Source organism: Pieris brassicae, chromosome 8 (genome assembly GCF_905147105.1).
Source record: "Pieris brassicae chromosome 8, ilPieBrab1.1, whole genome shotgun sequence".
NCBI classification, from domain to species: domain Eukaryota; kingdom Metazoa; phylum Arthropoda; class Insecta; order Lepidoptera; family Pieridae; genus Pieris; species Pieris brassicae.
In genome coordinates, this window is record NC_059672.1 from 20,336,692 (window position 1) to 20,408,780 (window position 72,089).

The window sequence follows — 72,089 nt, forward strand, 5'->3', positions numbered from 1 at the left end:
TTTTCATAATGTTACCCTAGTTTTCAGGAAGCTGAAACCTTTTTTCAGTCGGTTTCAGAACATGTGTAGTCGAGTAGTGCAGTTTTCAGGAGACCCGTTTTCAGGCGTTTTCAGGCCTAGTTATACCCCTTTGATGAAGGAATATTCTAGACCGAACTTTCTAGGTGTGAGACAAGGACGAAATGATACGAGAGAGAGAGAGAGAGAAGATCAGAACTTTCTCGAAACTAGACGAGCACTCTAGAACGCCGTACGACAAGGACGGAGCAACGAGCGAAAGAGACAAAGAGTGCGAACGTTCTAGAATTGTGCAATCGCTACTCAGTAGCAAGCCCGCCTAGAAAGTTCTCGAATATTGTTTAGAATTATTCCCAGGGATATATAAGCGAGCCGAAACACGACTAGCCTTTAGTTTTGAATGCGATAACAAGAGCGAAACACCGAAGCGATAAAAGTGAATATAAGTGATAAAGTACTGTGTGAAGTGTGCATAAGTGAAGTAATAAGTGATTGTTTTTGTGTGCTATAAGTGCATTTCTGCTATTAATTTGTGCCCATAAATTCCTCATTTGATTTACCAATAAATAAACCCTTGAAGAAATCCACGGCATTTTCTATCCGATCCCCTAGCTCGTAACAATATATAATAGATTTTTACATAAAGCTTTAAAATATATAAACTATATACTTATGATTCATTATTTGAATTATTTTGGCGGTGTGATGTAATTTAAGTAAATTAAATTCTCTTTCGCTCCAGATTTCTTCTATTACATGTACATATGTGCAATCATATCTTCTTATCCGGTACAACTCTTGACAGAGCAATCGTGATCGCTATGTATTAGAAGGGGCAGGTGTGATGCGCTTCACGTTTCGCCATCGTTGCCTATAAGAGGTCATTCTACTGCACTCATTGCATGAACCTTCTACAGCAGACTTGATCTGGTCTGTTCAACGCGTAGGAGACTTTCGTTAGTGAGTTCCACCTTCTCTTGGACGAAAAGGTGTTCAATGGACTGATTAACAGGCAGAGATACATGTCCGAAGAAAGTAAGGATGCGAGATTGTACTGTTGAGAACAGATATTGCTTAATACCGAGTTCTTGCAGTACCTATCGAGACGTTTGTATGAAACTCGGTCCACGAAACCCCAAGCATTCTCCAGACCAACTTAAAGGAGCAGCAGCTGGTACATAACAGAGCGTGGCACTGACAAACCCTAAAAATAATGAGATAGAAATATAAATGTGTTTAAGTGTAAAAGTATCTGAAATAAAAGGCTGTTAATTTTATTAAATACTTATATAATGAGAGAAACAATTCGATCTTAGTTGCTTTGTTAGTCAACAATACAAAAAAAAACTCCAATTAACAGCATACCAACGTTTTAAGATATGCTTATTTGTGATCAACATTGTAGTATTGGTGCTATTGAGGCAGCATCGTTAGAAAACTAAGAACGAAATGATTTTAGCAATCGAAAAACTGGCAACCTATTGAGCACCTTCAAAGTAGATGTCCATAAAATATAGCGTCTTATATTATAATCGCATTTATAAGACGTGTATTGTTTTAATACAATACATGTAGCTTGTGATAATGCTTTTTCCCTGTTACATCTGCCTCGATAATAATTCAAATAAGTATGATTAATGAAATTCAGTGGCATCTTCGAATATGTTCGACGTTACGTGTTGATTTTTGAGGTTAATTTGTCTTTGGATAAGGTCGACCTTTTGATTTATAAGACATTCGGAATACATGTAAATATATAATTGCATTGTTTTTAATTTTATAAATGAGGCTATTTGAACTCTTTTTAATGGGGCAAATGATCCTATGGGACGCCCAAACTGACTGGGACTGGGACGCAGTTATCGCAGCCCATGGGCACCCATTTATAGTGAGTGCGTTACCAGCCTTTACAATGCGGACTCTTCCATGTCACACTTTATGTGCTGTAGAAACTTTGGAACTTACTCTATTTTAATACAAAAATTTAGTTTGAAAAACGCACTGCTAAACACAAAACAAATGGTATGAATAACTACATACACGCGTAGAACACGATGGTTCTAGGTTCACTTTCGGGTGAAATATTAGCATACACAAGGTTCACGAAGAAATTGATGAGTGGCACTGACACAAGTCAAAGCTGGCTTATTGCTTTCGCAACGAACTAATTCCAACAAAACTGTGTTCATTAACTCAGACTTACCTGTATAAGTTGAGTGAGATATTTCTTAGGGGCCTCATCGAGCGCGATTTGAATATAAATTGTATCGCATGTTCCTCTCATTGTGCGTATAACAAGATCAGTATCGACTTAATGACAATATATTGGTCATAAAATTAGATAGGCCATGTCGTGACCCGGTCGGGTAGGTTGTGCCCACAGTGGTATATTATTCAGAGTGATAATAATTTAATACCCCTAACATATTAAAGCAAGAAAGATTTAAGTGCTGAAGATTAGGTATTTTACAAATTTTGAATGCGTAAAATATCCGATCTTATTACTTTGGAAAGTTTTTAAGTAATAAATCAAAATATTGTGTACAAGGTATTGCACCTAAAACACAAAATATCCCTTTGATACACCCACTTCAAAATTCCTGAATTTTAATACTTCGGAATTACTTCTTTTTACTTTCATTTTGGAGGAGGTTTTGTGTTAAAACGGATTTATTTAAATATATTAAATATTAACGCAAATATTTATTCTTTGATTTAGTGTGAGCGTGGCTTAGTTTAGATGTTCAATCGGCTGGTAACATTATCGAGCAAATATGCTCTCGATAAGAATGATTCATCTCTCAAAATATAAAGCTTTTCTCGAGTCCTATACTTTGTAAAGGTTATATAGCTAAGATTATCTATGGAGTATAAAAAGTAGGGAAGCTTTCACCAGAGACTATGTTAGTTTCCAAACATCCTGTGATTAAGAATAAATAAGTTTTATTCATAAAATATTTTGTGTTTGTGTAAAAAATAATGTGTAAGAATTGGAAACCCTTTCAAGTCTAAAATCCTGTGACAGGGCTCCCACTTCTTCCATAACAAACTTAATAGTAAATTTCATAAAAATATATTGTAATTTATGATATCTTTTTTAATTATTTTTGTTTTTCCAACTATTTTCAACACGCCCGAGTGCATGACTGAGTGAAATGTTATAATATTAGGTCTCAGAACCATCTCCAACACTGCGTAAGGTGTGTTCATAATGTAGTTCTTTAATTTTATTTTAAGATTGAAGACGGTGAGAGGGTATAGTCTCTTATAGATATAGATCTACCTGCATATTAAAGAAAACTATGTGCTTTACAAAAAGGTCGTTGTTACGAGAAGTGATACAAAATTAATTATCAACAGGAACTAACATTTAAAGCTTCTGCTTACATGACTTTTGATAAAAAGTTTGAAATAAATAGACTAATAATAAAAGAATTTGTTTAAAACGAAATGTGTTTGTGACAAAATTGTTTTGGCGTTCTAACATGCTGTAGAACCAAGAATAATGTACAATCTAGTCAATTTACTCATTTTTAGAAAAAACTACATTATTATTAATAGTATGACACAGGGCTTATAAATTAACAACGTCAAAGTAATAAATTTTGTGACAATGGCAGCTGATAGTAATGCCATTTCTCCGCGTAAGAAATTAAATAAATACATTCTTTTCAAATACTTTTTAATTAATTTAGCTACTACCAACGTTACAGAAACACGAATTGACACAATTAATGTTCTGTGAATAATATATCATTGCTCTATTACCTATTATCTAAATATAACGTAATAACTTCGTAAACTTAAAAATAGGAATATTATATGAAACTTTAACCATTATGCAAATACAGTATTGGTATATAGACATATTAACAGTATAGTTCTGGTAGAAGCCTCTTTTAATAAGTATTATGTTAGATTTATAATTTTTTTACTATATATTGCATGGGAACGCAGATTTAAAAGACAGTTTTGTAATCGACACTCTTTCAACGACAGTAATTTTTAATTCCATAAAACACAATACATACGCAATTCAATTATCTGTAATATACCAACACCTTTGCACAAATAACAGGCTAATTTATTAGATACAAACTTCTACTTCAGATCCTGACGTTCACGTTTAAATTTGCGGTAGGCTGAAATATTAAGTTTACAATACAATTGCGTAAAAGTCATATCAAGTTTTATTAAGAATAGTACCGATTAGGCCAATCGATGTTAAATGACACACACCTGAGTGTTGGTTTGGGTACCTAACCTTGTAGGCAAAATATGTAACTAGACAAATAAACTAAACTTTAAAAAGTTAACTGAATCGTAACAAATTGTATTTACACATACACCAATTAGTTAACCTATCACCTACACGCTGATTGACCCACTGTGTCAACTTAACGCGTAACTATGGGACCTTCTCACGGTTATTTGAACTAAACAAATAAAAACGCGTTGTGTGTACTCTGCTCATATAAATATAACCGCTCATCCGCTTGTTAACGCTGAGCTACTTTGGTAAAAGCCTATTTGTATGAGAAATGCTAACTTCGATTATTGTTTTGAATTTTTGGGCATGGGGTCGTGGTACGGTATAGTATTGGCCTAGTGGCTTCTCATCTCATCGACTCTCATCCCTTAGGTTTGAACGATGCAACGAAGGATTTTCTATCTGTGCTTTGACAATTGCTCGTACGGTGAAACATCATGAAGAATCCGATATGCTGTAGGCCCAAAAAGACTTGTGTCAGCACAGATGGTTAATTACAGCTAATAGAAAATCTATAGATGACGAGACAGAAATCTGACTAACTGGGATTACATTGCTATTGAATACACCGGCACATATCCGGCACATATGTAGATATAAAATAAATCAATATATATGGATAAAATAGTAAATAGCAGGTATAATTAAATAATGATACTCCATAAATGTAGTATTGATGTACAACTTTCCAAAGATCCTTTTACCCTATCTTAGGATTTAGAAAATTAGAAAAAAACCCTAATTCTTCAAGACAAATTTTAATTATAAGATACTTAAAGTGAAATCTTTAATCGAATTTCAATAATCTCTTCACAGCTGCTAATTATTTCCTGTATTCGTCTAATAAACTCATTAAGTTTACAACCTTTTAGTAATATCTATCCCAGTAGAGATTAGTGGTCACTCACGATTTGACACGTACATTAAGTCATTAAATACATTAACACGTGGAATTAAGATTAACATAATCCTTTATTTTGTGAAAAATACCTCAATACCAGAATTTCCACAAGTTTAAAGTAACTAGGTTTATTTAAAATGCGATAATTATTTATTTCCAACACACACACACACATATATATATATATATATATATATATATATATATATATATATATATAGTTTTTAAAATATTCTTCACCTTAAAAAATTTGAACAATTTAAAAAAAAATTGGTCCCTGTGGCTGTAACTTATAAAGCTGTTTCTTTAACGCTGGCAGCAATTCTTCGCTGTATTGCGATACTTATTCTTGGAACCAAGCAAGCACCAGCTTTGGGGCATTAGTACTATCTACATAAGACACAAACTTAAATCTTTAATTACCGCCTGTGCATTTGAACCCTACGGCCCAAGAGTCTCTACTCCAAAGGGAACAAAATCATAGTTGGAGAAATCATCACCACGACTAATTCTCTTGCTCGTCACGATGAACTAAAGTTTAGATCCCAAAACCAAAGGCTCATCACCAGTTTGGCAATAGACAAACAAGATCCAACTTTGAGGTCAAGTAAATAAGTAAATACATCTCTAGATAAACACTAAACAAACCAACCAATTGAAGATAAATGTTTTCTCATTGTCAGAATCTATCGGGTGTGTGGTCCTTAGATAGATAGATGCTATATATCATATAAATGAGTACCAGCCAACTCACTCGGCTTACGCGATGTGATATAAGACCTCATTACCAACTGTCTTACGGCTAAATATTAATTAAGACATTATTTAGTAAGACTTTGTTTTGTTTACAGTTTCAGAATATATAAAAAGCGATTCGATGTTTTTTAAATTGGTTAACAATCAAAGATTTAAAAGTTTATTTAATTTTATATTAATGTCTGTAGTCTATTTTTCAAGGTTTTATATTTATATAGTGATTAGATTAGATTTACATTGTTTTTAGTAATTAAATCATCATCAATACAGCCCGTTTTGCGCTTTGGCGTACAACTTCGAACCTCAACTGTTTCGAAGTCTTTGACAACTCCACACACACGCAGTAGCGGTCTATTGGGTTGTATCTTGTCAGAAGGTTGTGAGTTCCGTAATGACTTTGGGATTCTGTCGTCCGCCATTCGGTATACATGTCCCAACCACTTGAGCCTGTTGCATTTTAATAATTTAATAAAATCAAGGTATTTTAAATCAGGTTCACATTAACGAGACAGAATGATGGAATTAGCCGAGCGGCTTACAGAAGACACAATTCATCAACAAACATATACAGTTTACTCATAGATAGTTGGGCAAATATATATTTTTTAAACTAATTAAATAATATTAAGTTATCAATCACAGGAAAAGCACAGATTACTTGGTTATTATATTTGAAACTACTTTTTATTCTCCTTGTTTGTCTGTATTGTTTTAATTTTAAGAAGGAATTTTTTAGTAGGAAAATCTCTCAAGTTACCTTAAATGTTGATTTATCGCAAAATATCTTGCGTGTCCATCTTGTTTGCAGTTGGAAAACAAACATTTCTGGTTTACATCTTATTTTAATTAAGAAAATTGTTGCATAAATAATTTATTTGTGCATGAGTTTACGAATAATAACAGTCGACTTGACAATATCAGCGAATATCATCCCGACATGTTACAGCCGCGATCACATCGATTTACACCAATTTATACTTTTTTTATTGAGTAGGGGCAAACGAGCAGGAAGCTCACCTGATTTTTGGTTTTTTTTCGCGGTTCTTCGTGGAAAAACTTCAGTGGGCAGCTGGTTCCATAGTGGTGTTGCGCGGCAGAAACTTAAGGCTTAGATGTGTAACGGTGGATGTCGAGGTGATATTCTTCTACACTTAATAACTATACTGATTAGAAGAACAATTCACAATTAGAATTCTACATTGTTCCTAAGTAACAGGCTTTTATATTTATTTAATATTTTAAAAACAATTGTGCAGCCGTGCCAAGCCGACCTTCATATTACCTATACAATGGTTTGCTGGAGTACTTTAACTATTTCATACACTGAGTACATATTTTGTACAGAGTTTGTTTTTAGTAATTTACTGTTTTATTTCTATACTGGCTAAGAATCAATAGAGTACAATAAAATATCTTTGAATGCAGCTTTTAAATGAGCTTTGAGTAATGCGAACGCAGCACGAAGGCGTTGCGTGGTGGAAGACATTACAATCTAGGCATTAACTAAAATACTATAGGCCCTTTAATCTTTGATTGCTCTTAATTTCGTCTCATAAAGACTATTTAATTGTCACATTATGCTGAGTTGTAGCTATTGAATTTCCGTATTTTAGGAGTGCAACGCTATTATGGATTTTATCGTTATGGACTTGGTAATGTTTATGTTACATCTATATCTGCTATTTTTCATATAACAGGGGGCAAATGGGCAGGAGGCTCGCCTGATGTTAAGTGATCCCGCCCATAGACAATCACATTGCCAGAGGGCTTGTGTGTGGGTTGCCGGCATTATATAACTGCAAACAGCTATGTAAGTTTATATATGAAATAACCAGAAAATAACAATAGATAGTTTTTATCACTAAATATATGTTGCGAAAATTATGTGACCTTTATTGACCAGTATAACGTGCAACGCTCTTACAAACATTGCAAAACATTTATTATATTGATATATTTTAAAAGAATCATTTAACTTCCCGTAACTTTGAGAATTGTAACATTAGGTTTAAGTTTACATATAGTTTTAGCCCTTTTTTATTTGTAACAGTTTGCTTATGTACTAATATAATTAATAGGTATGTGTTTAAACTTGTGATGTCATATTTTCTTGTATAATTGCATTCACATACGTTATATTAGATTTTATAAAATAAATGTATTTAAAAAGGTTTACAAAAGGTTTTGCGATAAGTTTCAAAAATGAAAAAATATCATCTAATGTATCTTGAAGTTAAGTAGCTCTCATTAAGACACGTTGCACTACTAATGTAACCGAGGCCGATGTGGCGATAACGTAATCGCTATACATTTAAATACGAGTAAAGGTTTCATAAACTTGACTAGTTGATAGGCAACTATTACATAACTTATATGAAGTATAATGTCAATGATAAGCTATTAAAGTCAAATCATTTATATCAATTAGGCCTAATAAAAATTAAATTAGTTTTTAGTTTGTTTTATTAATATTTTGTATTATTTTAGATTAAGGTTCTATAATAGATTTTGAAAGATTTGGTATCCAGCATATTTCTTTTTTTAGTTATTCCCTTACTAGGGTTACCTGGAAGACATTACTTGTTAGCGATAATACCGCCCGTTGCATCTTTTATATTTTTTTTATGTATTATGTTATTTTTTTATATAAATGTAACGAAGTGTGAATAAATAAAAAGGCACTTTTCGAAGGTCACAATTACAAGTTAATATATTAAAAAATCTAATTGCTCATTCCAAAAGGTAGTTTTATATGGAGAAAAATGGGGAAAAACTCGATACATACTCTTTAAAATAGTTTTTTACAATACAAGACAAAATTTGATAAGTTCCTACATGAGGTACCTAGAATAAAAAAAAATACTTTACTAAAATTATAATTATAATATAATTATACATTACTACTATAGTCAAACTATATATTTTTACATTTCCTTTTTGTAATAAAAGAAATAATTAAGATTCAGTTAAATAGTGTGTGAGTTACGTCAAAGTATTATATTATTTATAACCCTCATAGAAGAGTTCGTCATATCGTCCGTCACAACACGAACGAGGTGGTTGTCGTTGGCAAGGTAGAAGGCGAAACGCCGCGGAGTATACCACCAACTCGTTGGTGTGACCAAGTCACGATTCTATCGGTTCTTCCCATATCTCAGGGAAGATACAGACCGAATAAAGTGGAGAGATATACAGCAGGGCAGCAGGCACCTCACAGTGACACGATCTGAACAATAAGACTGAGAAGAGAACAGATAGTATTTGTGATTTTCATGATTTATGATTTCTTTGACTTTTAGGATATGTAGGTGGAGCTTAAACTAAACGCAATGTAATTCGCAATTGGATTATTGCTTTACCCATATATGAGCATTAATTTTGCTCACTGTTCGAGTAGCGCGAGCAAAATAAATTATGTGCGTTATTTACAAGGTATAGTTACAGTATAAAGTACAAATAGTAATGGTCAACGGTAAAGAATGATTACTGAATTAACGATTTATGATTATTATTTTATCGTGAAGAAATAATGCTATGTTTTCGCATGTATTATTTAATTCTTGACCCATCCTTGAAAGATTTCATGACCATCAGAGCAAGCTTTATAACGTTATTGCGTTTTATCTGAGATTAGGTTTGCTATCAATCAAGAATCAAAAGTTGTTTGAGGATAGGCTCATTTATTTTATTTAACATTTTCATTCTCTAAGTGAAGAAAATAAATCCATGAAACTAATGTTGAAGTTATGTTTTTTTTTTTTTTTTTTTTTTTATAAAATAGGGGGCAAACGGGCAGGAGGCTCACCTGATGTTAAGTGATACCGCCGCCCATGGACACTCTCAATGCCAGAGGGCTCGCGAGTGCGTTGCCGGCCTTTTAAGAATTTGTAAAAATGAATTTGTATGTTTTGAATATCTCTTTTAAATTAATTTTGAGTTACAAAAACAGTTGCTCCTAGTAGAAACTTGAGACCATGTTTCTATAAATTGGCCATTTGCGATTTAATATTGCTTTTCGATATTGAGATATTTGCACTATAAACTAATAGAAAGTAACCGTTAGTACTAAATCAGTTACGAAAATTTGTCACAACATTATACCGCATTTATCTAACAAATGGGCTTATCGGGAAACATAAATAAACCTATTTGATCATTATGCAAACAATATCCAACGTAAAGTTACAATTAAAATTAATTAACATACTACTTAGACGGCGAAAGTAATTAATATCAAAGAATTTACCGAACATTCAAAACAGTGTAATCATTATCGAAACATAAAAATGTAACTTTAATTAATGTCTAACGCTCAGGGTTATATAAGTTTAACAATATATTTTAATCTTAGCCACTTATATTCTTCTTAGCAACTTAACATCGTTAAAAGCTATCTTAGGTAACGAAACATGCTAAATAAAATATTTATCCGTAATAATAATAACTTAAAAGCTGATTTAATGAAATAAATTCCTAATCGGCTATAAGCCGTAAGATTTTTGTTTTATCTCTTGCCAAACTTCCTCCATACATATTCATGTTTTATAATCAATAAATTGTAAACTATGATATTTTTATGTTTTATGATAATTGTTTTTCTAATAGGCAAGTAATTTTGGGTCTAGGGCATGTTGGTTTCAGTTCGACTTTTTTCGTACGAGCAAGTGTCTATCTATCGAGTCAACTATACAATAAACTTAACAGGAAACTTAATATTTACCCTAAGTTACTAAACGAAATTAAAACTTTAATTACCAAGTTTCTTTGTGCACTGAACTATGAAGAAACTGAACTACTAGTACAAGAATAATCTAATCATTTTTATTTTCACAAGCACTCGCCACTACACCCCACACATCCCATCCCACCCTTCCCGAACATTATTCACTTCTGGTGTGAAAAAAGACTAAAACATGTAAACCTATATCTTTATTTTAGAATTCTTTATAAAATATTTTATAAGCGATTGTTAAAGTTACAATTCAATTAAACCATTGGATGAGCGGAGTACCCTGATGTACAGGTCTCCCTAGACTTAGTTCAGGGGCTCCAATACCTGCTAAAATAATGTAACTTGATATTGAATAAAGTAATTTAATTTAATTAAATAAAAAAAATTAAATTAATTTAAGTGTTGTAGAATGAAAAATGCATAATAGGAGAGGAAACCAACACTTCCTAGGATAACTTAGTTTTGTAGTATTTCTTATTCCAAAATAATAACATATATTTAACGATATACGCAGTTTGAATAACCCATACTTAAGCAAGTAAACAGATGTGATGCTGCTTCGTAATAATTTCGAGAAATAATATATATCTCACGGAGATAGAAGCATATATTTAGAACGGCGACGCGTGATGCCGGGTTTAAAGTTACAGCATCACGTTATCGTAACGAACGTGACGAAGCCTCACGTAGATGTCGTTTCTGAGTCACTGAGGCTCGGTGAAATATATTTCATACATAGCCCTTTCTTGTGATGTCATTATTATGTAAAGGATTGAGGATACTTATAGAGTTGTTTTTAGAGGCATAAAATTATTGTGCGTAGTTAGCCAGCTTAGTCTTAACGAGTTTGTGTTGTATTCTTTTTGTAATTCAAAAGCGTTTAATCACCCTTTTCAATCATATGATTTATCAACAAAATAGATTATTTTATTATATTATACATTGAACGAGCCAAGGCTGTACATTTTGCTCACTCAGGCTATCTTAGAATTATAAGCGTGATGATCCCTATGTACGTGCCAAGGTTCGTACATTCTTGCTCGTTTACAAGCTTGACAAATTCCTATGTTTGTACGAGCCATGGCTGTACATTTCGATCACTTATAAGCGTGACGATTTCCCAAATCGTCGGAGTTACGTCCCGAGAGTATAGCCCCACGCAGGCACTCTCTTCTACATTCGTTCATAGCGAACTAAATCATGGGAGTTACACCCCGAGAGCATAGCCAGACGTAGGCACTCTCTTTGACTGTTAAATTGTATTCATTCGGTACTTAGCAATTAGCACGTCATTATTTCGCTCATATTCTATTGTAACACGCGAGTGGTAAATATAGAGTAAATCAATAAATCTCAATTATTTGAAGCATCCCGTTGACCCAGGAACCGTACATACATTATGTTTATCATTTATTAGTAACGCATGCGTGTAAGCACTCCACGCGGCTCAGTGGCGCATGCCATGCGACCTTGCACATTCTTGCCCGTATTGTTGCATGCTTCGTTTCTTTCAGACACGAACAATATTTATCGGTTTACGCAGGTATAATTATTACTATACATTATATTTTATTGTATTAGCCGAGTGGCTTAAGCGACCCCCACACCTGAGGTCATGCGTTCAAATCACGGCTAAGCACGAATGCACTTTTCATTCTATATATGTGGTTAACACTATCTGCGATGACGGCAATTATCGTGAGGAAACCAATATGTCTCTAGCCTAAAAAATATAAGGCTGACACCCATTGAGAATTATCTATTGATGCAGTTTTCGTCATGCATGTTTCAAGACAATTATTACTTATCACTTCGTAGTGTATACGCTGTATGCTGTAATCTTTTTAACTATGCTTGTTAAAATACATATATTTTTTTTTAATCTTGATGAGAGTGATGATAAATATTATGTCTTGCTCTACAATTTAATACAATTTTTGAAAATTTTTCTGTTAGTTACACCCTGAATTTAATTTGTTTGAACTATTTAAAAGCAAGTATTCATTATATTGTCAGTCTAAACTCTCTCCTCATTGAAATTGTTCCTATACTAATTGTATACTTATCCCTACAACTGCAATTGTGTTCCTTTATTCGTGTTAAGAATATATCGAGGCGAAGTATGTACGCAGGGTTTATTATTTTAAGCTAAATTTGTGAAGCAACGGCCACAGTTCTTGTAGTACATTGTTTTTCTATATAACTAGTCTGGCTATAAATACTGTAACATAAAAACTTTACTTTTTCCAGAAACTTTTTTTTTCTTTTTATTTTGAATTTGGAACACGTATATTATTGTAAAACTTCTTTAAATTTTGCACCATTTCACACATTTTTTCGTGTTCATTATAATAAGGGGTATTAAAGCAAATAGGATTGCAGTGATCCCCTTGAACAAAGTGGGTCGGAGTGGTGGAGCCGTCGGTCATATTCCAGATACTTCAAAAGCTTGGTATCAGCGTATGTGCGTATATCGTACTATCAACAGATACAACAACACTTCGTCTGTCGAAAATCAGAAAAGATCGGCGCGGTCGTGGGCCGTAAGAACTATAAAGGTACATCGTTGTCATCATCCTGCGTCACTAATGGTTTGGTGGGGCGTGCCAAGGAGTCACAAAACTACATTTTTGTGAAAAAGGAGTGAAAATTTCAGCCAAAGTGTATCAAGACACAGTCTCGTATCATGTTGTGAAACCTCTGAGCAATACACTTTTTAAAATATACAGCGGACGTTCCAGCAGGATTCTGCTCCTGGTCACAAGGCATGAACTATCAAAGTCTGGCTTGAAACCAACGTTCTGGACTTTATAAGTGCTGAAGACTGGCCCTCATCTAACCCAGACCTGAACCCTTTGGACATCAAATTATGATTAGTTTTTGGGGTTATGGCCTGTTCTAAACGACACGACCACATTAAGTATTTTAAAAAATCTTTGCAGCCAGGAGTGGTGAAATAAACCCTTAGAACCAATGCGTAAATCTATGATTGCATCGCAAAACAGATTAAATGGCTGTATAAAAGTCAAAGGTGGCCTTTTCGAATGCCGAATATTATTCTATTTTTTGCTGAGACTTTAATAAATAAATAGGTAGAATTTTGTATAATATTACATTACTTCATTAAAAAATGCATTTTCATTTGTAACAGAACTTATGGCTGCACAAGGTCCAGGTTTATGGTGGGATACAAAAAGATTGATATCAAAGAAAACAATACTTGAAACATTAGGAAATGATTAATTTATTTAACCATGTTAACGTGTAAACGACGTAATTTCATAGTTTTTAATGCACTAATGAACAATAATTTTGTCCTATTCATTGAAATAATTATTACAAAGTTATTCTGATCATAGCATCATTATTTTAAATATAATTATATAAAATATTTCAAGTTCGTGACGTAAAATATTACTGTACAAAACATTATGTTCGGGTAGATAATATACAGCATATTGATTATATATAATAAAATAGAATAACGACTACATTACCGGTAAAATATAAATCATATTTTAATAACATTAATAACTAAAATACTTTTCAAGATTTATTAAAAAGGATTCACGTTAAATTTAATTTATTTGATAAAATTAATTGTGTCCACAAAAATATTCTCTATGGTGTTTTTCAATCGTGAAACCATCAAATATTTTAACAAAATTTCCGAGGGCGTTACATAAAAATTGTCTTTTAGTGTATTAACAACAATACGTAATAGAATATATCGTAATTTAATATAATGTATATCACTAAGTATCATGGTGTTGATTCCTATCGTGGTAATAACGGTGTTTCGGACACTTGGTGATAGCATCGTTTTATTGATGATAGGGGCTTTAGGCGTGTTTACTTAGCCGAGAACTTTCTGTTCTGATAAAGGAATATAATGTGTTACATTAATAGACCCGAAATTCCCAGTTCATATTATTTGGAGTTGAGCGGTTTTGACTAGTAGCTTCAATAACTGGCTGTTTTTTATTAGCCATTAAACCTATCAGTTGAGCAGTGCCAGCCGAGTGGCTGCAGCTTTCCCTAAGGAAATAGGTTCGGTTCCCGGCTGTGCACCAAAGGAGTTTCTTTCTATGTACGCATTTATCATTGAATGAAAGGTGAAGGAAAACATTGTGAGAAAACCGGCTTGCCTTAACCCCAAAAAGTTGTCTGTGTCAGGCACAGGAGGCTGATCATGTACTTGTCTATTAGATTGGCAAATTATCATGAAACAGGTATAGAAATCTAAGACCTAAAATGGTTGTAGCGCCACTGTTTTATTTTATTTTCATATCTATCTATGTATATATTTTAGGATTTAACGTAATTTATAGTAAAAAGCGTTGAAAAGTGTATAGTTCGCAAATATCGAAATTCAACGAAACAAGACATTTCTAATTTATATTCTATATTAAAATAGCCTTAAGTATAACCATCTAAATTCCGTTCAGTACAGCCTTAATTCGATCCAAAACGACCTCTCATTTATGGAATAGTATAAATAACGTTTGAGATAGCTTCATTCATTCCTGTCATTGAGTTGCGAACAAAGCGGAGTAAAGTAGCCACTATACCGTGTCTATCTACGTTTCGTTTTGTATTACCATCTAAGGTATTTAGCTATTAAGGTTTAATCTAGAACAGGTACTTTGTTGTCCACTTACCGGCAGTGAATGAGAAGGAAAGTTGCTAGGTTTTTATAATTCCAAAAGGCCTGAAAGATAGAAAAAATATATAATGATAGCATAGTTATTATATATAAAAAAAACTGTGGAATAAGACATACATAATTTATGCTTTTGCCTATTTAATTAATTTCATATAGTATTTTTAATCATAAATTTATATTTATAATTAGATTTTAATTGTTTAATTATAATATTAAAATTGACAGAGTCGCTTAGAATTCGTTTTCAACATTAGTTTGTTGTAGTAGTAACTTAAGTTCAGTACTGTGTTAAAAGTAAAAGACTTCAACGCGCCCGTAGTTCGTTCGTTCACTTGTCGTTCAAATAAAAGTAGTATGTATAAGTTTGTAAGTATTTTCACTGTCTTAATATTTTTATCATTCTGCTAAATATAGTCACGCATTAAGTTAACATCTTTCAGTTTAGTATTATTGAAATAAAAATAAAATTATTAAATTTTGTGGAATTTCCCATAATATATTAAATATAATGTTGTTTCTATATTTCTTAAAAGCCTTGATAACGATGTAACAAAAAATGGTTTACCATAGCCATTTGACGTAGAATTACATTCTTACACACGCCTTTCATTCACCCAACCTGTGTAAGGTTCACAAACCCAAACCACATGCTTTGTCATAGTATTTTTTTGTGTATTTTCTGTCCGAGATGGAATGCTGTGACCTGCCACCACAGGTCTTCTATAGTCCTATTTTAGGCACCAGCCTCTCACAAAGAACGATCTTTAATATGTAAAATATCTGAAAGAGGCAAACAAAATAAAAGAATGGGCCTCGCAAGCAATTGCGCCTCGGCTCGCCCATGAATATTGTAAATAATAATATTACCGATGTAGTCGGGACGTATCTCGCGAGACGCCACTCGATCTTTTTTAGTAAAAATGGAACAGAAAAAAAGTCCCTGGACACAATAGCAGGGGATTAGAGAGTATTAAAAAAACCCATAAACATTCTAATTATATTGCTATTAACAATAATGAAAAATAAGTCAAGTATATCAATCTACTGTCATATAACATAGAAACGTATATAGGATACAATTCAATTAAAGTTAACATTTATGTAAATCGTTATGGTCTATACAAGCGGCCTAAATCAATGAACTTAGACAAAAGAACAAGAGAACTTGTAAGATTAAGACAATGGCCACAAGCAATTCGTATCTAACCCTCAGCGCGACACTATCCTTGACATTTGCTCTGCGCATGATCAGACGTTGACCTGTGTTCACATGTAGGACACGATGCCGCGTTCACACAGAGTTAATATAATGGCTGGTTTAGTTTAAATTGTCTTCCTTTTGATGTGATTGCTTTTTATTTATAACTAAATTCTAACTTATGGTCCAAGGAGATTATTCTTATTCATTAGTTGGAACCCAACCAAACCCAATAGTGTTATTGTTTCTCTAGAAAACGAATAAGGCACACAAAAGTCTCTGTAAAGATAAATCAAATGTTTTAATCTTGGGTCTACTGAAAAACTATTTCAACAAATTTAGCTTACGAAAGTATTCGTTTCTATCATCAATTTTTTTTTGTAACAGAGTAAAAATAATATAAGAATATTCAACCTGATTATATTTCTACTCTGTGGCTGTGACACAAGCGCACAATACGCCATTATTCACGGGGCGACGTGGAGAGCACTCGTGTGATTAGGAACAATGCAAGGCGAGATTTGATACGTAAACAAACCAGATCATGTCTCGAATAAACGGGTTCATTTGTTCGCTTTTTTAACCTGATTGTAGTTCTTATTTAAACCCTTTTAGATATTTCGTATATTATGTAAAAACGTCAGAACATTGGCGTTTCTGTCAGCTCCATATATTATTAAAATATATCACAAGATGCATAAATTAATAACGTTAAAGTTGAATCAATAGAAAACCGTAAAAGTCAACTATAGTTGTTATAATACAAATTATTAAACAAAACTCTTAGCTATTGAAAAACAATCAGTGGCGCTACAACCTTTTTAGGTCAGGGACTAAGATTTGTTTATGATCATTTGTCAATCTAATAGGAAAGTAGGTGATCAGCCTCTTGTGCCTTACATGCCTCGATTGCGTCGACTTTTTGGGTCTAAGGCATGTCGGTTTTCTCGCATATATTCCTTCATCGTTTGAATGTTATATGCGCGCATACACAAAAAGTACATTGGTGCACAGCCGGAGATCGAACCTACGAACTCAGAGTTGAGAGTCGCACGCTGAAGCCACTAACCTAATTCTGCTCTCTTAGCGATATAACAGTTCTACGCCCCTTATTTGAGATTAGGACTAGAAGATAATTAGCAGGTAATCGAAATAAGTAGTATTTATTTTATCCACAACTGACTTTCATAAGTATACATTGTACCGATATAAATACATTTGATTTACCTACTTTTTGTTGTTGAAATTGTTTAATCTTTTGTGTATACAAGAGAACAAACAAAAAAAAATGCTTTTAACTGGTTTGCTTTGTGACTGTCATAGCAAATTGTATTCATAGAATATTTTAGTCGCTGGTAAGGTTTTCATTGAGATTGAATAGATTCTATGGTGTTGTAACTAATATTTAATATTGATAAGTAATTTTATGTACGTTATTTATGTTCTAATAAAGTTAAAGTAAAAGTAAAATATTGGAGTTTATTTTTATCGAATTTTCTTTCTGAATACTATTAAGAGATAAACTATTATATCTTGACATACACTACATTAGTCTTTTATGTGTGCATAAGTTCAGTACTCAGCAGCTAATATTTTACTACGCGCAGCAAGGAATTGGAAGCGCTGGTGAACGACCACATATATATTGATAACTTCTAAAATTACACAACGAAATATGACATTACAAATTTTAAAAACATACACATACACATCAATTATATTATATCATAAGTAAGCTAGCAAGGGAAAAATAATCAAATTAAACAAGCAACCAAAAAAATAAATAAAAAATTACTAAAACAAAATAGAAATCCAAATCTTAATGAGAGCCTGATAAACCGAGTTTAAAGAAAGTAAGTAAGTTAAAGATATATTATCAATATTTTCATCAATGTCAGTAATTAAGTTGTCAGATAGCTTATTCACTGGATAGGAATTTTACTATTACAAGTAGCAGATAGGCGAGCCGTATGTACAGGGGAATTTTAGTTCTAGTAACTCTAGGGTTACAAAGAAAGGCAGTTTGCAAGAAGGTTAGTATAAAATTTAAATAATTTATACGAAATATGTATTGTATCCATAAACCCTTACCTACCTAAGTTGTTGATAACATTATTCAAATTTCCTTATTAGATGTAACATTGATTTACAGCCTAGGGTATATAAATTTTCCGATAGATTAGATAAATTTCCAAATACATGACATTACAAAAAGTAAATAAGTTATTAAAATCCAATTGAAATTTACGATATTCATAAAACTTAGATTAGGTAAGATACAATGATTTAAGGCGCCGTATAAATAGATTTGGACATTCTTATAATATTTATGTAACTATGAAACATACAATAAAGATTGAGCGGTGTAAAGGGACCTCCCAGTATGGCTCTCAAATAAAATGCGTTTATGATCTATGACACGAAACTGATACTTATAATAGCTTCTGTGCACCAAAATCGAGATGGGTGTCCGGTTAGGGTTGCCCGTTAATATATGAAGTCTGAAATTGTTTAAATTAGCAAAGACTATGTTCGCAATGATTCTAGAACAAAATCGTATCCCCAATAAACAGTTGTATTGAATTTTTGAACACATTGAATAAAGCGAGTTTTGGAGTTTTAAAACTTTAAATGTACGAATTCTGAATAGGCCGGCAACGCACTGGCGAGCTTTCTTGCCTTTAGTGTCCCTGAGCTACAGTATCACTTAACATCAGGTGAGCCTCCGGCCCGTTTGCCACCTGCTATATAAAAAAAAACTTCTGACACTTTTATGTTTAGACAAATATAGGCTTAACCAAACATTTAATTTAATTATCATTGCGTATAACTTTTACTAATAGTTAGGTAAATATTTACATCAAGTTAACAAAGAACATAATAATACACTTTTCGTTCAAATCGTCGTCCAAGTAAAAAGCGGAAGAATAAGTCGAAAAACAAAAGTTATAGATGTCTTACATTATACCGTAAAACATAAAAGGCAAACAAGGAACAAGGGAAAGAAGGCAAGAGGGTGCCTTAAAAATGAATATAAAAAAAACACAAAAGCATATATATAAAAAAAAGGAAAAGAAAACCATGGATATTTGTAAGGGGTTCTGAGGGGGGAGGGGTAATAAGAAAATATAATAATAAATTCAAACAGTATAATTAATTTTTGTAAAAATTGGAAATAAACGGGCTTTAGTATTATTATAAACGTCGTTACTAGATATAGAATCTTAAAGAAACGCGTCACCAGCCCTACGATGTGTCCAGTACAAGCAGTTATAAATAACCTCAAATTGCTTGTAAAAGGTGAAACTTTTATCTCTCCTATTGTGCATATGTAAATATTTAAGTTTAATCTGACGTGGCTGCGGCCATTCCTCAATGGAACTAGTAGGGTTTAGTGGTTTTATAGGTTTTAAAGTGTACGTCAAACAAATAATGACAAAAAGTGTCCGGGCCCGTACAGTCTTGAGCCTTGAATATTCATATTTTTTTCATTAAGAAAATGTATAGTAACTTGGTCAAACAGAAAGTTTTTTTACCACCTATATGTCAATCACAACTATATTAAATATATGAATGTAAAACTACTATATGTGAAGGAGAAAGCAAAAACGTAAACGTAATACCGGGTCTCGCAAGCAATTTCGCCCCGGCTCACCCATGAATATTGTACCAATATAACCTGAGCGTTTTGATTTAATTTTAATTTATCTATCTTTTTAGTAAAAATAAGATATTGAAAAACGTCACTGCACATAATGCAAATGGGAGTAAAAAGAAACTTAATTCAAACCCATGACGCTCGGGTACGATAATTGCATGCAATTATTACTAATATTATAAAATGCATCACGTCTATTACAATGTATTCGATAGCTACATTCTGTTACTACCAAAATTATATAAATTCAACCTTCTCTATGGCCTATCTTTGGCCAGTCCTAAGCACAAAGTTGAGCGCATAAAATGCATGCGTGAATCGAATTGATAAATGTGTTTATCTGGAAGTTAAGCCGAGGGCGCCCAGTAATTAAACAACTTAACATTCAGGCAACGAGTAGAGCTCATTTAGATGCCGGCTCCGACCATTACTTTGCACCGATTGATATATTCCAGCGAGACATGCGATCGCGACGCGACTGTCACTCTGATGTGATATAAAGTCGTAAGAAAATTGTCCAATCGATAATAGCCAATATTATTCCGCATATTACTGAATGCAATAAAAATATGCACTAGCAGCAAATTCATTCTAAAACAAACATAGGTATAGTTTTTATATATAACAGAACGCAGACGCAAGACGCTCACCTGATGTTAAATGATGGACCCATGGACACACATTGCCAAGAAGGCTTTAAGAATTGATACGCTCAGTTATTAAAGCCTGCCTGCCTCTACGTCCGATGCTGAAACTCAGCTGGTAACTCAACTCCTTAATTTTCCGGTCAATAGGTCAGTTTCAAAACTATTGATGATGACTACATTACAACTATTAAATAAGTTACAATTTCCTTGTTCGCATTAAAAAGTACAGCTTGGTATTTATAATCTTAAATAAGAATTGTCAATCTCCTTAAGTTTAATTTCTAATACAACTTTTGTATGGAGCTGTAAACTGGATTCGTTCATTAGAATCAATGTATGAAGTATCGATATCGTTCACATTAAGAAAAGATTACAAGAGTCATCGAAAAGACAAAGCGTCGGCAAAGAGATTGTATGAAATTGAACCATAATAAATCACAGGTCACACATAAAACATAAATCAGTGTGGCATAAAATACATTTATATTGTTTTCACTTCGAAATGACAATAAAACGTTTTAAATTCATGAGTGATTTAATATGTACCCCGATAAATGTGGAGATAATGTCGCTTTAAATTTTACATTCAAATATTTCAATTTTTTTATTGACAATTACGAATTTAATGTTTGCAAAGTAACGTTAAGTGTCTCGGTATTTATTATTTCTTTAAAAAATACAAATACATACATATTTTTGGCAATTGAAACACCTGAAGACACAATCTATATATATAATAACGAATCCATATTTCCCTTGGGCATGGCACGCGTGGCTGGACCGGTTTCGCTGTGTAATTTTTGTTGTGTTTGTTATTGCCAGGAGAAGGAAGAAAGAGAAAGAAGAAAAAGTTAAGTAAAATGCGTGGAAAATTTAAGAATATTAAGAAATCATGACTTTTGTTACCATAGCAACGTTTTCCAGTGCTTAGCGCTTTTGCAATTCAAACTTTTTTCATGTAACCTTATAGCGATTGACAGAATGCGTGCAGCAAATATCGTCAAAGAGGATGTAAGAAAATTGAATATCGTTTTATACAAATGCTTTGGTCGGAGTTATTATATTGATAATATACATGTAAAATAATTACAGTCGCTAATTGTCAATCTTGGAAATCCATATTTTTCACATGGCCAGTTCTATGTCGCCTGTTCCCATATCGAAATACCAACGCAACTATTTATATACGCGCCAGAAAAACACAGAATGTTGTATATCATAATTTTTTAGTTAATTATATCAATTCGAAATCAACATTCATAGTTAATACAGGACAACGTCTGTTGGGTTAGTTGTGTATAAAACTTTCAACACCTATTATTTCTTGTCAAACTACTTGATTGTGAATTGTTAATTATTTTAAGTGTATGCCAAGAATGAATCCAATCCAGAAAACTTCCCTTCGTTACATTACGAAGTAATAAAATCGACATATATAAACAGTTATATGTTCTAGTAAATTCTAACCGTTTCTAAGGCTACAAGCGTTTCAGTTATTTGACTTATACGCGAATTAACCGATATCTTGATGTAATAAAATGCATCGCAACGTCCGGCCAGCCGTGCGTCTCTGGGTGGCCACTACTTGTCTTACGATAAACTTATCTTGACCATCGATACAGACGATAAAGGCACGCCAGTATTGTTCAGAGTTCCGTAGAAATGATTTTAGATTTCTTAAATCGAAGTATATATAATGGTTTACGAAATCATGGGTTTTGTCTTGTGTGCGTGGTTGGACCAAAGATGCTATTGAAGACAATGTACGCCATTTTCGTCTCTTTTATTACTTGGTGTTATTAAGTTATTTGACAGTATCTTAATGTTGATGTATTTTCTATAGTATTACTTAATTATTGTTTGATTGTAACAATCTTTAATGAAACTAATTATTATTTATAATTAGATACCATTAGTAATAACAATAACCATAGCACTAAATCACTAGCATCATGAGCACACCCAACATTCACAACCTCACACCACAGCTTAACTTTCAGACCCTCACACAACACAGCCAAATTAGGTATAACTTGGTTAAATGTTTTTAATAATTTTTAGAGCTTTTCTTCGCTATATCTTTAATATAATTGCTTTTTGTTATAATGTGTGTTAGCTGTAGGATTCCGGAATAAATAAATAAATCGATAATTTTTCTTAGATACACAAACATCTCCAAGTATGTTAAAAAGATTCAATGTATCTTAAAGCAATAACGTAAACAATTTTATAGATTAATTTGCATATAACGATCCAATATACACAGGTTCACTATAAAACGGTTATTTAAACTCTTTTCATTAACATGGAAACTTATTACCACGGAAATTGTAACGTTTAATGATACTAAACATTATAACATTCTAGGATTTTATACTTAGTAATCCAGATTAGATTCTTACAGATAAATTGAATAACATTTTGTGCTCATTCAAAACCAGTGGCACTACAACTTTTTTAGGTCTGGGTATCAGATGTCTGTATCTGTGTGATTAACTTCCTGTGCTTGGAACAGGATGGTTTCCTTCACCGTTCGCGAATATTAAATGCGGACATAGAAAGTCCATTGGTGCACAGCCGGGATCGAACCTACGATCTCAAGGACTAGAACCGCACACTGACGCCACCAGGCCGGCACTGCTGCTGCAAATAAATAATAAATATTTATGAAAATAAAATATGACATAATAAAAACAATATTAATCCACTAAAGAAGTCATAACTTCGATTTGGCCATGTACTTACTAAAATCAAAATATCATTTATTTATTTATCAATGAGGAAAAACAGATACATCACAAATACAAGATTGAATTGTTTCACAGATAGGATTTCTCTTTATAATAGTATAACACAACTAAAATAAAAGGAAATACAAAATAGGCACGATAATATAAACGGCAATTAGAGTTGGTTATACCACGGTAAAGAAATGGTATAATCTTTGTAGTTATGCCTTTAATAAATATATAATTATTTATTGTTTACAATCAGTCTTATCAGTCTCGAGAACATAAAATATAGATATACTAAATAATAAGGCCTCCTTCAAATTCTTCCATTTGTCTCTAATCTTTGCCACTATTTTCCAATCTTCCTCCGCTATTTCTTTTATTTCATCTTCCCAGGTTTCTGATGGGCGTCGTCTCTCTCTTCTTCCCACTGAGCTAGACCACCTGTCTATTTTACCCTTTGACTCTGTGACCGGCCCATTTCCATTTGATTTATTTTTTTATGTCTTTAATTATTGAACGGAACAAAACGCTCCGTAACCCTTTGACGTCCTCCAATCTTCTGCATTAAAAGATACGTTTACATAATAAGGCATATAGTAGATTCATTGAGGTTTTACGAAACACTTAATTTAATATGCGATAAATAAATTAACATTGTGTATCCTTTATATAACTATTAATCAATCAATTTTAATCAAATATCTTACGCCTTTATCGAGTTAGATAATTTTTATTTCGCTAAGTACAAACTTGACACGTTCGAAGTGAAACTCGTTCCCTGGCAATAAAATGTTAATAAACCACGTAAATCAAGATAACGTCGATAGTCAGGGGACAGACGTAATAGTTCCGAGGTGAGGAAACAGCTTCAACTTCAACATAACTCTTGCTTGGTAGGGTTGCCATCGTTGCATAGGGTTGGCGTCAATTGTCACTTTATTAAATTTTTGACGTGGCAACGTTTAATAAATCGATGAACACCGGACGCACTCACAAAAAACCTGACTCATTGTCCCGTTACGCTCATTGTACATTTGCCGAATCAATCTCTTTTCCACTTGAAGACTTAAGTATGCAATCATTTCATCAATATTTAGTTATGGACGTTGTCACGGTGAACTGTTTACAGTACACCGACTTTACAGACATCTTTGTTTTTTTTAAGACATCTTCGAAGCGAATTTAAAAGTTTGCTTTGTAATAAAGTTTATAATCGTTACTGTAACAAAATGTTTTTCAAACGGGCGTGGTCACCCTAGTCACGAATGTAGTTTTAATTACCCATATATCGCGTCTAACGTGTAAATTCACATTGTTAATAAAATATCATACTTTAATCACGTCTCAGTAGACACAGTTTGGTAATTAAAAAAACTAATTTTGTCCCATGAAAAATAGGTTTAATTAATTCCAACACTGTTTACTTTTAATTCTCATTTTATACGGAGATTAGCATCGGTATTTTGGACAATTTGAAAAATACTGTACATTGATGTTTATGTGATTGTATAGTGTTATTTACTACGCGTTAAATAAAAGGCTTTTTAATTGGTACACAAATTTAAGCGTTGAGGTATTATTTTTTTAGAATAATATAAGTTTAGCCAAATAGGGGCATACAATTATGATATGATAGTTTTATTTTTAATGTTTAAACTTCTAGTTACTTAAAGCAAAATTTATGTTCCTTTCTATTGGTTGTTTTCATTTGCGATCTCATGAAAATTTAATTCTTGGAACCCTTTACTGTGAAAAATATCCTGCTTTGGAACTCCTTACCTCTTGATGTCAGACGAGCATAGTTTTCGATTTGTTTAAAAATCTTTTGCCTCGTAAGTAGCTATTTATATACATTAGTTGTATCTCATTAACCCTGGGTTATGTTTTAAATTTTTGATAATATTATTATTTTAGTTTAGTTTCGTTAGTATATTTCGAATTGTACATGTAATTTTATAGTAATTTGGCAAATAGCCATTGCTCGTTTGCCTGCGAGAAACCGTTTGTTAGCGATTAGGTTGCCCGTTACCTAAGAACTTATGTTATCTGATTTTATATGTATAATTATGGTAAAAACTAAACAGACGTTTAGCTGCTATTTTGCTTGGTTGAGTAAGGTGTGGCCGATTGAAGAGAACGCTCTCCAGGAAGTCTTAATCTACCGCTTGAAAGAAGATATGCTCTACTCTGAAGATTGAAGTACTTAGAGTTAGCATAAGTTTTCTATAACAATTCAGTCACGTTATATCGATATCGATAGAGGTCAATACCATAATTCGTAGGTCAAGTCTCAATCACGTGTAGAGTGCTGTCAAATATGCCAAACATCTAACAAAAAAAATATGTTGATAGCTCTTAGCCTAAATATAAGGGTGATTATGTTTTAGTATACGGCCTTGTATTTATTGCTTTTGGTTCATTGGTTTTGTTGATCTGTGCTTGTCAAATTTGAAGGCTAAGATATTCGTCACGATCATGATGAAGAAGTCCCTATATGTTATCCCAATTATAGTTGTGAGAGAGGCTTTAGCATGTGAATCTCATTCCTGTCATCGTAAGTTAAATGACATAGATACTACTCCGGTTTGAAGCCTTCATTTATCCAGAACGGTAGTTTTTTTCAATAATTCTAATTACGAGTATTTTAATCCTGTATTTGTTTTAAGCAATCAAGTAATTAAATATAATAAAAATGTGTGTTTGTATACTTGTGTAGATACGTAAGAAGTGAAACTTCTTTATGACCTTATTTTTCGAAAAATGTTCTTATAGAGAAATTGGTTAAATGAAAAAATTTTAGATAAAGTTTAACAAAAGACTTTATTATCATAGACATGAATATAAATAATAGAATTATTTAATTTTACCTTATTATTACTAAGATTATTACAGAATTTCATTAATTGCAATAGATTTATTACTATCATTGTTATCGTTATTATATAGTTTTGTTATTAATGGCTTCGAATCTCTTCGAATCAACCGAAAAAGATGGTACGTAACGGAAAAATGTGACGGCATTTTTTTTTCAACACCGATAAAGTTGTTTTACTGCAATTAATAAGAATTACTTTTTTTTAATATTCGCTCAAATGGTGAAGGAAAAAATCGTGATGAAACCTCTTGGCTGGCTTGCCATAAACGTCGACGGCGTGTGTTAGGCACAGAAGGCTGATCAGCTACTTGCCCATCGACAACTGATCACGTAAAAGATACGGAAATCTGAGGCTCAGACCTAAAAAGATTGTCGTGCCACTGATTTATTTAATTGACTTTATATTATAAAAAAAAGTTTACAAAAACCTATTATACACCTATTAGACACGCGAAAGTTGTAAAAATACAGGAATAAAAAGAGAAGTCGATCGCTCGTTTAGTGCTGGGTCCATAACTCTGAGATTGATATATTCCCTCTTAACATGCAACGGTTACACGTCACTCTGCGCTACTGAGCCTGTGTTTCACAGGATACAGTCAACAGTTGAGAGCGGGAAACGCCAATTAGACTATATCAATGACGCTATTTTAGGTTATATTTATCGTGTAACGTAAACGTTTTAAAGGTATCATTTTAATATTATATTTAATGATTATTTTATAATACCGTATTTTCCAGGTTCCGTGTGCCTTTAAAATGTCAACGGCCGGACAGTTCAAAATGTTATATAATTGGCAATTGCCACCGTGATCATTGAAGTCTTGTGTACGTAATTTGATTACTTAGGTCGTATATATATCTAATTTCGTGTCTTACGATTTTGCACCATATTTATGTATTTGATTAGTTAAATGAGAGACCATTAAAAAAGTAAACAGTCTTGCAACTCAGTTCTTCTAACGGCCATAGATGGACCGCATGTTGCTGTCGGGACCGACTGCTTGGAGCAGTTGTGTTCGACCACAAAATAGTGATGCGAGTTCATTAACAAAATGGATTTCGATGAGGAAATACTGGTTCTCTTACTTTAGAATGTCCGTGGTTTCATTATGTGAATTTTCTAACAGATTTCAAAATGAGGAAAAGCATTGCAGCAAGCACCTGAAGAAAGGACCACAGTATTAGCGGGGAGGGAGATGCGTGTGGGCGGCAGCAATTGCTTGTAGCGGTCCGTGTATGGTGGGTCCAACAGCTGTAAGCAATCGACTGCATGGTGAAACTCGACCGCAGAGCAGTGGCTCTGCGGTTGGAGTAGTGACTCCAACCGCTCAGGAACTGCTCGAGCTGTCCGTGTATTGCGGATATGAATTTAATATGGCAACTGTAGATCGCTCTAGAGCAGTCGGTCTCGGCTGCAATATACGTCTATGGCCAGCGTAACAGAGAACAATACAGTGTTTAGAGTGATATACAAGTATTATATTTTACATATTTAGTTATCATATATTGCATACGACATCCCAGTTGTGGTCCACCAGATATTTCCAACGTTGACATATCTCGCGATTCCCTCAGAGTGGCATAATATCCCAGTTTTCAACGACAATGAGGGCGGTTTTAAACCTCCCAACTGTTCTTTTGTCCACTATGCGTAAAGTATAAATAACCGCACAAAGTACTAATAAACGTCGCAGGCGCATTTAGCGCAGCGGCGTAACATAAATTCAACATCGAAGCCTCTCCGTGCCAGAAATTAACTGGTCATTCGGTTTTATTAACGCACTAACATAGACACTGTTTTAGTACCCGATAAGTTAATAATTGAAGAAACATATTATGGTGTTAAGTATTTGCTCTGAGCGATAGAAAATTCATAATAAGGTTTATAAAGGCTTAGTTTAGGGTTTGTAGTAACTAGTATTTCTCTTCAATCGGCAGCCCATACTGGAGCGGACTATCTGTTTCGAATGGATTCTGTCCAGCAGTTTCTGTCCGGTTTCAGTTATGACTAATAGTGAATTTAAAATTTCAGAGCTATATATTTATTAATTTATGGAGCATGGACAATTGTTTCCGTTCATTAAAAATGTTGCAAGGCGTCTGAGTATACAAATCGGAAACCGGAGTACCAAGAATGCAATGCGCGCAGAGAATGCAATTCACACAATGCAAAGATGAAAGACCACCAAAGAAATGATATTTATATTACTCTTTAGTTATTTTATTTACCCGTCTGAATTTCGGTTGAAGTGAATCGAAAAGGCGTGTTGTAATTTTTGTTAGTTAAATATTCATCTACATAAATTAAATTACGCAATCACAAAGTTGCCTTAAAAGAACCTTTTATCTTTATTTATTTGTCAGATAATTTCCTTTAAAATCAAAGGTTGGGTCTTAATTACAGCGAACGATTAATGTGCGATATATGTGCTAATGTTGCTTCATGAAACCAATAGGGCTGTCAGCTTACATTTACTACCAACAAGTATTATTTTTTTTGGTATATAAAACTACGCAAACGGGCAGTAAATGCTAAGTGTAAGCTCATGGATACTTACATTGCCAAGAGGCCAGTGCGTTATTGATCTTTGAAGAATTGGTAAATTCAATTCATTGATTCAACATTACAGTCATTTGTTTTAGATATATCTACAACATCGCTAGCAACTGTTCGATGCTCATTGTGGCTTTAAGGAGAGTGTCTTCGAAGAGAAGTCGAAAAGTGTTTCATTAGCGTAAAACGCGCAAACTTATGACTTCTTGGCGTTAAAGTGGACTACATTATTCATTTAGATATCTTTTCTACACTTATGAATGTCTAAAACTGTTTAGTTATTTTTGGTATTTGACTGGATGGCTCGTATATAAAAGGTATTTGTTGAATTCTGGCTGATAGGTATTAAATTAAACAGTCTTTTATTATTTTTATTTTTAATTCGAAGTAACCCTACACTTGAAGGATGTTTAGCATACGCTATCGCATTGGCCCTCGGGCTAAGCAATGTACTCGTCAGATGGTTAGCCAGTTGCATAACAACCATTTATAACCCCACCAATTACAATACAACTGTAAGTTCTTACGTTCACCGGCGATATAAGTCTTGTTAAATAATTCATTTATACTTATGCAAGGTTTGGTTTTTCTGTTTAGAAATGTATACATGTGTTTATTGTAAGAGGAAAAAGTTGTGGCCTGCTCGATTGTAAGGAAATTGCATGATCGCTGGATCTGGTTAGCGCTGGGCCTTCTTAAAATATCAGAATTATTTTACACATCTATATCCTTTGTATTATATTTTCATTCGTTATAGAGCAAAAAAAAAGCCTTATATATACGAATAACAAGATGTAATGATTACTTATATGTGGCAGTTTATAGCTTTAAACCTGTCCACCACATATCTATGTTAAGTCTTAATAGCTGACACAAAACAAATGATGAAATTGACAATAAATTGTCAAGTCTACCGTCGTATTTGTAAGTATTTGTTTCCTCTTCGTTGTTAAAGTATTTAAGAACGTAGAAATAAAATTGATTATTAACATTTTTATTGGCGACTGCTAAAACGAAGGACGGTTTACTGTAAAGTATGGGATGCATTTCAAATCTTCCTTTATAATAAAATCTCCCAATCTCTGGATTCTGATATAATCAAACTATCCAGATTTAAACTCACAAAACGCATATAAATTATACTAGCTGAATTAGATTTTGATTCTGCAGAGGCCTACTTATTTTGGCATGACTCTGAAGTTCCAATAAACACAGACGCAGAGCACGCTTTTAACAACTCTCAAGTAAAGAGTCATACGCACACTCACCCATACGCACACTCACCCATACGCACACTCACCCATACGCACACTCACCCATACGCACACTCGCCCATTCACATATTCATAAATTCACGCATACTTATGGTCTTACATGACTTTTGTTTGATTAGATGTAATATTAAGAGTACTTTTTCTTTAAAAAAATGTATATTTAATACACATGTACCACGGAATAATTGTAATGTTACCCACAACTCAGTGGACTAATGTGGGTACTAACGTTAAAACAACCATATGTCTGTAACGAACTAAGTTTTATTATTATAATATTAAATACTTCTATTTAGTTCAGACCATATTTACTCATTCGCTTCATCGTTTTCGAAACTTATACAATTTTCTTTGAAGTTGAATGTGTTGTTTAAAACATCGCTGTATATTTAGATTTGAAACTATGTCAAATCTTTATGTTGACACTCTAATCTTCGATCTAAATTATTTCTTGAAGCTGTAATCGAAACAGATAACATATCTTTACAATATCTTGATCAGATTTTGGAATTGATCCAAATCACGTCAAAGAAAATGTTCATTTCATGATACTTTTATTTTTGTTTATTACGTAACTCACCGTTTTTGTAGTTCAAATTCTACTATGATTCATATGAAAAATCTTTCTGTATCTATTTTCTTAACAGGCTTACATGCCTTTTAAATTGAATTATTTTTTCCGCGAAACGAACACATTACAAAGCTTTTATGTTACTGTTGAAAGTTGTGTTTGAATTTTACCTAACACGCGTTTTTACAGTGTGATGATGGGTGGACTGAAACATCGGGATAGCTATTAAGTGTTTCATCACCGAAAAGGGCAGAGATGAAACAATGTATGGAGATAATTAACGAACTTGATTAACAGACGTTTTTAATCGTCCGTTGAGTAAACTGACTGAAGCAGGCCAGTCAGTTCCTATACTGTCAAAGTCAAATCATTCATTTAAATTAGGCCAATTATTAACATACTTTTCAAAGTAAAAATTATTATTTAAAAATAAATTGCTCTAGTTCCAAAAGGCCATTTCATATGCAGAAGAATGGGCATGAAACTCCATACTCTTTTAAAATAGTTTTTACAAGATTTTGTATACATCGACTATGTGAAGATGAACCTAGAACAAAAAAAAACTACTTTACTAAAATAAAATAGGTGCATGGTGTTATAAAAAACAATGTAGATAACTAAATTATTGTGTAGATATATGGTGTTCACATATTTACAAATATTGCAACTACATTTTACATAATTCTTTATAAAAAAAGAAATGAAAACTGTAAGCAATAGGTAATATTTTTTTATTTTGTTAAATAAATAAACCATTAATGTGCTATTTATAATTTGTAATTATACAAGGATTTTAAAGTACATCTTTGTCTTTATTTATTTCGTTAAAATAGCCTAAGTACATCTTAATTGCAAGGAAATATGATAAATATTTGACAATTTTGTAATTATACAAACACGCGTGAATCAATTTTTAAACATTCAAAATAGGCACAAGATGTTAATTTCGGCCAGTTGTTGTGACATAAGTTACAAGTTCTATATGGATCATCCATATAGAATGGTTATCATATATTTTCAGGTCATCAGACTCCTGTTGACAGACACACGCCGTCGACTTTTTGGGCCTAAGGCAAGCCGGTTTTCTCACGATGTTTTCCTTTACCGTTCGAGCGAATGTTCAATTCGCACATGGAAAGAAAGGCCATTGGTGCAGCAACATTCAGGTGGAGAACTAACCTATAACCTCAGGGATGAAAATCGCACGCTAAAGCTACTTGTCATATAATAGTAATAAGGTTATTAAAATAAATTTGCTTTTACATCCGTCGAAGAAGCTGTATTTAATTTAGAGAAACATATTTTGCGTATTTGTCTCTCAATTTAAATAGTGTATATTTTTTTCTCGTTTCTCGGATCTAGATAGTTACACTCTACATTCACGGCGTAATGTCATAAAGATTGTGCTAGACAAGACTGAAATTACCGTATAAGGTACTAATTTTATGATCACGCGAGTTAATTTACCTCGTGGAATGCAGTAAGGATATAAACGGAGTTGATGTTTTCTTATTTGAGTAAATATATTTATTGTTTCGTTTTGTCTTGATGAAATGAACGCAACCAAATCAATTATTTGTATATTTTTGAATTATCAAATCAAGTGCTTGATTTATTTTGTTAAACGAGAAGGTCGTAGGTTCAATTTTGGGTAAAATATTTCAGCTTGGAAGGCACAAGCACAAGTCTACTTCTCCTTCACTTCCAAGAAAATATGTAACTAAAACACATATTTCCTAACAGAACAAAACACACCTGTGTTTTTTTCAATAAAGTATAAACAAACACAAATATGTAGTACGGCTTTAATTTAAAATTTGCGATACAATGCTACATTTTTGTAGTTGGAAAAGCCTTATTTCAAATGTACACATGTGCCACGGAATAAATAACTTGCGTCATTTTTGCTTTTCATTTTTTCACTGTCCAACACCAATTCGAACTAACCTAAACACGATTAACTGTACAATACCTCTTGGAAACTATTCCAATTATAAGTTACTTTGGTGTGGTTCATTAATATTAGTATCTAGTTGCACACTACTGTGTTTTTAAAAAGCGGAGTCGTACAAAAGTTGATTTATGAAGTCTTTACGAGATAACTAATAAAGTTTACGCGAACATCAATTCTAATTTAATTCGCGCGGCCGGGGGCTTCCAGCCCGTTGCGATAAATCCATCACAACTCCTTATTTTTTATTATTCCACAAGGGTAGGTTATTCAAGGGAACAACACAATAATAGTTATTAAAATATTTACGACACAACACGAAAATTAATTTTGAATTAATAAAATTATATAAAGTTCAGTGTTTGGTCGAGTCTTTACTGTAGGATAGGACCCCAAATTAGGCCTCTTCCAGGTTATTCCAGCCATTGTTGGCTCGCTTCAGCTATGATATATATAGCATACATACAACCCTTTATCAATAATAATTATATACTTTAGTTAGAATTATATAAGCCACCATAAAGGCGAAAGCAATATACACTGCCACAGGGACCAAACATTTATATTTATTTTAGTTTTGTATTTTTCAATTTTATTCTATTATTACTATTGAAATTAAGAATATTTTAAATAATTTATAAATTGTTTATTTAATTTACTAATGGTTTTATGAACTATGTGGACTTTATTGTTATTGACAATAAATGTAATTAGATCAAATTTGGCATTGAGATTGAATCCTAAGTTTTAAAATAAGTTACATTAATTATAAAAATTACTGCGATAGCAGAAAGAAGAAAGAAAGATCTTAATTATTAATAACAAATACAAACAATTCGATATCTAAATCTCTCGAATTAAGCGATACCCATTCACATGGATCCAATAATTCATAAAGATGGATATCGTAAATGAATGTTAATATCAATATTTTAGTCGAACAATCGACAAATCATTGATAGTATCGAATGTGAAGAACACGTGTTATTTATCTATGAAGTCGAGTGAACCCTAACATTAGAAAAGCTCGTTACTCACGAACGGATTTAAAAAGAAGGGCTTTCCTCAGTGCATTACTCTTTTCAATCGGTCAAGATAAGAGGTGTTTACCTGCCTGTTTTTTTTATTGAATAGACTAACGTTCAAGAAGTTTAACTGATGTTAAATACTGCATGGACATGATTGCCAGAGGGCTCACGAGTGCATTGCCGGCCTTGTTAGAAAAATAAGCTACCATCCTGTGTACACTTTTGTCAAGTAATAGTAATCTTTTAAATTGTGGTTTCAAGTCTCTTTGATCAGAAAGACTAGACTTTTCTTTCTTGTTAAGAAAGAAGTTACAAATTTTCCCCCAACTGAGGGTTTCATAAGGCAGTTTTTGCCGCGCACCACCACTATTTGGAACCAGCTACCCACTGAAGTATTTTCGAACTTATACGACTGGGGGCTCTCAAAAAAAGAGCGTACCAATTCTTAAAAGGCCGGCAACGCACTTGAAAGCGTTCAGGCAATGTGAGTGTACTCATACATACTAAATTACCTATCACGTTTCTTCTTTCTTCTTTGTTCTTTCCAATATATAGTATCATGTATTTTAAGCGTTAAAAAACAAAATTATAATTAGGTAAAACACTATTATTGATTATTATTACATGAAATTCTAGGTTGTGATCTTTGGGTTCGTATATAAAAACCCTTTGAAACGCATTGTTCAATAATAATTGTAGGTGGTTGCGAGTTTGTTTAAAATTGATTTCGGCCACGATTGTCCAAAAGATAGTGTTGTCGAATGGTTATTACAGCCTCGGACTGGAACGCTTTAGGCAGAATTCTATTTATTATCCACGCTTAAATTCCAATTCTTTCTCAATATCTATTTAAAATCTTTAATAAATCTTTGGAGATGTCAGTTTGTTAGTTCAAGATTTCTACTATAAATATTAATTTATTTATTCTGTTGACACGTGTTAATATAGACTGTTTAACTGGAAGCGAAATAAATCGAGGACATCTATGCAAAATTACACATATTCAGATATTAAAAGATGATTTTGGAAAAGAAATTAAACCTATAAATTTGCATAACTGTATACCAAATTATATATGTTTTACACTTTTATATAAACGTGGTAAAACTGGCATCACCTGATGTTTAGTGCTCCGCCCATGGACGGAATCACATTTCCAGAAGGCTCGCAAGTTGCTGGCCTTTTAAGAATTAGTAAGCTTTTTTTTTAAGGACCTTACATCGAGTTGTAATTACTTCAGTGGGCTAATGGTTCCACATAGTGGTGGTGCGCGGAAAAAACTGCCTAAACGGTAACCTTTTGAACGACAGACATCGAAGTGATATGGGTGGAATTCTGCCTTGACGTCCGATGATGAAACTGAGATGCAGGTATTAGTCCGAACTATTCCTATAGTAAATGCGATAGATGATGCAGAGAGACCCCTCATCTCTACCCAACGCCAACGGATCAAGCAGCTCCGAAAGTGACTTAAACTTAAACCTGTAAAAACATTATTTATTTTAATTGGAATTGAAATTGAACTCTGTATTTTGTAGTCAAATAACAACGAATAGAACATGAATCTAAGGAATGTTTATTATAAATCTGATGCTCAACGGCTCAACAATTAATTATACTATTTAAAATCAGAAATAGTCTTAATATAAGTTTTCAAATGAAAAAAAATGTTTTTTTATTGGAATCTCCGTCGACTTGTATGAGCAGATGAAAATTATAACGCAGTATGCAGTGAGCAGTGTTGGGTGGTTTCAGTGTGAGTCTCCCCATCCTTGAGGTAGTAGATTCGATTCCCCGCTGTACACCAATGGACTTTCTTTCTATGTGCGTATTTAACATTCGCTCCAACAGTGAAGGGGAACACCGTATGGAATCCGGCTTGCTTAGACCCAAAACGTCGACGGCGTATGTCAGGCGCAGGAGGCTAAGCTACTTGCCTATTAGATTGACAAATTATCTTGACTGATACAGAAATCTGACGCCCAGACCTAAAAAGGTTGTAGCGCCATTGATTAATTTATTTAATAATAAGCTAATTCATAATATTTAAGGCGACTAACTGTACATAACTGTTATAGCTAGGACTCTGTCAACAGCGAAAACCTGCTTCGAAGTAAGATTAAAGTTTACGCATTAATATTTCGCGTCGTGAAATATCTACCAAAATACATTATAGCTTCGATGTAATAAATTTGCAAAGCTCATTGTTTCGTGTAAAATACTGTCAGTATTTACTGGCTAGATATACGTGGTGAGTGGCGATGTTGGATAAGGGCCATCATAAGGCGCGCGCGCAGCTAACGACAAATCGCGAATCGAAGGCTGTTTACATAAAGGCAGGTGGAACGGTTTGATCGAAGCAATTCAGACATTTAAAAGAGCTTTCACTTCAAAGCTGTCTTTAATACAGTTTTAAAGCATAATAATGTCATTAACTTCGGCATGATTATATTCAAACTCAAAATCACTATATTCATTTAGGTAACCCAGTACACTTATGAACGTAAACAGAAAAGATGTTACATTTATTCTAAGTTTACGTTTGCTATCACTTCGCAAGTCAAGGTCATAGAGATTCTAAAAACCACATACTCGTTCACATTACTAATTTATGTAACAATTTTCAATACATATATATCAAACAAAAGGGTCAACAAACCAAATGGCGGATATTAACAAATAATTGACATCTGAACGGAGAAAATTCTATTTTCTCTTGCTCTGGAAGTGTAGTGTTGGAGGCAGATGCTTAGCTAAGGAATTAAAAGTCCCCTTACTAAAACGGATGTAGGTAAAAAAAATCGTCATTCGTCACTTTGTTTACGGAACGAGTCTTTTTGAACATGTAACACGAATTTAGAAAGTTTAGAAAAACTTATCGTGATTGGCAGATCGGAGGGCGTAGGTACTCGCTGGACCTGTCAAGTAAAGACACTTTCAGGTCCCACCATCCAGACTTGCCGGAGACAGGGGAGAATGAGGAAGTTGGAAGCACTTTTCATTTATGAAAAGTACTACTGAAGGAGTACAATCTTTAAAATAAGTAGGGTTCATCTCACACCAGAGCGCTATAACATAATATAAATAAATAATTTCGTGTTACATCTGTGGTTTTTAATAAACGTTGATCGAAATGAAAATGTTGTATGCGAAGCCTAAACACTCTTCAGTGTCAACACAATGCTGATGGCACGATCGAAGCGAACATTTTATCCTTACTTTTGTACATTCTTAGTGTTGTCAATGCCAGCTGAATATATGGGGGGATTCTTGATTTTTGTCTAGTCCCTCTGCGTGGGGTACCTAATGGCCGATAGCTTCAATACTATTTGTGTTGTTTTGATTTTGATATTTTTTTATAACAGGGCAAACGGGTAGGAGGCTCTTCTTATATTCAGTGATACCCGCCGCCTATGGACACTCCATGTCAGAGTGCTTAGCCGGACTTTTAAGAATTGGTACGGTTTTCTTTCTATGGTTCCACATAGTGGTGGCTGGCAGAAACTGCCTTAAAAAACGCCCAGTTGTGGAACAACAGACGTCCGATGATGAAATTATTAATTGATATATTTAAATACGTAATAATAGGCATTAAAATTGTATTCGATACAAATCAAATTTTGCTGCAAAATTATCTTCAATTACAATGATTAATTTTACATACGTTTACGATAAATTGCGAAGGATTACAGCAATTTACAAATTTAAGACTAAAAGGTTAGCTGAAGGTGTGAGACCGGAAGAGAGGACGGCCATAACTCAGAGTAACAATATACAACAATTACACTCGCTACGGTGACGATGATAAATAGGCTTTAATCACATCACAGGGCTGGTAAGGTCAGTTAGGCTATACAGTTATTTTTTCGTACAGCTAACATAAACTATATAACAAAAAACAATTATACTAAATATGATGAAAAAGATGATCTACAATGAGGCACAAACATTAACATTACAAGGAAAAAAATCATTAAAAGTTATTCAATATATTAAACTAGCTTTGTGCACTAAACTATGAAAAAACTGAATTTCTAGTACAAGAATAAAATCTGATCACAATTTTTAATTTACAGTATAATATATAATTTGCACTCTCCACCTTCCATTAGTTCTCCCAGTCATTCTCTTCTGGTGTGTACAAACGTTTTAAACTAGTAAACCTGCTGTCCTAACCTAGGTATCTTTATCTTAGTAATAAGTCTCGGTGTTTTCTTTATATAATATTTTCGTAACGATTGTTTAGTTTTTGAGGAGTAACTTGATATACAGGTCTCCCTAGACTTCGTTCAGGGGCTCCAATATTTGCTAAAACAATGTAATTAAATAAAGACATTTGGATAGTATGAAGAGGTTTCTTGAATAGATCTCTTTCTTATTATTAAGGTCAGCTTAGAGACCAGAAAACCCAAGAAATAGCTTTACGATGAAATATATTCACGACATAGATCAAATTTATTTGTTTTATTTAAGAAACTGCAACTGTTTTATAAAATTAGGTGATTAAATTTTTAAAGGTTCCCAGGACTATTAAACATAATGGCAGAAAGTTTCTTGCCAGTTCTTCTTGACTGGTAGTAAATGTAAATTTAGAATTAATTTAACTTCTTTTCTGACGTACACATAACTCGTTTACCTATACGAATAGAGTTATTTTGAGTTTAAGCCCTAAGTAATCTAACTGTTCTTATTATTTTGACAACTTGATAATTAATATGCTTTTTGAATGCCTATTTTTAAATGGCTGATTGTTCGATTAGTTATAATAAATTAATTAAAAAACGAATTGTATGTACTAACAATTGTTGTCAATCATTGATATTTATAAAGCGTTTTGTCAACCCTATATTCGTATTTTCACGATGATTCTCGTAATTAATGCCATCGATTTTGTGAGTGTAATTTTAGATTTTGAGACGTGGTTCATAAACAGAATATAATGTAACAAGATATTGATGTACTTTATAAAAAAACCCTTTATTTGCAAAGGAACACAAGATATTATAACTAAATAAAGCATTTATTGATAACCAACAGATTTATTTTCGAAATACGTTTGCAGATTTACCAGTATTTAGTGACAACACAATAAAAAACTTACATATTATATTAATAGGCCCATGGGCAACAATGTGGCTAAAGGTAATTTCATATATGGAATGGCTATGGGATAAAAATATCATAACACTGTTCTGGAACGATGCAGAATTACCTAAAAATATACATGGAATATTAGAGTGCTTCTTTGTTTTCTCATTTTGGAGGTCAAGACACCGTTTGGGTCTCAGAGCCAGCTTATTTGTTTGTTTGTGTGTTCCATAACAACGAAAATAATATATAACTTAAAAAAAGGAAAATAATGTTTCTTTAGCAAATATTTTCAAGCATTTACAACTCTTGTAAATTAAACTTAGTTATTTCTACACTAAGAATTAGTGTACCTGTCCATAACAGTTGGCATACTGCCTGTCAACTTATCTCCAGAAACCGCCCCAGGCACTTGTCAAAAGATATTTTCAGCGAGAAAATAAACAAAGCAGTTTGCGAGAATCAATGATGAATGTTGATTGCCTGTATAAGTAATTGTAAATGAAGAAAGATAAGCAAATGTTATAAGGCTTTTAAGTATCGAGCTGAAAAGAAACCGCGTCCATAGTTCTTTACTAATCCAATCACCAGTTCGATTTGAAGTGTTTTTTTTACGTAGGACCCCTAATAGCCTATCAGGCTCGCGATCAGGCAGATCTATGGCCGAGAAGCTAAGCAACAGGGGGTCAAATTTCCCCTTTCCTAAATAGGGACTACTCACTTGAAAAAAGATCTGTATTAGCTTCAGCGTGTGACTCTCATGCCTGTGATCATAGGTTCAAACCCGGCTGTGCACAAATGGACTTTCTATGTTCGCAACACTCACATACCTTATACCCAAAGAAGCGACTGTGTGTGTCGGGCGCAGAAGCCCTAATTGTCTATTAGAAAAAACAAAATGATTACGAAACAGATTCAAACGCCAGAGGTCCATACCTAAAAGCGTCGGCCAATAGTTACAGAAATTGCTATGTTATATTCATTTTACAATACATAACATTTTTATTTGTGTTTTTATAGCATTTTGTGCCAAACAGATGTTTGTGTCTAAGACAAGCTCTTCTCGATGTTTTTGTTAGTATGTGTTAATTACAGAGCTAGTAATATTCCTCTCGATCCGAACACACGACCTCTGAGGCTTAATCACTAACACGATACCTTTTTAACTATCTGTTTTTTTTACGATTAATATATAATTAAAACATTATTGAGTATAGCACCGGAAAGCTTGTCTAGATCTTAAAGCCTAATTTACAATGCAACTAAAATATTCCATGACATCATAACTCTTCATGTCAGCATTGTCTGTTCGCTGGTCATAAAATAAACATGAATTATGAACCTGAATATTTGGTTTATGATCGCCTAGTCTCTGCTAAAGCCTAAATATTATTTTAGTAATATGCTAGAGGTGATTAATTGTATAAGATATTACTACAATATATAGTTTGGATGTAAATTGTGATATATATATTTTTATGATAGCTCTTTTCAATTTTTTTTGTCCATGACTTTACTTTAACATAATTATTTATTTATAATGGTATAATGAAACGAAAGGGAATTATCACTATTCGGAATCGGTCCAACTATATATCTCTGCTGCAGCCAACTAGCTTAATTAGCCGTTCCATTAACAGCCTAGTCTATATACTAAACAGCGCCTTTCAACTAGCGGCCTGAATTATATTTAGCCATTACATTACTTGTACTGTTCATTTCAATTTAGTTCCATTTTCCGCCACCTACTCCAAACTGTCAATAAAGCATCGGCAAACAACACATTTGATTATGTTTATGTGATAATTTCCAATGTTTAATAAAAATAGTACAGTTTTATTAGACTTTGGAACACTACACTTGTAGTGATACTAAGAGTAAGCGTGGATACGGAAGCCTAACGCAATATCTGCTTAGTTTGTCTTCTGATATAGTTTTGAATGAAATGTTTGTAAATTTGTTGGAATCGTACCTTAAGAACACTAAGAAGTTACATTTTAAATATACTAATTTCTGTCACATGAGTGTGACAAATGGCCTAAGCATTGGCCGGCCAGTTTATTAAATGTTACTAAATATAATTCATGCAGCCAGTTAAACGGCGCTGTTTAGTAAAGAGGCTCGGCTGTTGATTGACCGGCGAATTAAGCTAGTTCGCTGCGACATCCTTTCTGTCGTATTAATGGCTATGTTACCTTTAATATAGGCTTTTTAACCTTTTACCTAGGAAAATTGGAAAATCTCACTTGTGCGCTTAACCATTTAATCAAATGACAGCTTACTGTGTGCCTATATTATAGATATAGAAAATTAGACCTTCATATATAACTGTTCATATTTCAAAGCAAAAAATTCACTGCGTCTGCGCTGTTTATCGAGCATGTTGCGTTGCTCGAGCCATGTTTTATTCGAAACCTCAATAAAATCCAACAAGATTGAGCAATAAAATGTAATTTATATGATTGTAATTTCAAAACACTTTGGTCTTTCTTATTTTTATCTCCGCGGTTTTGGTACATTTCTCTTCGCCACAAATTTCATTAATTCTCGTTTCGGTTAGTAATTGAATGAAATAATTGACGATCGCCGTGATAGGTTAACTTTGAAGTGTCGCGTGTAAGGAACTCTACAGAACGATATATTCTTTTGGTGTATCTATGTAATTAATATTCGAAAGTTAGCTTTGAGAAAGTGGTCTATCAAAATTCAATGAATATTGTCTAACTGGACACATGTATGGGTACTTTTGTTTCTATTTATGGGAATGTTAAGTATTGGTAACAATAGATGGCGCGATACCATAAAAATATTTTTTTTACTGTTCTTTGTTTTGAATCATGAGTAATAGAAATGCGCTCAGTATCAATCAATCGGGTTAGTTATGCCACCTTAGATATAAAAAAATACATTAAATATTTTATAGTTGATCCCGAACCCAACCAAATCCAAACATGGTCAAGACTAAATATTAAAAAGCTATATAGTAATACTCCAAGATTTAACAGCTATTTGATTGTACTCAAACCGATTTATTATTAATATTAGAATTTACCAAACCGAATATGCAACTCAAGGGATTTTTAATCGATATTTTGGGGTTATTGATCTTGGTCCTATGTAAGCTATTCTCGGTCTTCCTCTTCTTATCCTGACTTCTATCTTCCCCTCCAAGATGGTCTTAAAGAAGTTGTCGTGTCCCACCAGGTGACCAATGATCTTCCCTCGGCGATTTTCTATGATACTCAGCAGCTTACATAGACCAGTTCAAGGAAAAGCTGAGGTCGTGACATACTATTAGGTCAAGACACTGACGCAGAACCGCACTGAGTGGCTCTTAAATTTGAGAGAGAGATGATTTGAGACGAACATTCTTGGAGGAGTTGGCAGCACTGGATAGGGGGAGGTTATTTTGCAACTGGTTGTTCTAAAGAACTAATAAATATGATATATATCAGAATTCCAATTAATATTTAATACCAGTGAATAGGTGTAAGTTGCAACCGAGGCACAATATAGATTATATCGAACAACCAATCAATTTGATCCTTCATAAAAGACACATCCTTCGATTTAGCTTGAAAGTATTTTATTCGAAAAGGCAGCCATTGTGGTCGACCCCCCGGCGTGAGGAGATGGTAAACACTTCAAATTACAACTCCGCTCAGACATTCACGAACGCTTCCAATATTACGCCAAATAAAAATATTCATAGTCATGCAGTTTCATTTAATACATAATTTTATATTTACACTTGAAGGCTTGGATCTGCCGACCTTTTGTTTATGTACCTTATAGATTTACAGATATTATTTTTGTTTCAATAATATTAGGTGAGGAATTCATTAGTGCGTAAACACAGTGTATTGGTTGCATTATTTTAAATGAAGTAATTATATTTTACGAACATTGTATCTACGTTTAACACCTTACTTACTCTTGCAGTGACTCAAGTTAGTATTGGCTTCCGAAACACGACATGATCATTTGATGATGTTCAGCTTCTGCATGTTAATCGGCCAATTGGAGGTCAAGTAAGTCCAGGGCGTGTTACGTTTTATTATGGAATTTAAACTAAGAATGATTTTTTGAGATGACATAATCTATTTCCAAAACATAAATATTCAGTATTTACAATATTCCTAATAATAATAATTATAATAAAAAAATGATAACTGCCACTATTTTTTATATTCCATACCTCTGGCTTTTGTGTAAGAATTAAAAATTAAGGTTCAATTTGAACATAATAATTTAACCAAATACCATACTTCGAAATTCGTAAAAGCAAAAATATTTAAAGAATACAATGGTATAATTTTATGGGCACGAAAACGTCAAATTCCAAAATAAAGTAGTGTCGCAAATTACCTGCAAAGCTTTTGTTTGGTGTTTATTTTTATTTGTGTCAATTTATATAAATCTGGTTGAGGTATAGCTGGAAACCAGGACAAAAACATTTCAATCACTATATTCATATTTATATTTAAAATATATATAAATATGGATATTATTATTTTAATCCAGACTGGATAATAATATATGATGTTATAATAGTGGGATAATAGGTTATGTTTTAATACCCAAATGTAAACCAAAAACGAAAATAAATTCCTAAAATAAGACAATTAAAAGTAGAGTAAACCAAATTATCTAATAATTATTTTATATTATAGTATATGTATGAGCAGCGTTTGCCTAATGGCTTCAGCGTACGACTCTCACCCCTGAGGTTCGATATCCGTTGCACCAATGGATTTTCTTTCTATGTGCGCATTTAACATCCGCTCGAACGATGAATGAAAACATCGTGAGGAAACTGGCTTGCATAGACCCAAAAAGTCGACGTGTGTGTTAGGCACAGAAGGCTGTTTACTTACTTGCCTATTAAATTGACAAATAATCATGAAACAGAAATCTAAGGTTTTATTTATTTTTTAATAAGTTTATAGCAATCAACTATATCAATACTTTATCGTTGCACTCTCCGTCGGCCTTCCCTCATTTGCATACAAGCTACGATTTGTGTATTGTTAATTAGAGCAACTCGAGCAGGTTCGAAAAGGACCGGTTTTATTGGCATTATTGTTTCTGTTACTTTAATACCTAGTGCCTAGATAGACGCTGGCTGCCAGCGTGAAGGCGTTAAAATTAAGCTTAATAAATACTTAAGCAGTCGTCGTGAAGGATCCTAAGTTGAATTGGTTTTGGTGAGGTCTTAATGAACATTTTAGAATTAAAATTTGATGTTGTCGTCAGACGCATAACATTGAAATTTAGACTTATATATATATAAATAACCACTTTTGTGATAGTCGTACAAAATAACAGCCATAAGCAAATTATATGTTGTAACGTGAATCGTAATTATGTATGGCTTTGTAAGAAGGTATAAATTAAAATGGTTTAAAATTTGATATATGTTAATTGTATTCGTTTTTACAACAAACTCAAATAAGCGAAATTAGAAAATTATCACGGTATAAAGTCAAAACTGAGTTTCTTGCCAGTTCTTCTTGCTATACGCCCTTGACTTGGGAACTGGTTTTAAATGTAAATTAAAAAACTAATTGAACACCTCTTCTGACGTTCATAATTGTACTTAATGAATAAAGTTATTTTGAGTTTGAGTTTAAATACTCATTGTAAGTCACACCGGTCCGCTGCTATATTGGCGCTTGATACAATTGAGAATTAACTTTGTATGCTAATCTTGTTCATTGATTTTATTGGATTGCTATCTGTTTATCTTAGATAAAAAGCCTAAGACCTGTGTTTTAATTACAAAATTAGGTACTTAAATGTAATTTATTGGTACGGAATGCAGACGTAAAATTAGGTAAGAATATTGTTGATTTAAGCCACGTAATATAACATGGGGCATGTCTGTATATGTTATAATGAGGGTAGGGAAACAACGACAAACACTGGACGCTTTTTAGTCATAAATGGTGTCTTGAGTGATATTAATATTGGATTTTTTCTGTTATAACTGTGTTGAGGGGTATGTTTTCTTTAATAATTATTTTAAGGTTTAGTTTTATTTTGTTGTGAAGCTATCTAAAATTGAACTTTTTTTTTGCTTTGAGAATTACCCTCAAATTAGGTGTCCATTTATCGTATAATTAATTAACAATTTGTTGGTAAACAGTTCCACGTATATTACGTTTGGTAGTATGAACAAATCTAAGAATTATAAGATTTAATTTTATATATTGTATCTTGCTAGCTAACATGTTTGTGGCCATTTAAAATTATCCAATTATTTGCTAATTTGTTTTAATTTATATTAAAACCCCATAACAAAATGTACATTTGTTAGTTCATTAGTTCTTCTGTGCAACAACTACAACAATTATTTCACTTTCCAAACCTTAATATAGAAGAATAAGAGAAAGAGTACTTAGCAGAGTAGTCTTAGTGGCTTAAGAGTGATCCTCAAGCCTGACGTCATGCGTTCAAATCGCTGCTGTGCCCCAACAGAATTTAGTTTCCTGGTGCGCAATTAGCACTTGTTCCTACCGTGAAGGAAAACATGTCACTCGCAAATCGATGTTATATGTCAGACACAAAAGCCTGATCACCCATTTAACTATAAAATAAAAAATGTGAATGTTTTGTATCTTTTATCTTGATGACGACGCGCTTTGAGTGAATTTAAATAAATTCCTGAGTAAGGAGAATACGTAAATGGAAATAAAGTATTAATGTGTATAAAGTGCTAAAGGTACCATGACAGGAAAATAGGAAGACAACTTGTGTGTGTGTGAAAGTGGACCAGAAAAGTAGTAAAGGGCATGAATTTTTTCGGAATCGTTGGAAAAAAATACCGTCACATTTTTCGGTTACGCGACATATTTTTCTTTTGACCACGGTTGATTCGAAGAGATTCGAAGCCATTAATAACAAAAATTTATAATAACGATAACAATGATAGTAATAATTCTATTATAATTAATGAAATTCTGTAATAATCTTGGTAGTTATAACTTATAAGGTACAATAATTGTATTATTTGTATTCATGTCTATGATAGTAAAAGCTTTTTGTTAAACTTTATGTAATCTAAATTTATTTAAATAATTTCTGTAAAGCTGTATATAGTAAATAATTTCTCGAAAAATACGGTCTTAAAGAAGTTTCACACGTACACATTTTTTTTAATTTTATCTACATTTAATTTGAAGACAGTCTATAGTTTGATGAATTTGTATTAAAGTAACTGATAAGCCTTCACCTGGAGTCTGGACTCTAGTACATTTCTAGATTTATTTAAAGTCTTCTATCAAAGCAAGTAAATTAAGTTGTTCTGTGACACCTGGTCCATTTCTTATTCAAAAAACAACAATTCCGTTCGCTTGTACGTCATTGACTTTTATTTATAGTCAATGTGAGACACGGGTTTGATCGAAAGACGCGCAACGAGATAGTCATGTACGTTGCAAGTGTATAGTCTAAGAGACAGAGGTTTTATTAAAAAAAATGCCTTTTATTTAAGTTTTTTACAAATTTTTATCTGTACTAAATAATATCTATTTTTTAATTAGTTTGCAACAGGTTATTTCAATTTAAAACAGTTTTAACTTACACTATATTGTTACGTTTACTTGTATAATTAGACAGAAAATGCTGTAAATAAAAATATAATATAATATACGATATTTTGCATACATTAGACTATGCTTTGTCCGTATCATATGGATTACAGGGATATAGACGCAGACATGGGTTTACTCCGATTTTTAATAATAATAATTTATTCTAATAAGATAACTGTAATCCATTTTAGTAAGTACAACTAAAAGACTAATTTTAATAGCAACATCAAAAACCAATAAATATAAATCAACAATTTCATTTAAGGGAACTTAACTTGGGGAAGAGTAGTCACTAAACGTTCAAAACAGCCTTTAAGAACCAACTCGAAACAACTGTATCACAACCTTTTATTTATTTGTAACCAAACAATAATGCGTAGTAATTTAGTCACAATATCCAACACTATCCCGGGCAGTTGGTCATAAATTCGTCGTAATACCTACCGCGCTCTTCCCTTGGCCGACACATTTATTGTCAAAACCCATCTATTCAGGCCGCCTGATAACTTTATTGTTATTTACATCGCCCCAACTGATATGACTTGTCTTACATTCTCTTTCTGTGTCTTTCTATCTAAATTGCTTAATTGGTACCTTGGAACAATATTGATATGCATTATCTATGATTTTTTTGTTCTATGTACCGGTTTTAGGTCCGGTTTTATTCTGTTAGGTATTTGGTTCGGACGTAATTATTTTTATACTTCTTACTTTGAGGTCATGGCTGTATGACAATTGATTGTTATATGTTTTTTTTTCATTCTCAGTGGCTAATAAGCTAAACAATTATGTTAGGTTCTTCGTTCCTTGCATCTTTGTAGCTGTTGTTACATGAACGAAAGTTCAGAATTTTAAATTCTTACAATAGAAGTTTTTTAAGTCTCAGTTCAAGAAAGAAATGAATAACAAAACTTATTAAAGGATTTATATTACTTCCTTTACTATAATAAGGTTATTATATGTTTATATTAAAATATATGTGTATGCAAGTTCGTTGTAGTTCTTTCAATATGCAATAACATTGTCATGTCAACAATTTCGTTATGCATTGACATCCGTCGTTTCGCAACTAAGCATAATTTAAGACAGCAATATGCCACACACCACTAAGAGGAGTCAGCTGCCTGCTGAAGTATTTTCGAACCAATTTGTCTTATGGTGATTGAAGAAAAGAGCGTAGGCAAGTCATGGGCAGCGGTGTCACTTAACATCAGATGAGCCTCCTGCCCGCTTGCTAATTTGTAAAAAACGTGTGTACCGAATGTAAAAGACAATTGAATAGTAACACGAACAAAAAATCAAAGACAATCATGCATCTCATAACTGCATAATATCGCGCAGTTATTTGCATTCAAGTGATTAAAATAAACGAGTTTCATTTAATATCCTATCTGTTATACGCACGTGCGACATTTCCCCAGTTATATATTGCGGCTATAAACAAGCAATAAAAGATGAATCGATTACCAGGTAAAGAATATTGGGTTGAATACGAGCGGTAGGTGTAAAGAGTGCGATGCGCACACCTAACCAACCACATTCTTTAATTCCTTTTATTGTGAACGGATGTGACCTGTGTCTTTGTTTAGACTTTACGATCTAAGGGCTTAAAAAAATGCGGTATGAACAAAGCTTCATACTTGACTATCTAGAATTTTAGAATTCTGTGTAGAATTTTATGTCTTATATGGAATTGCTTAATTTTTTTGTAGGCAATAAACGTTAAATAAAAAACCCGTAAATTAAAAGTCAAATTTAATTTTTATCTACTATTTGATTAATTGGCGATTGAAGAGTTACTTGCCAATTCTTCTTCCCCGACTACACTATAGATTTGGGAAATGTTAACAAAAGTAAATCTAGACCTTCCTAGTGTACATAGTTTATGAATAAACGTAACTTCAACTTAATATTAAGGAAATTTACACATGTATAACTTAAATAATCAATATAATATACTGTATTTATTTATACCTGTGATTACCGTGAAAGTCGAAGAATGTAATAAAAACAATGACCCCATTGTACTCACAATATCGCTTTTGGACATTACCATTTATGTCTTATTTCAATTCATTCACTCTTTAAATCCATGATGCGACATTTTTAGTCCTGGGTCGTGGTTATGTCTTCATAAAGTGTTTTTATGTTTGGTTTTGAGCTCAAATAGGGATTTGCAATAACGTTTCTTTTGTGTACTTGTGCTCTTAATTGGAATGAAACTGAGATTCGCATGTGCTCGTATTGAGCCTGGCTGTTAACAAGGATTTTTGTGTACAGATATGGCTATTGTTAACTCTCATTCCTTGATGGGACGGCTGTCCGACTTTAGCGAATAATTATGAGAAGAGCTTTAAGCGCTGAAAGCATGGAGGTTTCTAACATCTAAGTCATCATAGAGGTTTTTTATAGCAATGGTACTAGGAATACATAGATGATTTTATGGGTCCGCTGACCATACCATGTTGAATTTTTGCATCTAAGGCATACTGGTTTCCTCGAAGGAAGAGGTAGTTCGTACTCAGTCGGGATTCAAACGGACGACATGATAACCACGACCAATGACAACCACTAGGCATTTTTTTTAAATATGTTCATGTCGTAATCTCAGAACGCTGACTTTTTCGCCTCTGTTTTTGTTCTGAGTATTTAAAATAGTGTGAACGCTGTAATAAAAGAGAACCTATTGCTACATTTTATCCGATTCCCTTTTTAGTTTTTTGCTAAATTCAAAACCGATCAGGTAGTCTTACGGACCAATTAAATAGCGATAAATGTTTGTAAATAAATTGAATACAATATCGGCAAACAAAACACGCACATTACGACTCTTTAATTGTACTAGAACATGCTTTTAAATGGCAATTTTGCAACCAGTGGCAGAAATGACTGCGCTAATGTGTCTTCAATGTTTATGTTATTGGATTTTGAACAAATGATAAATATTATTATACGTGTTCGCTGATAGTGTTAAGTGCTAAGTAAAAGACAACACAACATCAGATGTCTTCTCCTTAGATACTGTAAGACACTTTCTTTTGTTATATATTTATTAGAAAATTAGATTAGACTTAAATTATTAGTCTTCATTTAGGGTTCGTAATGTTCATGTATTCATGTATTTATTTGCATTCCATAACGTTACAAAAGATGTTTATGAGGCTTAAAGCTAGGTACAATATTATCCATTATGTCTCAATCAATAGACAACGTGTATCACTGCTTATTTTAAAAAGGACAAACGGACCAGGAATTCATCAGTTAAATGCTGTGATTGGACGCTCGCTCACGTTGCTGGATTTTAGGAATTTGTACTGTCTTTTATTAAAGAATATTAATTAGAATTTGTTCTGAACAACATAATTATTCTGGTTCTACGGCAAAAAGTGTATTCAAAAAGGCTTAGTAGATCGGATTGCAATTTACCATGGAAAGTGTTCAGAGAAATTGTTCGTATTAATACTTGCAGCTGAGTTTCAACATCGGACGTTAACGCAGAATACGTAATTCCATTCGTATCACCTCGATGTCCGTCATTCAACAACTGAGCGTTTTCACTCACACCACCGCTATGTGGTACTAGCTTCCATTGAAGTATTTCCGAAGCAAATTCTACTTAGGATCCTTTAAGAAAAGAGCGTACCAATTTTAAAGCAACGCACTTGCAAGCCTTCTGGCACTCATATCAGGTGAGACTCCTGCCTGTTTGCCAGTTATGTAAAAAAATAATGTTTAACATACCAAACAAGTATAAATAGTGGTTATCAATTCTTATCTAGTTCAAAGTAAAAAGTGTAACGAACCCAAAATTATGACAGGTGCAGTTCAAAACTGCCGTTTCGTGAGATCGAAAGCTGATACTAAGCTACTGAGGAAAGATAGAAGTCATAATCTGTGTTTTAATTGTATACGGAAGCTATTCTTGTAAAAGGGCTGGGCTGGTATCGCTATTGTAACCATAACAAATCTGTATTTTTAAATTAGAAGAATCACGATTTTATACCACACTAGCGGACCTGACAGAGATACTTGATATTTAAAGCAATTAGGATATTAAACAAAGTATGAAATGAAAGACAAATAATATAATATTTTGGACATGGCTGGTTACATGCCAAGAGTTCTACCAGTTCAGCAATCCGAGACTCGTACCTGAAAAACCAGCTGTTTAGTGCAGTATAGAAAAATAACCTAGATACGGACTGCAGCGCTATCTGGCGGGCTGATTTGTGAATTTAAACCATCCAGGGCGCCATCCAAACGGAAACAAAATAATTCATTCAAATTGGTCCAGCCGTTTAGGTGTAGTAACGAAATACACACGTACAGTAGAATTATATATATACGATGTTATCTAAATACGCCGTCAGCACAAAAACTAACTCACTACGATCCTGTAATATCTTGACATACTTTTCATAGCAAGTCCGTGTCATGTATCAAAACTTTTATTACAATAACTGTACAAAATAAGCTCGAAAAGAATGTGGTAAAGTTGTCACTGGTGCCGAGTATCAATATTTCTTCGTCCGCGTTGCAAATGCAGTACTTAGAATTGGATATCGTCTCAACTCGCGAATAATGCTATTCCGCGCAGGCGCACCTCACTGTGCACTGTCTTTTCCCAGGGCTATCAGACGAAAGACCATCATCATTACAAGGTGACAAATTTTCTCCAAAAAATTCTCCATAATTATTATAAATAATTAGCAAATTACGAGGCAGAAGAGAAATGCTTAAACAGAAGATAAATAAATTAAGGAGGAAAAATTATCTTTTTGGACTAATTAGTGTTAAAAGTACACTAATATTACTATTAAACGTATCCAGAAGTATCACTTAAACATGACCACGTGAATCCTGAGGAAACATTGATACAACAAGACGCCTAAGAGAATTAAACCTTTTGTCACAAAAACTAGTGTAGTGTAGTGAATTTAAGTGGAAGTGCGTATCTCGGACACACGAACATAGGTGTCAAAACATTACAGAACACTAAGACTGTTAATGAACATTAGTTTAGTTTAAGCTATTCAAATATGTAACTCGAATAGTAAACTCCTCCAAAAACAATAATCTTCTTTCCTTCGATATAAGGATACAAAGTATCCAACCTTCCTGGTTGTTGTTTACTCTGGCAGCCCTAGATCTCGCTGACGAGGGCGCGGTGATAACTTAACATATTCCGCATGCATTATGCAAATTGAAGTTTTATGTTAAGCTGAAGGGCGTACGCGATTTTGCAAGTTGCGACGATTGACGACTCAAGTGAAGGGTGGTATTCATACAAGTCAAAGACGAAGAAAAATAATTACAGCCTCTCACAAAAGTATATTATTATTAGTAAATGGTCAAGTACATAGAGAATATTAAAATTATCGTTCCAAGGTACAAAAACAGTAATAACAAATTCGGTCTGTAAAAACCAACCTAATTTTATTTATTTTAAAGTCCTAAAACAACTTGTATGCTTAAAATATGCCTTAACCAATTTTACACGCATACACATCAATTATATTGGAACATAAACATTTCAAACTAGCCAGTAATAAATTAAACACGAGTAAACAACGAAGAAAGAAACTTAAACCTCATTAAAAGCAATATACAAAATTCCTCTAAGTAGGAAGATGTTGTAAAATATATCAATATTTTCATTAATGTTAGTAATTAAGTTGCATGAGAGTTGAGAGAAAGCCTATTCACTGAATAAAGAGATTTAAAGTAGCAGATAAGTGAGCTAAAGATACGTAGAGACTTGTAACAGAATAAACACTACTCAGAGAGATTAAAACAAAACATTGTTAAGCGCCTATTTGGTGCGCATTACGCAAAAAAGTGTATATTTTTGTAAAAAATTACGTTCACCATAATTGTCATACTTAAGAATAGATATAAAAATAGAAAATTAATTATACGATGGGGTGTAGTTTAATAAACATATAAATATAAATCTTTTTCATTTATTTATTTTATTATTAATTACTTAATATGTCATGTGGAACATGGTGTAATGGTTGCAGCTCCTTACAAACTTAGTGTAAAACAAAAAATTGGCTATTAAAAACAGTGTTGGAGAGTGTATTGCCAATTCTTCTGTTCCGTTCTACCCCCTTCGAGAACTGGCAGTAAATGTCAAATTAGAAGCATTGTATATAGATTTCTGTTTTTGACGTTCATAAGTGTACATTGTGTTACCTATATGAATAAATGATTTTGAATTTTGAATAAATAAAATTGAGAGCAGGTCGCTTGTAAATCGTATTGTCTTTGTAATGGCTGATGGATACGGAGGTCTTGGATTCCCCTACATGGTAAAAAACAAATATGTTTGTTGCGGTAATGTGTGTGGGGCTAAATTTATATTTTTTACTTTTATTTTATTATTGAATATACCTTAAAGCTAACCTACTATATATATAATATTTAATATAATACTGTAACTAACACAACAATAAATATATGTGCTTCTTTTGTTAACGCCTCGAAAATAGAAGTCTCTCATTAATGACACTATGCGTTTGCGCTTACGAAAACTCCACATAACACCAAATTCCACATATATTACCATTTTCTCACATTCTCGTGAAACGAAGACATTCCCGAGCACGTACTTAGTCCGTAAGTGCGATTTTACTTGAATGATGTTTAAACTATCGGACAAATATTAAGTTACTGTAATGTAATATTAACAGTAGTTTTAATAACTAAGGCTGGATGTTCACGGGTAAGGGAAAACAAACGGGATTTTTACAAATTTAGTTTTTAATAGCAAAACCTACAGTGACTTACAAATACTAGTAGCGAAAGAACCTTTTAAGGTTTCGGATGAGGTAAGTGAATTAGTTTTATGTTCATTTATTTTTTATTATAGGAAAGTCAGCTCTTTGTGCTTAACACACGACTCTGACTGGCCGTTTTCGACCGAAAGTCATCGAATTTTTTTGTTTCCAAGTAATGCCGGCTTCCTCACTATGTTTGCCTTAAACGTATGACCGAGTGTTGCACTACAAAGTCAGTCAGAGAAAGGAAGAGGCTATTTCGCCAACACTCATTAACTCAAAATTTAATACAATTATTAGAGGGTTATAAAGAGTTTAAAGATAAAATTTACTACCAAATTTAAACCCAAACAAAACGCCAGCCTCGATGCAACCTTAAACGGTTAAAACCTTACATAACAAAATTGATCGCTACAGAAATAACGTGCAAGCGCAATTACCCATAACTCAGGAACAAGTCCGCTTTCAAATTGTCGTAAATATGGCAAGTGTCAAATATAATATTATAACAGGTGGGCTGTGCCTCGCTGACAACTGCATTTTACGATTTAACACGACCCGGGGTTGAGGAAATTCATTTGCAGCGTAATTGTCATAAAATAAATTGAAATCGCCCGATTTATTCTTATGTAGAACGAAGATCAGTACGTTGCCATTAATACATGTTCTATAAATGTTTGTATTTTATCGTTTGCTATTTGCGCTGGGAAAGGTTATAGTTCAGTTTGTAAATTAGAATAATTATTACAGAAACGTGTTGAGTAATACAAAGTAAGAGAGCAGTTTGAATTTTATTATTTTTACCTTGTAATATATGTGTTTATTGAATAATATGTAATAACTTAAAACACATGACTCAAGTTGTATTGTGGATCCTGTCCACTTATAGTGGAATATACATTTATTAACAAAATCAATATACTTTTTATTTTAAAAATGTTCTAAATGAATACTCACTACCAGTTCTCAAATCATGGCTTTGAACGGACGAGAAGAACTGGTAATAAACTATCTGTTACACTTTTAAATAAAAGGGAAGAAAGAGAAGAGAGTGTCTCAAAAATGTGGACAGAATAAATAGAAGCTGTAGAAGGAAGCGAATGGAGAAAGAAAGTCATGGAAAGACATAGTTGGAAAAAGCTGGAGGACGCTTTTACCCGTGGAGAAGTATCGATCGACGGTACTGAAGGTTGCTAGGATATAGGATAACAAGAAAAAAATGTATAAAATGTAAAAAATCTAAGCTGTAATTTTTATTTTATTATTATTATACGCTTTTAAATCGTCAATTATATTTTAACTAAATGTTAATAAGCGCCAAGTATAAATGTAAAAAAAAAAACAACCAAAAACCTTCCTACTTGACACATTCGTTTCTAAACATCACACTTTGCAGTTGTGTTCACTGAAAATTCCATTAGTTATTAGCCGGGATTCGATCCCCCAAACAAGGAGTTCACACGCTTAACGTATCAAGTGACAAGTTAAATACAATTAAAATATTCGTTAAGCTGTTCTATCTAAAATCATAATAACTATTGTTTTAAATAATTTAAGTGCTACAAAATTTCTTATTTATTGCAAGATCCAGAAGATATTTGGACCATATTTTTAATAAAAAAAAGCTCTTTTCGAGACCTTCAATAAATATCGTAGAGAAAATAAAGTATAGTTTGTTTTATTTGAACAGGAATTCAGTCTAGGCATGCACTTAGCTGTGACATGTCTGCCTGTCTATCTCTTGAGGCCTATATCGAGAATGTTTATTCATAGGGCGATTTCCTTGGCTATACGATTTACGAGCAAATTGCTTCTTTGCGCAAATTATACATAACTTATACTAAATATTATGCTTTAAATAGAGTAATCTATCATTATTTATTGGATTAATGATTGGTTTTTAATGATAGCGATCGGTTACGACATACTATTTACGAATAATTCAGACGTTCTAGTCTAGTCTTTACGAATAAGACGCAAAGGGTTATATCAATTCATTTGTGAATTTTGGATCCGTTGCTGTGTTATTTATTTGATTTTTCTTATATAATTATGTTTATAATTGTATATATTCGCGGATGCTTGGCTTACCTATGCGACTTCTTCAATGCAAAGAGGGAGTAGTGTGCGCTAATGCGGTCTGCTCGATGTGAGGAAGTTCTCATATTATTTCCACACATGTATATCCCTTCTATAAGGTGTGTGATGTTTGTGACACAAAATGACTTCCAACTTAAGGAAACTGTAATAACTGATTAAAAATCTTCAGCCCCATTGAAAACATTCCTTTTATGACACACACTATATATATTGTGATGTAACTGATTGATAAAAAAAAAACTAAAAAAGGTATTAAACTTTAGAAGAAGTTTTTTGTTTCATTAAAACTTGCTGATCATTTAATCACAAATGTAAAGATAATTTTTTTTTGTATATTTTTTATTCGTATAGATGAAATAATATAATTATTAATAATAATATTAGAAGAAAAAAATAATATTATTTTTAATTATTCGATTCATCTAACATAGATTGTTTATAGACTTGCGACATTACATTGCAGTTTAGCTGAATAGCCTTCACAAACACTTAGTTGATTGTCTCAAATGGCAGAGGGGGAAGGGGGGAGGTAGTTCATTCATCAAGCTCTATAAGGCTCTAAACCCAATTCGATACAACCTCGCAACATCCGCTCTTGCAAAATATTACTTCATTCATAACTTAAATAAGGGTTTTTGCGCAGTGAGTTCGAATTTAATATTTATCAAAAACGTAACATACGTGAATATAAATTACTAAGGATGCAATGACATAAACAAGTACAACAGTGTTATATTACTTTTTAACGGTATGATTTTTTGCATGCCTTTGACGACAATTAAATATCATGATGACGTGTACAATTGTTCTTGGACACGCAAAGAAATTAACCAGCTTCCAAACCTCGTAATGAGTTAACCTCCTAATTTATTAGTTCAGGTGTTTTATAAACAGTGGTTTGCTTAAGGGCATACTGGAGAAAGATATAAGAATCGTCCAGAAATGGACCAAACAATATTGACTATATTATTATATACCTTAGTCAGTTCAGAAAATTTAATTCCAAGATATGAAATAGAAATATTTTTAAACGCTAACTTACCTCAGTTCCATCACTGGAAGAGAAGAATAAAATTTGTCTTACCAACGTATACTTTTGTGGGCTTCACTGAACATAATCCTTGAACTCAGTATGCCGCGTACCTAGGTTGTTTGTGTCGCCCACGCCACGTGAGCGGAAAGCAGCGCTACAGCGATGACATCAGCGCCGTGCCTGCTACTGCATCGCAGCGCACGCGCCACTAGTGATGATGCTTTTTCATAAAAAAATATTTACTTTATATAAACTTTTTTTAGAGCCATACGCAATATGGAAAATGTTTCCATTGTTAAAACAACCAACATAGTCTATAGATAATATTATAAAGTACAGTGAGGCTATTGTATTCCACTTCCCGGGAGCGAATACGCTACTATCTCTATGTTCCTTCATTTACCTACTATACGAGCTTGATCTTTTAAGAATGTATCCCTAATTATTACTAACTGATTTTGTTTTTTTTTTTTAATTACTACCCCTATTCATTATGTAGTTTTTAAGTTTTTGCGCTCCCCTTACCTCCTCCAATATTTTTTGGCCACGGTGCGTGGAATAGATCTTTCGAAAGCCACCCTCAGTTTTTTCATGATTTTAATTGTTCTGTTTTCTATGACAACTGATGTAACAATATAATAAAATTGTAATTTAATGGATTCTAAGATCTGACCTTTATCTGAATATTTCATGACTAAATATTAATTCTGTGGTATTAATATACCACTTCTAAGGTCTTTACAAAGAATGATGACCACTCAGTTACCTTTATATCGTTCGAAAGCGTCATTTAATCTATATTAATAGGTTCTAGAGTCATTCTCCGCTTACAATTTATAAACGGTGACCATTATAAATTATAACAGGCTATACACAAAGCTCGGTAAGACAATTTCTGTGATGAAAGGCTTCTTAAATCAATGTCAAATTACCACCTCTTAAGCCCTTGTAAGCGATTCGGTTACTCGTGCGTTTTCACTAAACGCTAACACTGAATTACATAAGGTTATATTGAGAAGGTCATTTTTAAATGTCTATCTGTCATTTTATTAATAGTGCCTGGTCTAATATTTAACAGGCAGGCTCATCTGATGTTAAGTGAAACTATCGGTACTCTCAATGCCAGAGGGCTCGCGAGTACGTTGCCCGCTTAAGAATCGGAGATTTTCTTGAAAGACCCTAAGTCGTTTTTGTTAGGAGAAACCTTAAAAGGCAGTTGGTGCCATATAGTGGTGGTTCAGAAGCTCAAACTTAAATATTGTTAATTTCATATCACATCATCTATATACATTATTATATGTATGTACAACATACAGTGTAGTATTATAAAATAATAAATGTTAATAAAAATATAAACTATCTAAGTCTAAAACTTTTGGGCCGTATATCGTCTTGGAGCATCTTTCCAGCTTATATCTTGGCCAGTCTACAGCCCGATATCTAATTGGTCCTCCCAGATATGCTTTGTGGACACTCTTAGAAATTTTCATAGTAATGACGCTCTTGAAGCAGTTTTGGCTTAGTTCGAGCGTGCCTCTCAACCCTGAAATTGGAAAGCCAGGAAGATCACCCACTTGCCTATTTCGAATCAGATAAGAATGTGTAAGGCTAAGACTTAAAGGTTGTACCGCCGCTGGATCTAGGAAATGACGTCATTAAAGTTAGAGTTATAGTAGTTATATTTTTATAGGGGTGAATGTAGAATGATATTTGTTAAAAGTTATCTTAACCACAAAACGCTAGTCCGAAGTCAAAGATAATATATTCATGTCATTGTAATTCATAGAAATTAAATGGAGTCATATAGATTCACTATAAGTGTCAATAGTGCTGTGAAATGTACCATTGTTGAGTTTTATAGGGTTTATTATGGTAACACCTTATATTGCGACAAATCTGACGAATTTATCGGGGAAATAAATTTAATTGTTCCCGAAGTGATTCAATATAAAAGGTCAACAACTTTAGGCGAATGAGAAAGTTCTAGCTAGCTCTATAAATATCGTTTCAATAGAATTCGTGCCTTTCTGTCATAAAGTAATGTTTGATTGTGTCTGAAAAAGAAGTGTGTATGAATTATCCAGATGTATACATGGAATACTAAGATATATGTCTTTCTAAGTAGCATAAATTTATAAAATTACCGATTTTGATACTAAATGGTTTCTTAAAATAAAATACAGATGCGGTTCAATTTGAACGGAAAGAAAAAAAGTAGGACTGTATTACACAAGTAATACATGTTATATTAGATTGTTTAGTGCCAAGTCTTTAAAACTTTATAAAATTTGTAATATTGATATAGTCACTATAAGATGTTGTAAGGTTAGCTAATTACGTAAATTGATCGATGTATTTTTACATAGATCTCACAAATTGTTACGGTAGAAGCATTGCGTTGCGAGACTTGTTCTTCTTATAAGTTATGTTTTTATGATAGGCAAGAGAAAACTTAACCTTGTGTTTAAATAAAAGGATATTTAGCTAAAATAAAGTGCTCTAATCTCCACCTCTTGTAATTAAAGTAATTGTTGTTTAAGAGTTTTAGTTTTATAATGTGACTTTTGAAATGTTAGTGAAAATTTTGTATTTGTTGGTGTCCTTTTTTTAATTTTTCAATTTTTCTCCTTCCGAAGCCTAAAGGGCTTTGGGCTAAAGAAAAATTGTTAGGCGAAGAAAAAGCGTTTTTTGGTTTAATGTTCGTTATTGGTTTGTGGACTCAGTTTCCGCACTTAGACTCTGAATCCGTCAAGTCAGTTGTGTGTAAGCTTATGTTTGCTTTGTATGTGATGTGGTGTATTGCTATTAAGTTGTCTAACAGTTGATGGCATCTACATATGATTTTTTCCCTACCTTGAGTTTCCTTTAATTTGTCGCAAACTAATTGGGCATTAAATTAGCTTAGAGAGTTGTCGAATTATAATATAATAAATGGTAAAGCTACAATTACAATTCAGAAGATCAGGTTTAGGATGTTTTAGTAAAAAGTTGATTTCGTAAAATCGTTTTCGACTGATTAATATAACATTGAACTGACTCACTGTGTTGCTTTCATAACTTATCAAGGGAAAAATATGAATACATTATGTTGATTGGAACGTATATTAATATATTTGTTATTTGGTATACGATGAATCATGAATTAGTAGGTAGGCTTTTGACTCAGCCTTAATTAGCCTTTCAGAATTTTAATATCTTTTTATAAGAAGCTGACCGTTGATTTCTTATTTTGTTGAAATTGACATTTCAAACCCAGTTTAGCAGACTTTTCAGAATGGGCCATTTCTTTCTACCTTTCGTAGGAGTGCAAAAAATAAAATCTAGAGATACTAAGAACAAAATATGTTAGAGTCATCCACTGATAACTAAAACAAAACTTTTATCAAACATCACTTCAACTTTTTAACAAATTAAAAAAACAACAACTGAGAAAATTTGTATTCAGAAGCTATTTTCTTAAAATCATTCTTGACTGACGTATTCACTTTAGGCTTCAAGGCTACTTTGTTAGTCGTGACTGCCATAGAAGGCCAATTTTTCCGCACAGTTTCTATCCGACTTCATGGAATCGCCAAAGTGGAACAATAATTTAATAAATACATATACAAATATAAACTGGGAAATTTGAGAAAACTCCTATGCATTACGTTCCTGAAGCAGCATCAAGCAATATTATGTTTTGTCACCTATAAAGGTGATGTTAATAGTTAATCCCAGGCTAAAGGGCCTATGACCTGACCGATTCGTGACATTGCACTTATCGCCTTGTCGTTATAGAGATATTAGTGGCAATGAGTGATTATCTCTTGTTATTAAAAAGTTCACAGTTTCCTGAACCAAATACTCTTCCGTAGCGGTCTGCATCACTTTTATTAATATATCTCTTAATGGATTTTATTTTATAGAACAGGGCCCAAACCGCCGCCCATGGACACTCTCAATACCAGAGGGCTCGCGAGGGCGTTGCCAGCCTTTTAAAAATTGGTACGCTCCTTTCTTGTTTCCCTAAGACAAATTGGTTCGGGAATACTTCAGTAGGCAGCTGGTTCCACATAGAGGTGGTTCGCGGCAAAAGCTGCCATAAAAAACACATAATTGTACCCGAAATTAACCCAAAACAGTTATTCTTTCACTGAGATTCAAATTCAAATCCTCCAGATTATTTGGCATAGCCTTTACCACTGATTAATTAACAAAGCAAAGAAAATGTTACCTCAACATGTAGGACAGTTCCATAAAGCGTCATAAAACAGCACAATGTTAGTACATAGAATGTATATGGCCATGTTTATGCCTAATAAGGCTTGTTAGAAGGGTCAAAAGGTATAATAACAATTAATAACAATAATAACATCTTTAGCGACGTGAGTTACAGGAAGACGTCTTTTCACACTGAAGGTGTCAGAAATTGCAGTTCATGCCGACGGCGTTAAGTAGGTGGTTTAGTAACCATGATATATTGCAGGAACACTAACTGCATTTTGATGGATTTTACTTCAAATGTTTTATATCAAAATATAAACTTAATTAATAAAATAAAACAGTGGTGCAATCTTTTTAGATCTGGACCTCAGATTTATGTATCTCTTTCATGATAATTTGTCAATCTAATAGGCAAGTATAGGGGATCAGCCTCCTGTGCCTGACACACGCCACCGTTGACTTTTTGGATCTAAGGCAAGCCGGTTTCCTCGCGGTGTTTGCCTTCCCCGTTTGAGCGCATATTAAATGCATATATAGAAAAAAAGTCCATTAGTGCACAGCCGGGGATCGAATCTAGGACCTCAGGGATTAGTCGCACGCTGAAGCCTATATGCCAACACTGCTTATATACTATAAACATATTATTTTATATATCTTACTCAATCTAAACAATTCAAAAGTCGAAATATTAGAAATGGTTTGAAAACCTCGAAATAGAATTATTCAACACTGATTGGCTCTGAAGATAATTGTTGGCTAAACAAAGCGTTTGTTATATGACGGGCTGAGTGTAGCCTGGGGCGTCTCAGGAACGTATGGGAATCTAGGGGTTAACGTTCACAGATCATCTGTTTTATCGATATTACTGATTTATATTAGCCGAGTTTCTTATAAATGTATTCAATACTTTCAAAGACAATTCAGGTAGTTCGCCTTACGTTAGAGTGAAGATTATGGTTCAATTTAAAATGAAAATAAATAGTAACGTTATAGATAAATAATTGTAGGGATAGACAACGGAAGAACGTATGAATACGATCAAACAAGACGACGCTTGCCCCAGTATAACGTTTGTGGAAATTCATTCGTTCGTTCTTTACCACCTTTTAACTCTATTCAGATAAGAGCGGTAACGATGTTGTCATAAATTTATTTTAATTTTTCTTTTAACTGTGAATAAAAACTATTTGATCTTCGGATGTCAAATGTTTAAGACATGACACCAGCGCAATCGTTTAAATCGTCGTGTATACGGTTAGGTAATTCAGTTACAAATATATAAATGTTGTACATACAAATACCCAATTTACTTCATATTAATTAAAGTATGATAATTTTCTTTCACCTCAAATATTTACGAAACCACTTTAAAAACTGTATTGTTACAATAACAAGCAGTGTTCTTAATGTAACTCTCTCACTCTCATCTCGCAGGTCGTAGGTTCGAGCACCTGCTTGTCTTAGACCCAAAAAGTCAACCGCGTGTGTAAGGGAGTTGATAACCAACTTGCTATTAGATTGTCAAATGATCATTAAACAGATACAGACATAAAAAGGTTTTATTTATTATAATATAATAATATATATTAAATTAATACATAGACGAATATTGATACAAGTGTTTAATATTAAAGTTTCAAAATCCAACAATTTTGTGGTCAGGAGTACCACCATTTCCATTATCTCCTTCATTTTGTCTCAGAACAAACCTTCTGACTTGGGGAACATTATTTGAAAGATTGAAGCAATAGGCAAATTGTTTGAAACTTGTGCATATATATCTACAATATATTGGTTTTTTAAACATATAATGACATAACTACGTAATATATAACATACACAATAGTTGTCTAGCTGCGCCCGAGTCGGTATCATTAAGTAGGATAAGTGCAGTTAATTTCTTCCACCTTAGAATAAGCCGGAGATATGTAGATATGTCAAAGATTATTTAAACACATTTTAAACATATGTTGAAATTTTACTACCACTATGATAGTAGTGTTGGCCTAGTGGCTTTAGTGTGTGACTCTTCCTGAGGTCGTAGGTTTGAAGATTTAAATGAGGAACCATGAGAAGGTCATCGAGAGTTTTTTTTAAAACTAAATTGACCTTGATTGATTTTTCTATGTAAACTGTCAATGTCAGACGTAAAAGGCTGTACATGAAGAATTAAATGAAGGAAATGATTGATTGATGAAATATATATTACTTCTGTCCTATACCCTATTGAATACGGAACTTCATACCATACAGCAAACAATGAAATATACTTTACTAATAAATCGATTTTGGATATGTAACAACTGAATTTATTTAATCTATGACAAGTGCTTATTCATTTGCGTCTCTGGCTCGTTAACAATTGGACACGCTCGTAACACGAAATATTTCAGCGATTGAAGCGGCGCTAAATTGCAACAACAATACCGATGCGCAGACGCATGTAACAAGATTCACTCGTTGCTTATTGTAGTAGTAAGCTAAATATATATAGAATGATTATTTTTTAGATATTCCCTCTAACCAATTTGGTCCAATATTTTTTTTAATATTTTCCGATGTAGTCTAGAAATTATAGTTATTTCCTTCCAACAAACATACAGTATTTACAATATTCTTACCATACATAGTAATTATATTTAAAAATTACTAAAAATAAAATAAAACAAATTTATAAAGTTTGGTCACTGTGGCATCATGAACGTTGGGAGCGTTTTCTTGCTGTTTTACGATACTTATTCGTTAAGAAAAGCACCAGCTCTGACGACACCTAGGAAGGCCACTAGAAAGAATAATTTTTATTGGTCTATAATATGGTATCCTCACGTTTGTCTTCGCTGTATGGGTTGCGGATATAAAAAAAACCCTACAGTACGTGAAAACTAGAAATGTGACATTAACATTTTGTACATTTATAAATAATTTACAACAAGTTTATAGGTTCATTCAACATTTCAGTTCATTCGGAGTTTAATTAGGAGTGATCCACTCGCATCAATCACGCGGAGATAAAGCGTTATGAACGGCTCAGATTTGTAGACGTAATTTGTACCTCTGTCATCACATTTCAAAGACAAATATAAAGGATTGACGGGAGTGATAAGTGTCTCGGCTGGTGTAAGGTTTTTTAGCTACGAAGTGTTTTTTTCTTAAGTGTGCTCCACAATGACGCTGTCTTTGGCAACCTGAGTCATAGTAAGACTTGTAAAGGTCTTAAATCGAGCCAGCGAGTAGGGCAACAAGGTCTGGTTCTCCATTCTACCGGTCATAATGTAAGTGTTTGTGCCCACAGCTAGAAATAACTTTCTGAAATCATTGTCCATTGAGTGTACTGACAAAAGTAAGTAAATTTTAAGTTTTTTTTTAGTTTCGTTTGTAAATTACTTTAATTATTAATGCATTCTTATCGATTTATATAAATAAATAAAATAATGGTCCAAAAAACCTCAGGATTTGTCGGTAACAAAGTGTCAAAAGTCGAGGAACTGATAACATTCAAGGTAGCTTTATTACGATCTCTTGTTAGACTACACTTATATTGGTTCGTAAATCTATGCAGTGTGATTAAAACAAGGAGACTAAATATATATGATCACTAAATGCAAAAAACACAGTAACTATCAATTACAACTTTAAAGTATATCAATTTTGTTACAACTCAACTTTGCGACTTTTAATATATTTAAGTGTATGACTTGCCTTAACTAAGTTGGTATGTTAAACGAGGTTTTTATTCAAAGGATTGATCGGGACAGGTTTGAAGTGTCGCTCTCAAGCGTACTCTTCCGAGAACTCCTTGTGACCTCTCCACTGCAATGACTATTCTCCTTGTTCCCTTGTTTTTGTTCAACTGTAAAAAAATAATTTAAAATATCGATCCCTTTGCTTGTTGTTCTCGGTCTCTAAAAAAAAACAGTCGCGCTACAACCTTTTTTAAGTCCGGGCCTCAGATTTCATGATCTTGATACTGTGCCTGACATACACGGACTTTTTCTAAGACACACACACACAGTCGGTTTCCACACACATGTTTTCCTTTACCGAGCGAATGTTCATATGCGCACGTAGAAAGTCTATTGGTGTACAACCGGGGATCGAACGTACGACCTAAAAGAGTCACACATTGAATTCACAAGGCCAATTAAACCCTAAAACCCTATACTTAATCTTTTTATAAAATTCACACACACGAGACATTACTGTCCCTAGTTAGTTTCAAGGTCAGCAACGCCTGTCTTAAGCCATAACCACATCTACTGATACCGGGAATTTATCAATTATTCTTTACTTCTATTTTGGTAATTAAAAGAGTTGTTATGTAGCTATTAATAATGTATTTGTACAGTCGTTGGATATATCAATTAATAGTGATGTTACCATCAAGTGGATTTTATACGCTTTGACGAATCTTAAATAGAGATATGAATTAGGAACTCGTATGTAATTGCCGCTTTATTGATTAAAAATAATTAATATTTATTGAATTAACGGTTGTTGAGTTAATGTTTGTTCTATTTTATTGTAGGATATTTGGGAAACGAGTTGCTGTTGTTTTTAAGACATTTAAAGTCTTTGAAACGTCACGAGTACGTAATTTAAGGCTAAATAAAGCCTTGGCTTCGCATTTGTGTATGTGTTTAATGATATATTATTTCTGAATGGCAATGTCCGTGGTGACGCATTCTGTGCTTGACACGTCGAATTTTAGATGCTGTAATTGGAACTCGCGACCCAGGATTAAGTGTCGCACACACTCGAAGTGACCACACTACAAGAGCGAAGATTTTTTTAATACAAGTTGATAGAACAATTAAGTTTAATTAACATTATTTTCTAATTAACTCATAGAATATTTTAATTTGGTTGTTAAATCGTGCCCTTTGATGATATAATCTATTCGTTATTGATATGTCATATCTACTAATAAAGCAATAATTAATATATAGATCTAACAATTGTGAGCAATTAAAGATCTATTTCTGCAGCGTCACTTAATCTTAATTAATTCTCCAACACGCAATCACGCACACATAAATACTGAGAAACCCTTAGGATATCTCTTCATTGAAACACTTTTAAAATAAAATTATAGAGATATATTTATTATTTTAAATTAAAATTTACTTCGAATAACACGGTTTTAAAGTAATTAAAAGTGTCGATATCTTATAGGTACGCTCACACGACTTTAAACTAAGTTCAAAGGTAATACTTGTATGGCGAAATCCAAAGTGGTGCTGAAATTATTATAAAAACAATATTTAGAGTTTGATATTGCAAGTTCTCTAAAACAATAATTTACAATACCCGATAAACATCCAAAATTTTCTTTTCGCTCTCTTTGTAATATCTCAACATTACAAATGAAATAAAATGTAATTTTTAATACAACAGATAATAATCTAAGGAATCTCATCTACCAAATATGATTATTCCTTCAAATTATAATATTAAGAGGTAACTTTCAAATCACTACTATACCCTGCACTCTGACTAGCTACGTTAAGTACGTCCTGCGACGTATGACGTATTCCCGTAGCTTCAAAATCGGCATTGGCAATAGCATACTGTAAGGCTCGTGGTCATCCTTGCGTGATCTCCCTAGTGTCATTAATTATCTACTAATGCATATAATTATATGTTGTATCGGTAAATATATAGTAGGACACGTAAGACAATAAGTATTAATAGTAGAAATTATTATTATTGTTTATTATACATAAACACTTGACAATATTATTTATATAATGTTGATATACAGCTTAAGAGTTTCTAACCATCATAATACCCAAATTGGTGGTTAAAGATAGGTTTTCCTTGTAAAAAAAAGCTATCAAATATCCTTGAAGTGTCAAAGATCACAGGTGTGCGTGATTCATCAATAATGAGCGCCATTGTTGTATTTATTAATTTATCCTTTTAATAACTTAATTGACGGCTTATCTTTTGATTTGTTATACGTCGATGTTTGAGTTTTTAATTATACGTAACTAAAGACGTGATATGGGGGGCGTGGTGCGCTTCGTCACGGATTGGAGAGACTTTCTTCACTTTGTTTTGTTTTTTGCATCGAAAGGATCATTATAAGTATCGTTCGATGTCATAATAATGTATGTATGCGTTTATACATGTTTGTTTAGTTAGGATATTTCTCACATAACTTGGGTATTTTTAGTTTAGAGCGATTCGAATCGTCAACGACCAGTCACTGACTGTGCGGATTGATCCCTTAGCGTTGAGTAGAGATGTGGTGTATCTCTGCTATTTTACTGCATTTACCATGAAGACTGTTTATAGTTGTTCAGACAATACCTGCAGCCGAGTTTCATCACCGGACGTCAAGGAAGAATACCGTATCACATCGACGTCCGTCTAGGTGATACGGTTGGACAACTGAGCGTTTCTTAAGGCAGTTTTTGCACCAACCACTATATGAAACAAGCTGCCCACAGAAGTATTTCCGAACCAACTTGACTAATGGTCCTCTGGCATTGAGAGAGTATAAAAATATTATATAAAAAACACTATAGTTATATTATATAACATGGTAACTCATGCTTAAAAACTCTGACAAATTAAACGTCAGTTATCAGTGATGTAATGAGGAGAGAATTATTTATTAAATCGAAAAGTGACTTCGGATCCGTCATCACTCAAATTGTATTAACACACGGTCACAGCGTCTGATGTTTCATTTGTTAACGGTTTACAAAATTGAAATTACAATTGGCTTTAAATGGATGGCTTTTATAAAGAATAATGTAAAATCTATAGTCTTGTCTTTATAACAACATGCGCATATTTTATTGTAGTATAGTTTTTTTCAATATATAAAAAATATTGAATAATATATAAGATAGAATAATTGTTCGAAATACATAATTTCAATTTAATAATTTTTGATGAGGGTAGTCCCAAATATTTTGTCACGGCCGACCGTCACATTTATTAGTTGAGTCAATGTTGAAATTTACTCGGGTTACGATAGACACATTTTTATTTTGATATATACTTTTTGTTAATTATAATTGATATTAGTTACGTTCACTATGTTTAATTTTATAGCGTTTTTGAAAAGTCTAACCTCTCTTTGTTCCCAAACAAATAGAATTTCTCGAAATCCTTACGAGCTAATAATATTGTGTGCCCTTCTCCCTGGTAAGAAGATATTGTAACGAGGTATGTACTCAGGACTTATTATTCTAGTATAAGATTGTGTATCGACGGTCACCGAACCGTTCTTTGTGGTACAATATTTTTTTAAGTATTGAGTTATTTCTTCCACATTATTCTCCATATGAAACAACCTTTTGGAAAGGGCAAAAAGTATTTTTTAAATTATTTTAACCTTGTTATTTTGACTCTCAAAAGTGCCTTTTAAATAGGTCTAATTGAAATAAATAATTTGACTTGACTTGACTTGCCATGAATTGGAATTTTGCTTTGTAAGGCATGCGCAAACCTACCTGGACGCGGAGGCCTTTTTTTACATTTCATTCATTAGAAATTCTTTGAGTATGATTGTTATAGGTATATAATAGTATATAGATATATATGTTCTTACCACACAAGTCTTTTGTTATGATCGTTTAGATGTTAGTTCCTTGACAATGGTTTAGTAACCTAACTACTACTTGTGTTATATATTAAAACGACATTATAAATAATATATTAACCGAATCGGCATGTAAAGTACTAAAATATATTATTTATGGAAACAATCTCGGCGTTAATAAATTACAAAGCTATGATGCCTCTATATCGTGTATATATTTATAACCAAAATACTAAGAACAAAGACATTATCTATACAAAATAAAATTTTAAAGCAATTTACTAGAGGCTTAGTTCTTTAGCCGTTGGATAACAAATTATCAATATCAATTACCCACAAACAGTCAAATAGGCCATAAAAATGTACAATCGCAACATTTTATTTATTTATAACGTCTAAAACGTGTAAAATTATAGAAGAAAATATGACATCACAAATTTTACACACATGCACATCAATAATATTAAAACATAAGCAAGCTGGCAAGGCAAAAATTGAAACAAGCAACCACAAAATAAAAATAATAACTAAAAAATAGTAAGTTGATAGTAACAATAACTAAAACTAAAATAATAATAATGATAAAAATAAATAACACTTACACCTCATTAAAAGCATAATAAACAAAGTTACGGTAAATAGGAAGATAGTTGTAAAATATGTTAATATTTTCATCGAAGTCAAATGTAACACAATGTACACTTATGAACGTAAAAAAAATACATTAAATGCTTCTAATTTTACATTTACTACTCAAATCACGTTTTACAAAGGAGGTCGCATATTCACTGGAACATTAAAAGTAGCATACAGTTCGTAGCCGGTTTATATTTTATTAATACAATATTATCAGCATCAAATCTCAGATAAAATAAATCCCTAGCAAATACTCGGTACGTTATGATTTGTGTCCATTGTAGGGCGCCCCCACTGCGCGCGTCGCATCAACATCTTGGCTAAGACAAAAGACAAATTAATTTTATACACCGGCATTTAATTTGAATGTGAATAGCGTGAAGTGCGACGAATGGCCGAGAACAATGGACGGCGCCGTCGGTTCGTTTAAAGAGAGTAAAAAGTTTTAGGGTCGGGTCAGATTGAGTGCGATAACTATTTATGGTATCATATCATATCTCTAACGTCGTCTAGATATACTTTTAATTATTTGTAATTCTGTTTATAACGAAAAATAAGTCACTTTATATTAAAACTAGGCTTCTTCACTTCACTTCTGTATGACCGTGTACTATTTAAAGAATTCAACAAAATTAAAACAACAATGCCAAAATTCACATATAATAAGTATACAGATTGTAAGAAAATAATTTTTCATTTAAGTTACTTCAATCGACATTAGAACGTAAATATGTGTGCGTTTTTATTAAAAGGAAAACACTTGTCTACAACAGAATAGTGAGACAATAAAGTTATTGACAAGTGTCGCAATACCATTTTCATAAATAACTATTAACCTTATTGGTAACACGTCGTAAAACATATAACTATAAACATTTTTAAAGAAAATTTGGTAACATGTACAAACAATTGGGATTACTTTCTGCGGATTATAGCGGACTCTTTGACTTTGGGTTAAAATCTCGCCAGACATTTGTGGACGATATGGACTGCAATGAAGGGTCGGGTCAAACTTAATAACGGATAATATTAATCCCTGAATGAACTGCCCGGATATAGGCGATTTTGTGATAATCTTCTATAATCATATTAGTGTAATTTATATATGTTTAATGTTCAAACTTTATGAAGACAACTGTAAAATGTTCATCATGAAAATGCTCATATTCTGGACTCTTGACCTCTATATTTATTTCTTTTATAATTGTTTTTTAGACAAATGGCCAACCGCGCACTGGTTCCATACGAATAAAAATAAAATAAACCTTTTTACATCTTGGCCTTAGATTTCTGTATTTGTTTCATGATGATCAGCCGCATGTGGCTGACACACACCGTCGACTTTATGACTGTAAGGCAAGCCGGTTTACACACGATGTTTTCCTTCACCGTTCGAGCGAATGTTAAATACGCACATAGAGAGAATGTCCATTGACAGGCAGCCGGAGGTCGAAGCTACGACTTCAGGGATGAGAGTCGCACGTTGGCCACTAGGCCAAAAACGGTTTTGAATGTTTGAGAGACGTACAACTAAGACTCAATTATGAATTTTACTAAGTGTAAATTATAGAGTAGATTCAAACACGAAGCGTATCGACAATGCATCATCGTTGCACCGGTTATGAAACCACTTAACACTTTCTCGCTGTTTGCTTACTATTAGCCCATCAATCAAATTCCAATTTGGCTGGAATAGTAACTGTTAGTTAAACACTAACAATCCACGAGACGCCCATCAATCAGTCTGTGCCTGCGGCTGTCGCAACGCATGTCATGTGTATAACAATCGACATGTGTGCTTTTGAAAACACAACGTTACGATCTAATTAAAACACGGTGTGATAGAAAAATCTATGTTTTAATTGAAATCGATTTGGTGATTTTTTCTTCCTTATTTCCCTTATTAGCCTATAATAATATGTTGAAAAAGACATCTTAGACTTACTAAAGTCAAGTCAAGTTAAAGTACTCTTTTAATATTTTCGTAAATGTATTACATCTGTACGGTTCCATGGTCATCGGGGTTAAAATAATAGAGGAATCTATTTTCACAAATTCGCAATAATGAAATGCTAATTGCTATTAAAAAATAATGCTTAATAAATATATTTTAACAGTTTAACAGAGGATCTGCGTATGGCTAGCCTCTCCAGGCGTAACTCCGGCGATTTAGGAATAATTTTATAAAACTAAGAAAACCTAAATGAGCTAAGTGAGCCTTGGCTCGTACAGCATCTATACATTTACGTCAATTTGTTTTGTTACCATAGTACAATACAAAAATAGTATTTCATCTAACGGTGCGACATGATATTTTAAAAGAGCACCGAGAGGTTTTTGTGCTGGCTTTCTGTCTCAGTTGATACAAATTTAATGACGTGTAATAAGTCATACCTGTATCTTATATTTCATAATAAACATATGTTATTTTATAAGTTATCTTTTTTTATTATTTTACTTAAGTCTATAATGGGATAGGATAATGTTGTGATCGTATAAAACGTTTAGCGGGTTCAGTTCCGTCCCGTGCTTTCATGCCATGTTTTAAATTATTATTGTTCGGCTTGGTAATTAATATTTACTCCTCTAATTCACGACTGTGGAATGGTATAGCGAGATAAATATGGGGAAACCTTTGCAGTGGACTATAATGTCCACGGAGGTAGGTATGTATGCTTTTATTTTTAATCATAAACAATGTGGTTAGTAAAGCCTTTAACCACTTTAAGAATAGAGCGTTTTATTCCGTGAACTCAAAGTCAAATTTAAAATGATTTTATGCATAGGTAACCAAGTAACAAGGCAAAATTCTGAGCCTCTTAGATATTTTAGCTATTTGAATCTGGCACTATAATAACGGTAGAGATAATGAGCAGCCACACCATAGATGCAATAGTAATGCTCCACATACTTAGATATATTTGTAGTAAATAATTGTTTAAAAATAGTAACGAAGTTTATTAAAGTTTTAATACATCATGAAATTAACAGTTTTCGTTTTAAATTATCATATGATCGTGTCTATGTCATAATATTAAGATTGATTTAGACTTAGACGGTTAAGAGTTCAGCTATAATAATATATTGTCAGCTTCTCATCTACAGTGACAGCTCACGCCTTGATCTGACGCATCCAATTCATATAAGGCTGGTCAGACACTTGTGTGAAAGCTGTAGATTTTTTATTATTTACGTGGATTTATTGTTTTGTATAAAAATTGAGTTATCTATGTTAACAATAGTTATATTAACTTTGACCA